The sequence below is a fragment of the Eubalaena glacialis genome, chromosome 4 (assembly GCF_028564815.1).
Source record: "Eubalaena glacialis isolate mEubGla1 chromosome 4, mEubGla1.1.hap2.+ XY, whole genome shotgun sequence".
In the NCBI taxonomy this organism is placed as follows: Eukaryota; Metazoa; Chordata; class Mammalia; order Artiodactyla; family Balaenidae; genus Eubalaena; species Eubalaena glacialis.
Window position 1 is genome coordinate 169655608 of NC_083719.1, and position 71317 is coordinate 169726924.

At 46.1% G+C, this 71317-nt stretch overlaps 3 protein-coding genes and 1 long non-coding RNA gene across 4 annotated transcripts; 3 read left to right on the forward strand and 1 right to left on the reverse strand.

The window, feature by feature from the left end:
• The first annotated feature begins 8979 nt into the window (after nucleotides 1-8979).
• On the forward strand, nucleotides 8980-9390 carry H3-4 (H3.4 histone, cluster member). The gene has a single exon (XM_061188557.1). The coding sequence runs from the start codon at nucleotides 8980-8982 to the stop codon at nucleotides 9388-9390; it is 411 nt and encodes a 136-aa protein (XP_061044540.1).
• Nucleotides 9391-23294: 13904 nt separating this feature from the next.
• On the forward strand, nucleotides 23295-31011 carry TRIM17 (tripartite motif containing 17). The gene is given in 8 exon segments (XM_061189017.1): nucleotides 23295-23304; nucleotides 23886-24065; nucleotides 25937-26499; nucleotides 27699-27794; nucleotides 28311-28541; nucleotides 29924-29946; nucleotides 30038-30138; nucleotides 30467-31011. Coding segments are annotated over 8 exon segments (1749 nt in total).
• Nucleotides 31012-31178: 167 nt separating this feature from the next.
• LOC133091150 (uncharacterized) lies at nucleotides 31179-32032 on the reverse strand. Its single transcript, XR_009700861.1, has 2 exons — nucleotides 31734-32032; nucleotides 31179-31418 (listed from the first exon to the last, which is right to left on the reverse strand). It is a non-coding gene; the product is annotated as an uncharacterized LOC133091150 (long non-coding RNA).
• A 113-nt stretch (nucleotides 32033-32145) lies between these two features.
• Nucleotides 32146-39749, forward strand: TRIM11 (tripartite motif containing 11). The gene is made up of 6 exons (XM_061190108.1): nucleotides 32146-32796; nucleotides 35483-35578; nucleotides 35921-36151; nucleotides 37059-37081; nucleotides 37168-37268; nucleotides 37840-39749. Exons 1-6 carry the CDS (start codon nucleotides 32389-32391, stop codon nucleotides 38385-38387), a joined length of 1407 nt encoding a protein of 468 aa, XP_061046091.1. The 5' UTR covers nucleotides 32146-32388; the 3' UTR covers nucleotides 38388-39749.
• The last annotated feature ends 31568 nt before the right edge of the window (nucleotides 39750-71317 follow it).

Consider the following 71317-nt stretch of genomic DNA (forward strand, 5'->3'; position numbering starts at 1 on the left):
TCCTCATTTCTTTCCACTGAGAGTAGATGAGTTCTGCCTTGAACATAGTTTGTATACCTGTATAACCATAATGTTCACTCACTCCAACCTCCCACAGGTTTCCAGTGATGGCCATATTCATTCATACAAACAGGCAAAAATCCCCTGCCCTCAAAAAACTCAGAGAAATAATAATACCTTCTGCTCCTTCATTAGTGTTCTCTGGCACACCCTAGTTTCAATGTGTGATTTTTTTCAAAAAGAAACGTCTAGCTTTGTTATATCCCCTTTTGTCGAGCCATCTGTGAATGTCCCTGATGAGAATGTGAACCCTACCACCTGTGGAAGAATGAGCTTCATTTTTACTGCATATCCTCGGTGATTTGAATAATGGACAACTAAATAGGTCCTAAGGGAAAATCTGACTAAAGAAGTCTGTGGTAGGCAGACTGCAACCTCCCGCTTCCCAAGATCTCCATGTCCTAGTCCCAAGGACCTGTCAGTAAGTTCTGTCCCACAGCCAACAGGACTTTGTAGCTGTCATTAAAGTTACAAACCTTAAGATAAAAAGATTATCCTGGATTTTCCAGTTCAATTGCAGGAGCCCTTAAAAGCAGAGAACTATCTCCGGCTGGAGTAAAGAAAGATATAGCACAGAAGTCAGAAAGATTGGAAGCTGGAGGAGGACCTGCCCTGCCCTCGGTGGAGAGGAGTACCTGGAGAGCATGAGAAGGAATGTGGGCAGGTTCTAGGGGAAAAGACAGTCCAGCGCTCACAGTCAGCTGGGAAATGAACCTCATCCGGACAAACCTAGTGAGCCTGGGGGCACAATTAGCCCCCAGAAAGGAACATGCAGACATCTTGAATTGAGCTAATGAGACTCAACAGAGGAGTGAGGTGTGCCTGGACTTCCAAACTGCAGAACCTCAGGATAATAAATGGGTTTTGTTTGAAGTCACTACATTGGAGGTAATTTGTTATGACAGCAACAGAAAACTAATATGAAGTCTGTTTTAAAGATAACTAGGAGAGTTTGGGTTAATAGAGAGGCCCTTGGAATCTACTTTGCTTTAGAAATAAGAGTCCACTTGCAGCTGGTGAACCTGGAGGATATCTGAGTACTTTGGGATACAAAGTCAGTGGGCCTTGCTCTTTCCTTCTTCGGAACAGCAGTCACATCTCACTGGTAAGCCCTTCCTAGGTGCAGAAATGTACTTCCAGTAGAGACAGCACAGGTCCTTGAAAAAGTGGATGGCATGGAAGGTCCTATTTATATGGTTTACATTCAGATGCGGACTTGGATAAATTGAACATCTGATTGGATTTGAGAGAACATTTAAATGAGCATGAACAGTTCTGCTCTCTAATTGGATAAAATAGCTAGGGATGTCAGCCAATCAGAACACAGATACTTCCAGAGGCCCTTCAAATAGCGCCCCTGTGTGGAACTCTTGCCATCAGAATGAAGCTGGGTTACTCACAGGAAGGCAGGGACTTTTCAACATGGGGAAATCTATAAATATGACTCGGTGTTGATAGATGAAAAAAGTTCATAATCATTACTGGTTAAAAAAGAAATAACAAGCCCCAAATGGAGTCACTTGTGCTAAGTCCCATGTCAACAAACTAAGACTTACTACCTAACCTAATTGCAGTTTCAGCCTGTCCCAAGAATGTGACCTTTAACCAGTCAACGTAGAATTACCTGTTCAGGGCTTCCCTGGTGGCGCAATGGTTAAGAATCCGCCTGCCAATGCAGGGGACATGGGTTCGAGCCCTGATCCGGGAAGATCCCACATGCCATGGAGCAACTAAGCCCGTGCGCCACAACTACCGAGCCTGTGAGCCACAACTACTGAAGCCCGCGCACCTGGAGCCCATGCTCTGCAACAAGAGAAGCCACTGCAATGAGAAGCCTGCGCACCGCAATGAGAAACCCGCGCACCACAACAAAGAGTAGCCCCCACTCAACGCAACTAAAGAAAGCCTCCTCGCAGCAATGAAGACCCAACGCAGCCATAAATGAATAAATAAAAATTAAAAAAAAAAAAGAATTACCTGTTCAGCACTAGTGAGGTAATCTACCTGATAGACACCCCACTCCCTTTCCCCAAAGGAAGGTGACCTTGCCTGAAACAATCAGCTCTTTGCTAGAATAACTTCCTTGCCCCGCCCTCTTCTGCCTATAAAAGGCTTCCATTTTGTACAGCTCTTTGGAATTCCTTTCTATCTGCTAAATGGAATGCTGCCTGATGCATGAATCTATGCTAATTAGATCTTCAAATTTACTCAGTTGAATTTTGCTTTTTAACATTACTAAAAGTATTTTTGCTAATATTGGATAGTTCTCTCTTTAAAATAAATATTTACTAATATTGGATAGTTACCTTTTTTAATAAATAGTAAGCATTTAGTAAAATAATAATAAATTCATGATTTCTTATCTTGATAAAACAAGTAGCTCTCAAACAAAGCCCCAGCATGATGTATGATGGTGAAATAAATCATTACCTGAGTGACAAGGAAGTCCAGTATTACCTTTATTCTAGAATATTAGTGAATGTAGTAAAAAAGATTTGTTTTTTTGGTTCGTTTGTTTGTTTTTTGGTTTTTTAGGCAAATGGTATACACTTCAAAGTATTTGAAAGTATTTAAAACCTGGAAAGCCTAAAGCAGTATATCCAAAGTGTGGTCTGAGGCAGCATCATCAGTGTCACTTGAGAACTTGTTACGGATGTAAACTCTTGGGTCCATCCCAGACCAACTGAATAAGAACAGGATGAGGCCTAGCCATCTGCTTTGCAAAGTTCTTCAGGTGTTTGGATGAATGTTAACATTTGAGAGCCACTGTCCTAGAGAAACAACTCAAACACAAACAAAAGGGTTCACTCAGAAATTCAGACAAATACATTATCTTTCCTGTCTCCAGATGAGAGTTGGTAGAAAATCTAATGGGAAAATTTCACTCATTATACTAAATAAAATAAACAAAGATAATCTCAAAAAATATAAAGTTTGTTGATAAGTTTATAGAGAAGGTTTAGATAAAACAGAGGGACCTGCTTCCTTGGCTATTAAAACAAGTTTGAAGAAAAAAATCCATTTTCCCCTAAACTGATCTATAAATTCAACATAATCCCATTAGGATTTTCTTTGTTATGTGAAAAAAAAAGTCATAAAGTTTTCTCTAGAAGGAAATAGAGAGAAGGCAGGAAAATTCTTTCAAAGTATAAGAATTTTCTATATATAAGATCATGTGGGGCTTCCCTGGTGGCGCAGTGGTTGAGAATCTGCCTGCCAATGCAGGGGACACGGGTTCGAGCCCTGGTCTGGGAAGATCCCACATGCTGCGGAGCAACTAGGCCCGTGAGCCACAACTACTGAGCCTGCGTGTCTGAAGCCTGTGCCCCGCAAGAAGAGAGGCCACGATAGTGAAAGGACCGCGCACCGCGATGAAGAGTGGCCCCCGCTTGCCGCAACTAGAGAAAGCCCTCGCACGAAACGAAGACCCAACACAGCCAAAAATAAATAAATAAATAAATAAATAATCCTTCCCTCTACTTTAAAAAAAAAAAAAAAAGATCATGTGATTTGCAAATAGAGATGGTTTTATTTCTTCCCTTTCAATCTGGATGTTTTCTTATACTTAAAATCCTAGGGACTGTCATTAAACTGTTTGTTTCTAATCTAGGCTAATGCTGTATTCTATCATTTTTTTCTAAGTATCTCTCTTAAAAGAAAATTCTTTAATTGGCTTGAGATACAGCTTATCCCTTCCGGCAAGATTATAATAAAAGTTTTACATGACATATATATATGTAATAAAACTTTTCATAACTAAATTGTTATTTTAAATGAGTTAGAGATTTTTTTTTTAATTTATTTATTTATTTTTGGCTGTGTTGGGTCTTCGTTTCGTGCGAGGGCTTTCTCTAGTTGTGGCAAGTGGGGGCCACTCTTCATCGCGGTGCGCGGACCTCTCACTATCGTGGCCTCTCTTGTTGCGGAGCACAGGCTCCAGGCACGCAGTCTCAGCAGTTGTGGCTCACGGGCCTAGTTGCTCCGCGGCATGTGGGATCTTCCCAGACCAGGGCTCGAACCCGTGTCCCCTGCATTGGCAGGCAGATTCTCAACCACTGTGCTACTAGGGAAACCCTGAGTTAGAGATTTTTTAAGGCCTGAAGTATTGAAGAAATGCCAGGCCTCCAGGAAAATTACTGCTAAACTATTAAGAAATATGAAATTCTACGGATAAACAAATTCTCCCAAAATAAAGGATGAAAGAAAACCTTTTTTTTTGCCTTCTGAAGAAAATATAATGTTGCTATTAAAATGAATAAAGATGACCCACCAAAGGGGAAAAAAAAATTACAGACCGCAGTCACTTATAAATAAGGAAACAGAAATTCTACTTTAATATTAGCAAACTGATTCCAATGCATTAAAAAACGACAATAACAAACTGCAATTGGAAACTGCATAAATGGTGTTGGCTAGTGTGTTGGATGAGGCCATTTTACATCCCTTTGGGGATAAAGGGTGAATCCACCAGGATGGCCATAGGCGATATATAAGAAAGGAGACACGTTAAAGTAGAAATCTATCAAGGAGTGTATTAGTTTTCTAGGGTTGTATAATGAATGCCACATACTGGGTGGCTTAAGCAATAGAAACTTATTGTCCCACGGTTCTAGAGGCCAAAAGTTCAAAATCAAAGTGACTGCAGGGTCAGTTCGTCCCAGGGCCACAAGGAAAGTATTTGTTTCAGGCCTCTCTCCTTTATAGACAGCCATTTTCTCCCTGTCTCTCCTCACATTGTCTTCCCTCTGTGCATGTCTAGCTGTCCAAATTTCTCCTTTAAACAAGGACATCAGTTATATTAAATTAGGGCCCACCTTAATGACCTCATCTTACCTTAATCACATCTGTTAAAGACCCTGTCTCCAAGTACAGTCACATTCTGAGGTACTGGCGGTTAGGTCTCTAACATATGAATTTGGGAGGACACAATTCAACCCATAATGGAGAAGGAATTAATAAGCAATTTAAAACTTGTTTTCTGAATCCACCTATGTTGATATGTTTCCTGCTGGAAACTGGAGTGAAAGCTGATGGGCGCCACAGCTCTTCTTCTGACGGTGGAGGGAGCTCTGAAGAGAGCCATTGGTTCTGACGCTTGCTTGGAGCTGGTGTACTTGGTGCCCTCAGACACAGTGTACTTGGCCAGCTCGCTGGGCAGGAGCAGGTGCATGCTGTCTGCACCTTTCTGGAAGTGATGGTCAAGCACCTATTACTAATGCACCAGGCAGGAACGTGCTCAGAAAAAAATTCGTCTCTCTTAATAAAGACTTCCCCCTCTTCAGACACCAATCACAACCCCAGGATGTCACCTGTGCTTCTGACTGACTGGTTATAGATCAGAGGTTTCCGTGACCCCCTCCTCAGGTTCAGTTAATTGCTAGAGCAGCAGACAGAGCTCACAGGAACATTTTACTTAACTAGATTACCAGTTTATTATGAAAGAATATAACTCAGGGACAGCCAGATGGCAAGGCATGAGGGAAGGGGTGCAAAGTTTCCACGCCCTCTCCTAGTGCACCACTCTCCCCAAATCTTCACATGTTCACCAACCCTGACGCTCTTGGAACTGTCCTTTTGGGTTTTTACGGAGGCTTCAGTACTAGGCGTGACTGATTAAACCATTGTCCACTGGCAATTGATTCAACCTCCAGCCCCTCTCCCCTCCCTTGAGGTGGGGGGAGTGGGACCCTCTAATCACATGGTTGGTTGCCCTGGCAACCAGCCCCCATCCTTAGGGGCTTCCCAAAATCACTTCATAAAGATAACAAAAGACAACTTTATTGCTGTTATCACAGGAAATTCTAGGTGTTTTAGGAGCTCTGTGCCAGAAACAGGAACAAAGACCAAATATATACTTTTTACAATAAATCATAAGATCACACACACTTTCATTGGTTTTACTTTCAGGGACCCCACCAATTTCTCTTTGTGAAAATAGGAGAAAACTCCCCTCCTGGTCTGGCCAAGGGAGGAGAAAAGCAAGAAATATACTCAGAATGTTCTCCACAACAGGGGAAGACTTAAGCAGAGCTTTATCCCACCAGGGAAGGGCATTTCTCTCACTCCAGCCCCTCTCACCCTCCTGTCTCACCTAAAGAAGGCAAAACCGCTAAGAAACACCTGTGAAGGTCATATCCCAGGGACACAAGATCACCAAGAGATTGAGATTTAATCACAGCATTATGTATGGCACACTCCCCCTGCTCACAGCCTACCACCACCCTAACAGGGCTCTAGTATAATAAGAGCACATCATGTTTGAGAGAGCTGTAAGAGGCAGACTGTATCTGAGACAGAGTTCTTAGACAGGCTCAAAGACAACAGGACAGACAAAAATAAGGACCTCAGGAGAATTTAAAGCTTCTGGTGCCTTGAGTTAAAATCAACACTAAGCACAGCCCAACTCTAGTCCAGCCCAACTCCAATCCAGAAAAACATAAATCCTCACACTCAAAGCCAATTAGCCATAGTTCTTATTACCCAGTACATCATGTCCAGCTTTCAACCAAAAATACTAGCCATTTCAGAAGGCAAAAAAAGACACAGTCCAAATTCATAAACAAGCATAGAACCAGACTCAGATGTGACACAGGTGTTGGAATTATCTATCAGACCACAATTTTAAAACTGTGATTAAGATGTTAAGGGCTCTAATAGATAAAGTAGACAGCATACAAGAACAGACAGACAATGTATGTAGGGAGATGAAAATGCTAAGAAAGAATCAAAAGGAAATGTTAGAAATTGAAAACACTAACAAATGAAGACCGCCTTTGATGGGCTCATCAGTCAACTGTCTATGATCTAGGAAAGAATCAGTGAGCTTGAAGAAATGTCAATAGAAACCTCCCAAACTGACATCTAAAATGAAAAAAATAGTAACAATAAATAGAAAACAGAATATCCAAGGACTGTGGGATAATTACAAAAGGTGTGGCATACATGTAATTAGAATAGCAGAAGGAGAAGAGAGGAGGGATAGAAGAAATATGTGAATAATGGCTGAGAATTTTCCAAAATTAATGATGGAGACTAAACCACGTATCCAGGAGGTTCAAAGAACACCAAGCAGGATAAATAGCAAAAAAATCTATACCAAGGCACATCGTATTCAACTACAGAAAGTAAAATATGAAAATATCTTTAAAGAACCAGAGGGGGAGAAAACACTTTAACTACAGAGAAACAAGGATAAGACTTCTCATCAGAAATCATGAAAGCAAAAATGTGTGGCATGAAATATGTAAAATGATGATATAAAAAATGTCACCAACCTAGAATTCTGTATCCAGCAAAGTTATTCTTCAAAAGTGAAGGAGAATTAGACTTTCTCAGACAAACAATAATGGATAGAATTTCACCAGTAGACCTGCTTTGCAAGAAATGGTAAAAGGAGTTCTTCAAAGAGAAGGAAAATGATGAAGGTCAGAAACACAGATCTACATAAAGAAAGGAAGAGTATTAGAGAAGGAATAAGTGAGGGTAAAATAAAATCCTTTATTTCTCTATTCTTAATAACTGATAACTGTTCAAATAGTAACAGCAATAATATATTGGATGATAATGACAGCAATGTTATAAGGGATGGAAGGGAGGAAATGGTAATACTCTATTATTCCTGTTTATAAGTTACCTGCACTACCCAAGAAGTGAAATAGTGTCATTTGAAAGTGGAGATTGGTTATAAATCTATATTTCAAACTCTAGGAAATCACTTAAAAAAGCTTAAAAAGAAGTATAATTGGTATGCTAAATTGAGGATAGGGTATGGAATCATATCACAGTACAGCCATGAAAGAGATCTCTAAATATCCTTAACGCCCATAACCACTCTCAAATGACAGCAGTTACAAGTCTTCCCCTATTAGAAGTTGTTATTTAATGCATTGATAAAAGTGTACATTTATAACTATCTGACAAATTTACATATATATTGATAATTTGTATATGTTTTGATAACTTATTTCAATATAATTGATTCTTTGCAATTTTTTATTTTATGCATTTAAAAACATTCTGAGGCATTTTACTTTATGCATTAAAAAATATTTTTAAATATTCTGAGCTTTACCAAACTACCAGAGTGGCTCATAGAACCAAAAAAAGAAAAGAAAAGAAAAAATTAAAATTCTTGCCATCTATTCAAACTAAACAAAAGCGAAAACTCCTAAAAAAAGAAAAAGTTACAAAGGCTCATTAGGAAGGGTATTTAAGATGTGACAGAATTCTTTCTTACCATTGAGGCAGTGGGGGTTCACTACAGTGGAGATAACCTCAAGCTGAACCTCATAAAATGGATATAGACACAATGGAGACCCCATTATAAGGAACTTGGCTGGGAGAGTTTTTAAATTGGAGAATGGGTGCTTCAGAGGAACTTTCATGCTTCATGTATTCTGTGGATGCTCCAAGGTAGGTGATGATGTGAGGGAGCAGGGTGGACCCCATCCGCCCATACTGAGTGTCATCTTCTCTTGGGATCCTTGTTATCAGGCCAAATGCGGAGTGCAAGCTTCTAGAAGTTTCTTCCCTCCTTGGCCCATAGAGGAGGAGGAGGAGAGTGCTGAGGAAAAACAAGGGAGCTGTGCACGGAGATGCAACACCCACGATGACGCCAACCAGAACCCAGACCCGACGCCCACCCCAACCCAGACCAGCTCAGCCTGCGAGCTGACCGGCGAGCTCCACGACGCCAACCTGACTGTGGGGCCAAACCCATGCAAAGCGAAAATAAGGGGCAGGCGCCTAAGCAGAATGCCCCATGGACCAGTCAGAGCTTAGCCTGTCATCACGCTGCCCGGCACCTGGCCAATGGGAAGGCGGCAGCCTCTGTAAAAGTAGGCAGGCTCGCCGCATACGCGTTCAGGGAGCAACTGAGGAGGCTGTAACAGCCCTTTGGGTTCTCGGGATAGCGGAGAAATGGCACGAACAAACAAGACGGCGTGGAAGTCCATCGGCGGCAAAGCACCTCGCAAACAACTGACTACCAAAGTAGCTCGGAAGAGCGCACCAGCCACCGGGGGCGTGAAGAAGCCGCACAGGTACTGGCCGGGCACTGTAGCACTGTGCGAGATTCGTCGCTACCAGAAGTCCCCAGAACTTCTGATTGGTAAGTTATCCTTCCAGCGCCTGGTCCGGGAGATTGCGCAGGACTTTAAGATGGACCTGCGTTTCCAGAGCTCGGCTGTAAGGGCACTGCAGGAAGTCTGTGAGGCATACCTGGCGGGTCTTTTTGAAGACACCAACCTATGTGCCATCCATGCCAACCGTGTCACTATTATGCCCAAGGATATTCAGCTGGCACGCCGTATCCGCGGAAAATGTGCCTAAACTGCACACGCAGCCGCTGATCTCACCCCAAAATCTATTTTAAGAGCCACTACCTGCTCACAAAGGGCACTGTGCACAAACCAAGTAGCGGGTGCCTTTTCTCTCCAATAAACCAGAGGCCTAGCTAGCTGTGTATCAACGTAGTCCCTTATTGGGGTTTATTGATATGAAATCACTGGTTAGTTCCTAGTGTTTGAAGACGAGGAGATTTTCCCTTGCAAGTTAACCATCAGAACAATAGCTGATCATTTTGTGTGCACCTGGTAACAAGTTTTCCAACCCCGTAGAACAGTCTAAACTTGCTGAGAAACCCTACAACCACGGTGGTTCACCATGCTCCCAATAGTTGAGCTGTGTGGAGACAACCTGAGCATGGGTTTGAGGAAAAGAGTGTAAAGATTGCTTTTTTCCTACATTGGTGCTGCTTGGAAGCTTTTATTGAGGCTTTGTTAAGTTGATAAAAGCCAAGCACTGTCAGATCACTAGTCATACAAAGGGGATAAAATCCATTCCCTACTGTCCCTGTTTGGTCTGCACTTTCAGGATGCTTACAACTGAGTGAAGGAAGTCTGTATGTAGAAGCAGTTAACATGCAGTGTGCTTTAGTGATAGCTCAATGTTGTCAGTATGCAAGAGTGGGTTTCTGAAGTTTCTTTGAGCCCAGTTTGTTATCCAGTAGACTTAAATTCAAAATCTTCATCAATTAAAGTAGTGCACACAAAAGTTTTTTTATTAAAAAAAAATTTTTTTAATAAATGTATTTATTTTATTTATTATTTTTGGCTGTGTTGGGTCTTCGTTGCTGCATGCAGGCCTTCTCTAGTTGCAGTGAACAGGGGCTACTCTTCATTGCAGTGCACGGGCTTCTCATTTATTGCGGTGGCTTCTCTTGTTGTGGCGCACGGGCTCTAGAGCGCAGGCTCGGTAGTTGTGGCACACAGGCTTAGTTGCTCCACGGCACGTGGAATCTTCCTGGACCAGGGCTTGCACCAGTGTCCCCTGCATTGGCAGGCGGATTCTTAACCACTGAGCCACCAGGGAAGCCCAGTGCACACAAAACTTTTGAAGGTTGAAACTAGTATCTTTTAAGTTTTAGAGTATATGTAAGTTAATGGGTGACAAGTCTTTGAAGGGCCATCTAAAAGCCAAGAGTGTCCAGGGACAGCTATGTTCTGGTTCTGAAGTCAGTTCTAACCTTCAATACTAGACTCCTTTTAAATAAACCCAAGCCTGAACTCTGTGCCTTTTTTGTGCTTTATGAAGTCTTATCTTGCAAGGAATAGACTCTTGAATTCATATGACACACCTAAAGAAAACACCAAACCCTGACTGGATCTGCACATCACCTGGTGACCTGAAAGTAAAGATTTCCTGGAATGACATGTGGAATTGAAGCTTTTCCAGGATATCCAGACCAGGCCTGTTGGAAGTTGGTCGCCAAGCCTTTGGTGGTGACATACTGCAGATTATCTCCAGTGTCTATGATCTTGGTAACATATGGATTTCAGATTAAAAGTTCCTGAGAGTTCTCCCTCCTACCCCTCCTTTTTACTCAAATGTGACCTTAATAGGTTTCCAATCTGTGCACTTTCTTTCCAATGTGAAAGAAAGGACCCAGGAACGGTCCTTCCTGACATTGAGACAAAAAGTCACTGAAACTAAAAAACCTGACTCTTGATCAGCAGTGTTTTCAGAGAAAGATCTTGATCAAAAGGGAGTAAAGTAAAAAATTAATAAACCGAAACCTCAATTAAATAAAGTTAGGAGACCAGAACAGGGAGCTCTCATGCCCTGAGATGATAGCAGAGCCAAACAGGAAAAAGAAAGACTCCTCTTCTTTCCCAGCAAGGACTCAGGCAATGAAAAGACATGGACTCTTTTTTTTACTATAACCCTTCCAACTTCCTTTTCTCTCTATAAAAGCATTCTCTTTCCCTTACCTTGTGGGCGTCTTGCACAAGGCTCACCACAGTTGCAGACCCAGAATTGCAATTCTCTGCTGATCCAGAATAAGCCCATCTTTGCTGGAGAAAACGAGTTTCAGGTCAGCAAGTTAAAAGGAAGTCACTAGGGTGGGCTTGGCTCTAATCTCACATGACTGGCATGCTTAAAAGAAGAGGAGATTATGACATACAGAGGGTCATGTGATGACACAGGGAGAAGACAGTTATAATATTGTGATTTACAATTAGAAATATATATTTGGTCTTCCTCCCCATTCCTAGTACAGAAATCCTAAAACCTTTGGAATTTCTTAAGTAATTAGAGTGATAATGGTGTCTTTTGTTACTCATAGCAAGTCCATTTCAATCACAACAGAGTTTATGTTAATGAGGTGATTTTGGAAAGGATAAGGGCTGGTTCACAGGGGAACCAACCCTATGATTAGAGGTTTGAAACTTTCATTCCCACCCTTGACCTCCAGGAAGGCGACAGCAGCTGGAGGTTGAGTTCGACCACCAATAACCAGTGATTCAGTCAACTGTGCCTATGTAATGAAGGCTCCATGATAATCCCTGTAGTACTACTGGAGATTTTCTAGGTTGGTTAACAAGAACTCATACACGTGCCAGAAGGGTGGTGCACCACAACTCCGTGGGAACAGAAGCTCCTGCATTCAGGACCTAACTCTATGTATCTCTTTATCTGGCTGTTGATTTGTATCCTTTAATATCTTTTATAATAAACCAGTAATCTAGTGAGTAAACGTATTTCCTGAGTTCTGTGAGCAACTCTAACAAATTAATTGAACCCAAGGAGGGGTCATGGGAATTTCCATCGGTTGGTCAGAAGTACAGGTGACAACTTGGACTTTTGATTGGCATCTGAAGGGGGAGGAGTCTTGTAGGACTAAGCCCTTAACCTATGGGGTCTGATACTATCTCCAGGTGGATAGCATCAGAATTGAGTTGAATTGTAGGACACTAGCTGGTGTCAAGGATTGCTTGGTGGTGTGCGGAAACACCCCCTCCAACACACACACACACACACACACACACACATTTAGTGATCAGACGTGTCAGAGGTGAACTAGAGAATTGAGAGTAAAGGAAACACACAGAAGTGTGTTTTTCCATAGCAACTACTGTCTACATGCCAAGGAGAGAGGAGGCCTCAAGAGAAACCAGGGCTGCTGACACTTGGATCTCAGACCTCCAGCCTCCAAAACAGGGAGACAATAAATGTGCGTTGTTTGAGCTGCCCTGTCTGGGGTATTCGTTACATAGCCTGAGCTGGCTAATAAATTATAATAATTACAATTAAAATTAGCGTTAATATTAGTTATTTCTCTCCCTCCCACCCAGTGGTGGATTTTTGGCTTTGGGGACAAAAGAGATTTTTTTTTTTTACTCTTGCTGTAGTGGATAGAGCTGAAAAATCATGAGACTCTGGAGCTGTTGGTCACAGCTTTTATTGTCATGTGGAAAAAATCAGAATAAAGCAGCAGGCACTGAAATAGCAGAGATGGGAGATGAAAGACAGAGAAGGCTGGTGCTAGGGACTGTGATCTCATTGTTCCCGGGGGCCTGCTTGGTGAAGCCCTGATATCCTTTGATGAATGTACCACACTTTTAACCCAGTTCAAATTGGGGTTTGTCATTTGCAACCAGGAGTCCTAAGAAATATAACACTGTCCTTATTGTGACATACGGTGACCGGATTGGTTTACTCTAATGATTCACAATTACACAAGATAAAGTACTTAAAATGCATTCTAACTTTAGTACAGAGAGCCCTGGTGGCCAGTGCCTAGAGGGCCCCATGAAAGGAAGGGCAGTGGTGGTGCTAGGAGTCCACTCTGACTACATGCACACCTGCACTTGTTGGAGAAATATAATTAAAAACAAATTTAAAGTGAGAAGAGAAAGAAAACAGTTTATTCTTCAGTAAGCACAAAACCGGAACGTGATGTACATCACCGGCAACCTAAGAGACTACAAAGACAGAAAGACATCTCATTCTTTTACAGAGCTGAGTAGATGCAACCCATTCAATACTTTAGGCACATTTTGCAATTTGGAGCCAAGTGATAGCTGAAGTTAAGCTCATTTCCTCTGAGGAAGTTGGGAGATGTGACATTATCTTCATTGATGATTATGAAGAGGATCAGAATATGCCACCCCAAAATATGCCACTTTGGCATGTGGATTATTTTGAGTTGATGGCAATTGAGAATCAATAGATGCAGAAAGACACCTTCTCAGAGCTTCCCTTATCTAACTAAAAGCAGAAACTTCTGGGAAATTAGGACTGCCATAAAGCCCCTCCCTGGGGGAGTTTTATGGTCATGAAGAAGATGGAAAGTTGCACCAAGATGAGTGCACAAACAAACCTCATTAGACAACACTTACCTGCCATACATTTCCTACTCACCTTCTCATAATTTAACACCTTTTGGTAAAATGGTATATAAGCTTCGGACTCTAACCACTTCTTGGTTTTCACTTCTTTTCTGTGAGTGCCCCCAAGCATATAAAAATATTAACATCAATAGAATTTGTATGCCTTTTCCCCTGTTAATCTGTCTTTTGTCATGTTTGCAGATACTGAATCGAAGAGGTAGAGGAAAAGTTTTTTCCTCCTCTACAATTACATTTCAGAGATGGCTTCCAGGTGCTTGGGGAAACATTCCTGAGATGTGAGACTGGCAAGGTTAGCCACTGAAAAGATTTATATACATTTGAAAAGGACAGAGGGAGAAATTACGAAACAAAATGGAGCGGGGTGGGGGGGGGGGGGTGGGGGGGTGGGAAGTGTCCCCTTAATTTCAACAGGCAGAATTAAGCCTCTTATTTTTAATTTGTATTTTCCCTTATACATCAGTTCTCTGCCTGTTGCCCCCATACCAGCGTGATGTGGGATAGTCAAGAAGTATTTGTAAAAATGCTGCATCAGCCCCAGACATTCATGCTCTATTTGGATGCCCCAGGTTACTGGGCTGAGAAATATATCACCTTCATGATAAACTAATTGGAAACAATCTTAATAGCTTCAAAAGGGAAAACTGTGAAGTCATTAAGAAGAATCAGATAGTTCTTACATGTCTTGATAAATTGTCAGGTTTAACAAAAGGCAAGTTGTAGAACAGCATGCATAATATGTCATCATTTAGATAAAAATAATAATTAGATGATTGAATATGTACCTCTTGAAGAATATACAAGGAATTCAATCTTAAAAGGGAAACTAGGAACTGAGAAAACCCCCAATTGAGGGAGACTCAAATTTCACTATAAACCTTTTGGAATTCTTAAGTTTTACACCATTTCTATGGTTTCCTTTCTGAAAATAAATAAAATATTTAAGTAACATCAGCAATGTAAATTCTGAAACATGTCATTTCTACTATTACAAGGTAAGTATCACTCAAAATTACAGAACTCTTTACCTGAATAAAACCGATCTGGGTACATTTTTAAACAAAAGGCCAATGTCTGCTTTATCAGATGTTCCTTTTCCTGTTTTATGTCTAACAGACAACACCATGAAGTTACTTAAAATAAAAATCAGCTTTCCCCTTACTGTCACCAGTGGTTACTCAGCCAACAGGTCTTCCTGAGCTTTCACAGACCACTTCTCCTCCATGGCACCTGCAGAAGACTTGTGCCTTGAGGTCACAGAATAACAGGCATGATTTACACCATGAAGCCCTCCTTCAAACCAAGTTTGGGGCCAAAATCTGAGGTTCTCCTCCTCCTGAGTTACATGCCGCCCAGTATCAAGAACTGTTACTTCCTTTTTACTTCAGAGACTTTATAGAACCTTCTTCTAAATTTATTTTTATTGAGATATAATTGGCATATAACAGTGCATAAGTGTAAGGTGTGGATTTGATACATTTATATATTGCAATATAATTACTGCCATAGCACTAGTTAACACCTCTATCACATCACATAATTAGCAGTTCTTATTTGTGGAAGGAACAATTAAGACCTAATCTCTTGGGACTTCCCTGGCAGTCCAGCGGTTAAGACTCCACACTTCCAATGCAGGGGGCGTGGGTTCAATCCCTGGTGGGGGAACTAAGATCCCACATGCCGTGCGGCATAGCCAAAAAATAAAAACAAAAAACGAAAAAACTTAAAAAGAAAAAAGACCTAATCTCTTAGCAACTTTAAATTTATAATACAGAATTGTTGACCATAATCACTAAACTGTGCATTAGATCTCTAGAACTTATTTATCTACTGGTTACAAGTTTATACGTTAAACAGCATCTCCCCCCACAGAACGTTATGGGCAACTCCCCTTCCCTCTCCACAGGAGCTGCACCCACAAGCTGGGAACTGCAATTCAGGCAGAACAGAGTTTTTCCAATGCGTCACCCCCTGCCTGCCCCCCTCCTTATGAGGACATATGGGCTGCCTGTCTAATTGACCCCACCAGGACCTCTCTGATTGCCCACCTGCCTGGTCCTTGAGAAGGAATGCAGGTAGAAACTGGAACAAAGCAGAGGAAGGAGACCTGGCTCACATTCATCACTTACCAGGTACAGAGAGTGCAAACTGAACAGAGGGGCGCAGTGGCTCTTGGCTGTGAAGAAGAGCCTCCAGAAATGGGTAACACCAGATCCCTAAACAGGAAAATCCATTAGTTGTCTAATAAAAACAACTTTGGACCATCATGGACTGAAGGTTCGTGTATCATCTTGCTGTCTTTTCCTTTCGCCCGGGAGACCCTGCACAGCTCCTCTGCTGGGAGTTCGCTGTTGCAATGAGCCCATAAACACAACAAGGGTGTCCTCTGTGTTCTCAGCCTGCCTGGCTGGGATGTCCACTGGGTTGCCACCACTTCCTGAGGTAGCTGAGGCCCCAACAGATGCTGCCAGCCATCACTAAGGAGCCCTGTGTCTCAGGTCCCAGTGGCTCAAAATAATTAAGGGCTTTGTTAAGCCAGAGGGTGACCTACTGGCATTTTCTGGAATAACTGGCTTTGAGAGCTGGTGATCCCCATCCTGGCAGTTGGCAATGTTTCAGATGGTAGAGGCCATGAACTGGCCTCCTGAGAGAGGACACATTGCAGTGAAATCCCCAAGAGGCTGAAGTGGGTTGGGACGTGCCACCCCAAAATATGCTCCTTTGGCATATTGATGATTTTGAGCTGGAGGCAATTGAGAAACAACAGACACAGGAGGACCTCTCTGTCCGCCCTCTCTCTGCCTATAAGCAGGGCAGAAGTTTCCCATTTTTAAAGAAGATTTCCATGCGTTAAGTTGCCCCCTCTCATACCAAAAAAAGAGGGACTCATCACCTGAGATGGGACTGAGATGAGTCTGCATAAACAACCTTTATCTGTCATTAGTGCCTCCCATACATTTCCTTAGTTACCTTCCCACAACCCCCCTCCCCCAGAATTCCAGACCCCCTTTCCTTGGTCTAGTCGCTTCTCCACAATTTAGTGTCCTTTGTTAAAATGGTATAATGGCCCCAGGGTCTAACCACCAATATGTGTTTTCAATTCTTTCTAGGAATCTCCCATACATAATTAAAAACATAAGAAAATTGGTATGCTTTTTCTTCTATTAATCTGCCTGATGTCAGTTTAATTCATAGACCTCAGGAAAACATAAGAGGATGGGGGGAAAGTTTTTTTCCCCTCCCCTACAAGGCCCACGATGCACAGGCAGTGGACGTGAGAAATAACCTTTGCTGTGGTGTATCTTCAGAATATGGGGCAGTTTGTTATTATAACAAAATCCCGACAGATATGGCAGGCTCTGTGGTAACTACAGAGAAAAACAATCATGTTAGTGAGATATCCGGAAACCAGGCCAAGTAAGAATGGTGGCAGCAGTGCAGGTATTATGGTTGAAGAATGGACAACCTGTTAGGGGCCAGTGGGGAAGGTGTGGGGTGGATAACAAAATGGATACCTCCAGATATTTGACGGGCTGGCTACATGAGACAGAAGAAGGAGAGGATTTCTCTGTTATTTCAAAAGGCAAAACTGGAACCAGGCCTGGAAGTTGCAGGGCTGCAGACACTTGACCTAAGCCCATTCCCACCAGATTCCCGAAGGAGGATAGGCACACATCTTGTTCACTAGGAGGTGGGTACCTGTCTTGAGGATAATTGCATAAAGGATTCCACTTTTGCAAGGCGAGTAGACCAAAATCCCACAGCTCTGTGGAAATGACACCCCAAAGTGGTATTGAATGTACTTAAAATTTCCCCTATATTATATTCCATAAAATACCAACTTTAAGGTTTACAGGAATGCTGATGGTTCTCCCGGTCATTTTGGACATCACTGCAAAGTATGCAAATGCCTGTCAGCTCCCACAAACCAGAGGGCAACTTGCAGTGCCCCCAAAGTCTTAAAGCAAGTTCAAGCTTTATTAATGACAAAGACTCTCCTCCTTGACCAAACTCCAGCCAGGCTCCTCTGAGCCCTCCTCTCAACAAGGCCTGGACCTTGGGCGTCTGTGTTCATCCTGGCAGTGCCCTTAGCAAGGATCATGTTAAGTCAGTTTAGTAAGAGATACCCTACCCCCCAACCCATGATGTCTGATCTAGTTCTTCATTCCCCACCTTTGGTGTATACATGCATCCTTGTCCTGCCTTGAGCAAGAATCCTGCTAGGCCAGTGATGTAGACCACTTGATGGCCTCCCAAAATTCGTATAATGAAATCTAACCCCCAAGGTGCTGGTATGAGGAGGTGGGGCCTTTGTGGGAGGTGCTTAGGTCAGGAGGGTAGAGCTCTCATGAATGAGATTACTGACCTTATAAAAGAGACCCCAGAGAGGTCCCTCATCCCTACAACCATGTGGGGACACAGTGAGAAGGCCAGTCCATGAACCACGAGGTAGGTTCTCAGCAGACACCAAATCTGTCAGCAACTTGATCTTGGACCTCCAGCCTCCAGAACTGTAAGAAATAAATGTCTGTTGTTTACAAGCCACCCCATCTATGGTATCCTATTACAGCAGACTGAACAGACTAAGACAGCCAATTAAGCAAGAATCCCCCTGGTGGATGGAATTTTCACATACTGATGTATGGAGAAGTCATTCTGGCTTATATATGATTTAACTTGAATTTTATGCTCACTAGAACAGCCTGTTTGCGGTCTATCAAACATACATTGTACAACTGCTTCAGTCATTAAAAAAAGGTGCATTGATCAGAAGTAAAGAATGTCCATTTAAAAGATAAAGATTATTTAATCTTTAGTCTTTCTTAGGACACCAGTACAAGCACTCCTTTGATGATAAGACTCCCTTCCCAGGCACCAAGGCCCTACTGACTCACTGCTGATCTGGTTTTATTTTTTAAACCTTGAATGAATGTACCCCCTATCTGTTTGATGTTCTTTGTTCTGACAAGATATAAAACTATGCTGAAAAACAGGCTTCTCCAGAGCAGTTCCTCAGAGCTACCTGAGAGGCTATCTCCCAGGTTATAGTCTTCAGTTTGGCTGAAATAAAGCTCTTTTCTATTCTTATTATAGATTGTTTATTGATTATTTCTGTCAACACCCCCTTCTCACTGATGTCTCCTCTTAGTAATTTTCCATCCACTCACCGGCTACAAATCCCAGCTGTCTTTGCAGTATACAGAGTTGAAGTCAGTTCTATACTGAGGTCTCTTTCCCCTCTTACAATAATACTGGATGAAATCTGTCCTTACCACCTTTAACTAGTGTCCGGCTTTATCTTTGACAATAATCTTTGAAATGGATTCGAATATGTCATCCAAAATATGCCTGTTTTGTGCCAGTCTCAGCCTGACAATAGTAATGCTATTGGCTAGAAATGCCGGGGGGTGGGGCGGGGGGCACTCCCTGAGCCTGGTGAGGTTCCCACAGAGCCCCTTCCAAACCAGTGTTACAACTGGACCAATCCTTGTGGGTTTTATTATGATTTTGCAAGATGCTCTTCAGCAATAAGTATTAGGAAACTTTGAAGAAAAAAAGAATTTTTTACTTACAGTTCTTGGAGCATAGAAGGCATGTGGTGGGTGGCGGGAGAGAGAACACGAATGGCCTGGTGGCCTTGTTCTGCTTTTATTGGGGTCAAGGGTAGGGGCCTAGTGTTTTATTAGTTCACTCTTTATTGATGAAGTTAAAACATAAGAGCAAGAATTTAGTTACAGGAAGAAGAAAAAGAAAGAAAAGGAAAAAACCAAAAAAATAAAACCAACCCAAGCAGCCCAAATGGCCAGTTAACTAAATCAACCAGGATCGCTAAAATAAAGAAGCCTCTTGGGGGGCGGGGGCGGGAGTTAGGAGGTGCACGCTCAAGTCCTGGTTCTTTATCTAGTCATTTGGCTGGCTGTATATTTATCTGAGATAGCCTTTAGAATGCCCCCTTTGACGTGGACGCCTCAGCAATCAAAGTTTAAGTCAGGCACTTACGTTGCAAAAAGAAAGGGTAACTGTCAGAGCTTACACCACAATGCTTCTTTGCCATAGGATTATTTTGAGCTGAAGTCAACTGAGATAAAACAGACACAGAATGAGCTCTCTGCTCTCCCTCTATCTGCCTAAAAGCAGGGCATAAATCCCCCCGCATAGGTGTTCCCCCACCCCTGTACCAGAAAAAGGAGATCACCAAAGAGGGTGATCTCACCTCAACACCGAGGTGAGTCTGCAGAAGCAAAACTTGCTAAATAACCCCTACCTATCATTACTTTCCCCATATATTTACCTTCCCACCACACCACACCAAGAAGCTCAAGCTTCCTTCTTTTTTCTTGTTACTTCTCCACAATTTATCTCCTTTGTTAAAATTGATCTTGCCAACTAAAAATTGGCACTTGCCATTTGCCTCTACAAAGATTGTCACTTGCCAATGCAGTCGCTGACCTTCAACACACCCCGAGAGGAGTTCAGGGTGGAGATCAGGAATGAGGCACTTTGTGCTCTGGGAAAAACTGGCAGAACAGACCTTTGGACAGTTAGATATTTTCAGGAGAAGATTATGAGCCCAAATTCTTGCATCTTATATGTAGAAAAGCACTAAAATCATTAACAGAGACATCTGCTCCTTGTGACTAGCATCAACCTTCCGCCAAAATATGTGCTTTATTGCATGTATCCCCCTTCACCAAAATCACATATATACTGACTCCCCGTACCCCCACTTCTTTGGAGCAGTTCCTCAGATCTATCTGAGACACTGTCTCCCAGGCTATAGTCTTCAGTTTGCCCCAAATAAAACTTAACTCACAACTCTCACATTGTGATTTTTTTCAGTCTACAATATAAGCCCTTGAGTCTGGTATTTTTTTTTTTTTTGGTGGCGGGGTTCAGTTCTTGTCTGTGAAGCCGCCATGCACATAAATTTTAAAACAATTAACATCAAATAAAATGTGTATGCTTTTCTTATTATTCTGTCTTTTATCAGTTTAGTTCACACGCTCCTAAGATGGTAGAGGAAACAATTTTCCTTCCCTACACCTCAGAAGAATAAATGCTACAAACACATCAAAATCATCATTTGAAAGTTTATATTTCCTTTTATACTTAGTTTTGTATATTTCAAAAAAAAAAAAAAAAAAGACTGTTTGATTTAAAATTTTTGGTTTCTGTCCCTCTGGCTAAAAGTGGCAAATATGGATGGAAACAAAAACCCAAAATAAAATGATTCAAACTTTACAAAAGTAATTAAGTAGAAAAAAGAGCTAGAAATGAAATTGTAAGTCCATGTCATCAGGCATGAAGTGACGTGAGGCTCCGAAGGCCACAGGCTCAGGCACCCAAGTGTTGCAGGAAGAGGGACCCCTTCCAGGGCCCAAGAGTGGGCTCTTGTCTAACACTCAGAAATGAATTGTCCAAGGAGATGCACGTGCTGACAAAGCAAGAGACTTTATTGGGAAGGGGCATCATGGTAAGAGAACATAAGAGAACTGCTCTGCCACGAGGCTTGCAGGCTCAAGTTTTATGGTAATGGAGTTAGCTTTCCGGGTTGTCTCTGGCCAATCATCTTGCTTGTGGCCATATTTGGTCTGACTCAGGGTCCTTCCTGGTGGTGCACACATCTCTCAGCCAAGATGGATTCCAACATGATTTCTGGGAGGTTGGCAGGACATGTTATGGGCTGGTATCTCCTCCCTTCGTCTGTCCTCTCCCGAATCCTTCTGGCTGGCAGTAGCTTATTAGTTCCGTGTTCCTTTTGGGGACCTTCTGTTGTGAGATAACCCATGCAAGCAGTTATTATGCTGCCTGGCCAGGGCAGGTGGTTTCAGTTAATGGTTCCCTTACACAAGTACTCCTTAGTCTTACCCACTGGTTTTCCATCCAACTTCTGCTCGGATCCATGGCCTTCCTCTACTGTCTCCAGGCACCACAGCCTGAGCTGATTCTCTGCAGCTAGCTCTCCTGGCAGGCCGAGCTCTCCACACAGGAAGGGTGAGGGGACAACCAAGGACAGCTTCGGGGTGGGCAGGAAACCACTGCCCCACGTGTGGTCTCAAAATGTTCCTCTGGAAACCACTGGGCTGAGAAGATGGGCTCTCCCCCAGTCAGACAAGCCCTGATCTAACAGCAGCTTCATACCTGTTGGAGACTGAACATACAAACATTGGTCAGATCATATATAAAAACAGAACTCTGACCCACAACGTGCAGCAGTCTTGTCTTAATCTGCTCTGACTGCTGTAACAAAATACCATGACAGGGTGTCTAATAAGCCACAGACCTTTATTTCTCACAGTTCTGGAAGATGGAATCCAAGATCAAGGCACCAACAGATTTGGTGTCTGGTGAGGGCCTGCTTCCTGGTTTACAGACAACCATCTTCTTGCTGCATCCTTACCTGATAGAAGGGGCAAAGGAGCTCTCTGGGGTCTCTCTTATAAAGGCACTAATCCCATTGATGAGGGCTCCGCCCTCCTGACCTAATCAACCTCCCAAAAGCCCCACCTCCCAGGGGCTAGGTTTCAACATATGAATTTTAGGGGCACACATTCAGTCTATAGTAAACCTGTCCAGAAAACCAAAATACCCTCTACATTAACCAGCCCAGGAAGCCAGCCTGCTGCCAGTCAGACTCGTGGGACATCTGGCTGCTATCTCTAGCGACAGTCCAGGACAGTCCACTTCTAGTCAGCTGCTCCAGTTCCCCAGACCCACAACCTCCAACAGGGCACAGATGAAACCTTCTCTTTTTCCACAAGGAAGTTCCCGCACCCCACTGATTGTCTCTGAATTGTTGCCAAGGGATGGTGGCCGTCTCCCTTGCTGCAGAGAGCTGTGAATAAACACCCTCTGCTCGCTCTCATTTGGGTTGTTTCCATTGACTTCCACGTTGGAAAGAGAATAGGGGGTGTTGTGGGGAAGAAGCTGCCTCTGGGAGGATGCATGCTCTGTGCTGTAACCTGGACCATTTGGGTCCATGTGTCCTTCTGAGCAAGTGGCATGTTGTCGCAGCCAGTAGTAGAAGCTCATAAGGGACCAGCAGCCTCCCCGCTGGGCCTCCAACAAGCTGCACAGATGATGCTGGGCCATAGTCCACACTCTCCCTGCCTCAAATTCTCAACAGTGACCCAAGGGTCTCCAGCCCTGTTGCAGGTTTAACAGTCTTTCCAGTTCTTCAAAACTTTGCTTCTGCAGTACCTGCAACCACACCCACACCTGTACACGATATTCTCGGCAAAGACGTGAGTCTGAATCTGATCACCGTTAGTTCTCTACTTTTGCTGCACATTAATGTTGGGGAAATATAATGCACAACAAAATCTGTTCCCAACCCAGAAAACCTCTCCATAAAGAGAGAAGAGGAAAAAAAATGTTTTTTCTTATTGAATGAGCATTCAAGCAGAACATGATGCTGATCACAAGCAATAGCTAAAGGGACTTCAGAGCTGGAAGGGAACCTCATCCTTTTCTATGGCTAAGTGGATACAACCTATTACTTTCATGTCTTCACAGTAATGTTGCTAATTTTCTCCTACAATTATGATCAAAGGTGATTTGAAGTCAGATGGCAAGTTAGGCCCATCTCCTCCCAGGCCTCTGGGAAATGATTACATTTCAGACATGCTCCTGGGTCCTTGAATCATTCCTGATATGTGAGATGGGCCAAGAGGCTTATTTAGCCTGCAGAAAGATTTACACACATTTGAAAAGGACAGAGAAAGAAATGTTTTAAAAATTCTGTGATTCTATTTTCTAAATGGAAAGAAATCGTCAGCCCAGAATCACCTTACATGCAGAGGAGGTTCAGGAACTTCCAGGGAATTCGAATTAGCAACCAGTATTCCCTCATTCAACAAGCTGCCTGGCCCCCACCCCCATTCACTGCCCTGGCACACACAGGGCAGAACCTTGAACCACCAAACTCCATCCTAGAGATGTGAAAGAAACAAGAAACACACCTCAGCCAGCCACGCCTGAGCGGGGAGAGCGGAGCTGCGGGAGCTGCGGGAGACCTGGGGCCTCCTACGGACCAGCGACCCACTTCATCTTCCCCAAAGGGGTGCCTGACCCCTGCTGCCTCTTCCATCCTCACGTCCCTGCCAACACGGGATCCGCCCCCTGCCTCCCCAGTGGTCTTCGCCCCCACCACGGACAAGGCTCCCATCCCCACCTACCTCTTCCTCTCCCCTCTTGGCTACCAAACCCCCTGCCCTGCTCCCTCTCCCTCCCCACCCCCACCTCTGTGCCGGCTCCTTGCGCATCAGGAGGATCCTGCCTCCATCCCCAGGCTGCTGACAACCTCTCGCCAAGGTAAACCTCCCCGCCCCACACCCTGATAACAGGCCCCGCCCCTCGACCCCCGGCTCCTGCTGACGCCACAAAGCCCCACAGCCCTGGCGCCCTTGCATCCCCGCCCACATGGTCTCCATCGCGCAAACGCAGGCTTTCCTGGGCCGCGTTTGCAGGCGTGGCTGGGGGCTCCAGGCGAGGTGCAGCGTGCACCCCTTTCCCCTGTGAGTACCAGCCCCTTGAGGGAGCAGGCAGGTGGTCACCCTGTGGGCGCTGAGGCTCAGGTTGGGACCCCGTGCACCCCCTGCCCTTAGTAGACTGGCCATCCCAGCTTTGAAGGTGGTTGTAACTTGGGAGGAGCCAACTATTTTAGACCTACATTTACAGAGGAACATTCTGGGGTCAAAGGAGGCCCGTCCACCGTCACTGACCCAGAGCCCTTGGATAGCTTCCCCCAAAACCTGAGCCGGAGCTGGAGCCCCAGCCCACCAGACTGCCCTACTCTCACCCAGCTTCTGTTGGGTGGGCAGTAGTTGGGCCTAAGGGCAGCTGAGAGCAGTGGAAGAGACTGACCCCAAAGGCTCTTCACAGAGACAGCTCCAGACAAAGTGAACCAATGTCAGGGACTCGCGAATCTGCGGAATCCAGCCGCCATCGTTTCAGATTGTACAAAAGGGAACCTAGATGGTGCTTGTAATTCAGAAATGATGTTTTCAAATCCAGTCTCTAACTCAGCCCTAACAACTACCCAGTGAAGTGCACAGGGGAAGATTTGGATCTCCACTGGATAAGGTCATGTGTATTCCAACCCCAGAGTGTGTGTGTATGTGTGTTTGTGTGTTCAAGTGTGCACATATGTGTAGATGCCTCTGCATGTGCTTTTGTGTATGTGTGCCCGTGTGTGAACATGTGTGCATACATGTGTACGTGTGTTTGTGTGCAGTATGTGTTTGTGTGCATGTATGTGTGTTTGTGTGCATGTGTGCATGCAGTAGCCCTCCTTTGTCTTTTCTGCACAGCGCCTTGTCAAGGAAAACCAGAGCTGGATGGTATTTAGAGGGGTAAAAACAGATTTTATTCAGGACTATTGAAATAGGAAGAAAGAAATCAGCATAGAACCTGGGATTCTATATAGAACCCCATGTGAAGCTCAGTTCTGAATATAGCATGGGCCAGTGGGGATGTATAGTCAAGGAGTAGGGTGGGGGTAAGTTATGGGAAATTACTAAGAGGACACATCTTAGTAGCGGGGGTGGGGGGGTGTGTCTGGTTAAACCCACCTAGTGGGATTCTTGCTAAACTCAAACAATGCAGAGACAAACATGGAAGCCCAAGGCCTGATTGGAAAGTTCAGGGAGGCTGAGCTAGAGTTTGGTTAAAGAGAGAACCTTCGTCAACCCTGCTCCCTAATGGAAGAGAGAGTGTTGTTCCTCTTAAACTCCCTTTATCCTTTGTTCTGCGGGTGTTCTGTTAAAGAGAAACATGATGCTTGTTAAAACGGTACGCAAGACGTTATTTAAGACTATTGCAATTGCAGAGGGAGATGGGGGGTCATCTCTGATTGAAGCCAAGACAGCTGGGGATCTGTAGCCAAGGAGCAGGGTGATGGGGTTCAGTGATGGAAAATCACTAAGAGGCACCATGAGGAGGGGGCTTCTTGCTAAACTGGCCTAACAGGATTCTTACTCAAGGAGGGTCAAGGACATGTATTCATTAAAGGTGGGAATGAGGAACTAGATCAGATATTACGGTGGGAGTACTGTGAAATTCTCGCTAAAACTGGGTGGGGCCGGCTAAAGACAGGCCTACAGCTCAGGGGAAGCTGACTGGGGTTTGGTGAAGGAGAGGGTCTTTGTCAGCTTCCAGGGAGGCATTTGTGCCTCTTATTGAAGATAAGTCAGGGTACCCTAACAACCCCGTGTTCAGACTCCATCTGCAAAAGGATGCTGAGAGAGTACTATGGAGAGCCCAGACAGAGCTCCAGACAGAGGATGTGGCAGGACACTCCGTTCCTTCCCCAGGAGCCATAGATGCTGTGGAACTCGCCAGAAAATTGCAGGAGGAGGCCACTTGCTCCATCTGTCTCGACTACTTCACAGACCCCGTGATGACCACCTGCGGTCACAATTTCTGCCGAGAGTGCATCTGGCTGACCTGGGAGAAGGCCAAAGGCCAGAAAAGGAGGAGAAAGTGTAAGGGCTCCTTTCCCTGCCCCGAGTGCCGCAAGCTATCCCCCCAGATGAACCTGTGGCCCAACCGTCTGCTGACCAAGGTGGCCGAGATGGCGCGGCAGCACCCCAGCCTACAGAGCAGGGACCTGTGCCAGGTGCACCAGGAGCTGCTCAAACTCTTTTGTGAGGATGACCAGAGTCCCATCTGCGTCATCTGCAGGGAGTCCTAGGAACACCGGCCCCACAGGGTGGTCCCTATTGAGGAGGCTGTGCAGGAATACAAGGTGGGCCTGGGCTGGGGGCCAGGGCAGGGAGGCCCAAGTGTCCCCACACTCCCACGACAAAACAGGCTGGTGGCCAGGCCATCGTGGTGTCACCTCTGATTATGCAGGAGTCCAGACTGACAAAGTCCCCACCTGGGCCTGTCCACATTCCCTGGTCCTTGTGCAGCCATCCGTGTGGGGAGGCCAGGCAACCCTCTGTTAGGCAAGGGGAGGGGAGCCTTTCTCCTCCATCTACCTGAGGCTCTTTGGCTGGGAGCCCATAAATTAGATTGAGCAAAGACAAATCAAAGAGAAAGGCAAACCGTTTACTAACACATGCGTGTGATGCGAGTCACTTGGGAGAAACTGCAGCGACAGTAAAAAAGGGTCAGTTAGAACTGTCAGTTAAGATAGGCTTATCTAGAATCTTAACAAAGAATAATACATTTGGAGAAAAGCAACAAGACAAAGGCAAAGGTTTCAGCCTCCCAAGGGTGGCAGAATATGGGGAACGTGTCTCAGTCTGCTTGGGCTGCTGTAACAGAACACCACAGACTGGGTGGCTTATAAGCAGAAATTTATTGCTCACAGTTGAAGGCTGGAAGTCCAAGATCAGGGCACCAGCACAGTCAGGTGAGAGCCCCTTCCTGGTTCATACATGGCCAACTTCTCACTGTGTCCTCACATGGAAGAAGGGGCGAGGGAGCTCTCTGGGGTCACTTTTATAATGGCACTAATCTCATTCATGTGGGCTCCACCCTCATGACCTCATCACCTCCCAAAGGCCCCACCTCTACCATCACATTGTGGGTTAAGGCTTCAATATATGAATTTGGCGGGGAGGGACACAAACGTTCAGAGCATAGCAGAAAGTAAATATATAGGGGGAAACCAAAGGAAGATAAGGGTTATTAGTGCAGGTCCATCTTAACACCAAGCTTCCATCTTCTTCATGGGCATAAAACATCCCCAGCAAGGTGCTTTTGCTCAGGTAATGGGAGCCCCTGGAAGGCATCTTTCTGCATCTGTTGATTCTCAGTTGCCTCCTGCTCAAAACAGTCCTCATGCCAAAGGGGCAGATTTTGGGGTGGCATATTTCCATCCCCTGCACCCCATTAGGATGGTCTTTGGGGTGGATGCATCTTCAGAGGGCACCATCTAGATGTGGGGCATGCAGAGGGCCCACTGACCCCAAATCCCATGGTTTGGGTGCCCCACAGTTGAAGTTGGAGGAGAACATGGGATACCTGCGAGAGGAAATGATGAAGACCGGGAAGTTGCAAGCCAAGGAGGAACAGACCTTGGCTGAATGGCAGGTAGGTGCTGGGGACCACGGTCAGCAGCTGAGCGGGGTGGGGAAGGCCCAGCCAGGCCCCAGAGCACCCACAGGGTCTCCTGAACCTGTGGAACCCCTTGAGGTGGGAATCACTGTCCAGTGTGGATGTGAACATGGGACCCCAGAAAGGCAATGATTTCCCAGGTCACAGAATTCCTGCCAAACCAGGACTGAGAACAGTGCCCTCAGCACAGACTGGCCATTTCAGAGATGCAGGGAGCAAGGGCACGCGGATGCTTGGAAGTTGCCATTTGGGGCTCAGAGTAAAATTATGCTACAGTGACAGTGCAGGGGGCCTCTGTGTGGCCCCTGGCTTCTATCCCTGCCAGGTTTGCTGGTTTTCTGTGGGTCACTGGGATTCAGATGTGCCATTGTCCCCAGAGCAGCGCTTCCAAGCTGGTGGGTTTGGTTGGTGGGTGGGGTCTGAAAGCAGGCACTTGGGGTGGTGGGGCCCTGAGCAGTACCTCACCTAGGACCCCCACCACTACCACCACAGGAGAAGGTGAAGGAGCGGAGGGAGCGCATCGTGGTTGAGTTTGAGAAGATGGGCCTCCTCCTGATGGAGGAGAAGCAGCGCCTCCTCCAGGCCCTGAAGGAGGAGGAGGAGGAGACAGTGGCAAAGCTGCAGAAGAGCATGGCCTCACTGGACCAGCAGAGTCACTCCTTGAAGATGCTGCTACTGCAGCTGGAGGACAGGAATGAGTGCACACTGCTCCAGATGCTGCAGGTGAGGTGGGCACAACTGTTCACCTGGCTGGGGGTGGGGGGTGGGGGGATGAGCTCTGGCTCAGGTGTGGTTAGGGTGGGCTGACCTGTGGCAACAGATTCAGGCCAACGGGAAAGGCTCTGTCTCAGTCAGCTCAGGCTGCATAACAAATACAACAGACCGGGTGGTTTAAACAACAGACATTTATTGTTCACGTTCCTGGAGGCTGGAAGTCTGAGCTCAAGTGGGCAGAGCTGGTTTCTCCTGAGGCTTCTCTGCTTGGCTTATAGACAGCCATCTTCTCCCTGTGTCCTCACATGGTCATCCATCTGTGTCTGTGCCCTGATAGCTTCTTCTTATAAGGACATCATCAGATTGGATTACAGCCCACCTTAATGACCCGATATTATCTTAATCACATCTTTAAGACCCTATCTCCAAATACAGTCACATGCTGAGGTACTGGGGGTTAGGGCTCCACAACAGATGAATTTGGGGAGGGGCCAATTCAGTCTATGACAGGCTCCAATCCTAGAGACCTGTGTTCATTCCCTTCATAGCCTAGGGATGTGGCCTGAGGGCAGCTGTTGTCCACAGTGATGCAGGGCACAGACACGCTGGCCCAGACAGGCACCCGTGACTTCTCAGGCAAGAGCAAGTCACATGATCACACCTGCCAGCTATGGAAGTGGGGAGAAGGTGCAGCTGGCCTGCCAGGGATAGGCCTGCACACCGAGGCCCTGGAAGGGGCAATTATGTTGGCCAAAAACTGGGTAACTGGCTCATCAAGTGTGCAGTGATGGAATCCATAGCAAAAAAATACATTTCACACTGTGAGCCATTATACACACATTCACAGGAATGTGTTTACACAAGTGAAGCAAATGCCACATGCAGGGTATCTATATCTCCCAGTGTGCCTGGGTCAATCCAGTTTTATGCCTGTTATCCTGGCATCCTGTGGGTTTTGTCCCCAATAAGTGTCCTGGTGTAGACAAGACTATATACTCGCTCTGCCTTTGGGGGAATACTTTTGTCTTCTATCAAAGAGCAAGCTGTTTACAACCCACTAAACTGACTCCTGACCCACTCAAGGCCCAAGGCCCACAGGGTGAAAACACCATTTGGTCTCCCATGCCTCCATGGTCCATCATGAGCAGGACAGCTTCCCTGTGTCCTCATTCATTGTGATGGGTAGCAGGAGGCTTGGGTAAGTCAGATACCTTACTGTGTACAGCCAAAAGACAGGGTTACACTCTGGAAACTGCAAACAGGGCCATGGGAAAACATCATAAAGCCCTTCTAGCCCTACTGGCCAAATGTCGACACAGGGTGTTCAGGAACTCCACAGATCTCTAATGAGACCTTGCCAATCTCTCTTCCTCCTTCCGTGCCTTTTGAAGGATGTGAAGGACCTCCTGGGCAGGTACGTAGCCACCTGCGGTGCAGGAGGTGATGGGTGCAGGGAGGACTGCGAGTGGGGCCAGAGGGGACAGTGAGACCTGTGTCCACTGGAGGAAGAACAGCCTGAGTGTGCAGTACCCAGAGGCCACGCCCACCATGCTGAAGACCGTCTGTAGGGTGCCGGGGCAGATAGAGGTGCTCAAGAGTTTCCAAGGTAAGTAGTGGGGGCCCAGGTGCTCTTGGCAGTGCCCCACCCTGCTCCTAGCCACTCAAGGCAAGGGCCACCAATGGGGGGGGGGTCTCAACCACACTGCCCAATGCCCAAATGGTTCCCCAGCCCCATCTCCTTGGCACCACCAATATCCACAGTTGGGGTATGGGATCATGCAGCAACTGCAGGTTCACAGCTGAACTCAGCCAAAGGGGGGCCTGGGTGGGGGTTAGGATGAATGGGGGATTATTTGGCCCCTGCTAGGGCCTCACCCTCCCCACCCTGACCCTGAAAGGTTCCCCTCTCCCCTCCACCCCGGGCCTGTCTCCAGAGAATGTGGTGCCCAATCCCTCCACGGCATACCCCTACCTCCTCTTATATGAGAGCCACCAGAGGCGCTACCTGAGCACCCCGATGGATGGCACACCCCGTGGCAAGGACAGGTTCCTAGCCTACCCCTGTGCAGTGGGCCAAGAGACCTTCTCCTCAGGGAGGCACTACTGGGAGGTGGGCATGAACCTCACTGGTGATGCACTGTGGGCCCTGGGCGTGTGCAGGGACAACATGAGCCGGAGGGGCAGGGTCCCCAAGTGCCCAGAAAATGGGTTCTGGGTGGTGCAGCTATGCAAGGGAAAGAGGTATGTACCTGCCACATCTGCCCTGACCCCCGTCACGCTGACTGAGCCCCCCAGCCACATGGGCATCTTCCTGGATTTCGAGGCCGGAGAGGTGTCCTTCTACAATGTGAACAATGGGTCCCACCTGCATACCTACTCCCAGCCCGCCTTCTCTGGCCCCCTGCAACCCTTCTTCTGCCTTGGGGCCCCCAAATTGGGCCAGATGGTCATCTCTACAGTGACCCTATGGGTGAAGTGATAGCGGTGCAAGGAGGGGGAACCTGGGCAGCCCTGGTTTCTCCAGAAGGTGATGTGGTCCAGCTCAGCAAGGCCCACCTGCCCAGCTTATCTCGCATGAGGCATTTGAGAGCCATCGGCTGTGCAGGGTGGTTTCACAAAGCGGAAATATAATCATGATTAAAGCAGTTAAACATTAAGAGGCTATATTTACAGATGCTTCATAGAGAAGAAAACTTCCATAGTGGTTCAGTTTCTAAAAACATATGTACCAGGCACAGTGTGCTGCAGTGTTCTTTAGCCACGTCCCTCAATCTCCACTTGAGATGTTGCCATTCATTTGCTCCTCCATGGTTCAGGTTTTTATATGTAGAGCCAAGGCCTCAAGTATCTACCTTCTTTGTCCTCCACAAATTCCATATTTGGGTCCTTCACAGGGGGAAAATGAAAAAGTGAAGAGATTTTTCAAGCTGAAATCCTAAAAGCCTCAGAGCTCCCCACCTCCATCCCTTCTACCCAGGGAAGTTGCAGGGCCAAAATTCAAAGACTGAGGATCAGAAAGGATCCTTTCGTTTCACTCCCTCTCCACCGCCCACCCCACCACCTCCCCCTGAGCCCCGCCGTTGCAGACGCATTAACAGCCAGGTAACAGTTGCCAGAAACCTAGAATTCTGGTCAATGTACTCGTACCCCAACAAGGCCAAGGTCCCTGCGGGCCAAGCCCCTCACCCAATAAGTTCTGACCGTTACCAGCCCGGGGACGCGCGAAGACACCCAGGAGCGCACGGGGAACGATTTGGGGCCCACGACACAGCCTCAGCTTCCCCTTGTCCTCGCGGTCTCTGCGCTTCGCGGAGAGCCCAGTGACCGTGCGGGGCACCCCGCTGGCCCCGGCCCCTGCACCCCACCTTTCCCCAGGCCCGACCGAGAGGCCAGGCGGTGCAACACCGCAACAGCCCAGAGGCACCAGCGCAGGCGGCGGCGGCAACGCAAGGTCCCCGGGTGAGCAGCCTCCAATTCTGTGCGGCCCGCGGGCCGCGTGACAGGCCACGGCCAATCCGGAGCTAAAGTGGGTTGTTCCAAAGGGAAAAAAAAAAAAAACCCAGCTGCTTCCTGCTTCCGCCGCCACTTCGACTCCTCTTCCTGCCCGCGTACGGTATTCCTAGGCCCTACGTTCCCGGAGCGTCTGCAGTCCCGGAGCAGTATATTCCGCATCACAGGAGTCGCGCAGCTTTGGACCCCGGAGCCCCTGCGCTCCGAAGCTCCCCGAGTCCCCCGGTGCCCTGCACCTCGCGTCCCCGGAGACCCCGCGTCCTTGCGCCCTCCCCATAGTCCCGGCAGCGGCCGGCCACCGCCCGACCCGGCGGACCACACTGCCCTCCTCCGTTCCACCGGTGCCATGGCCGCCCCGGACCTGTCCACCAACCTCCAAGAGGAGGCCACCTGCGCCATCTGCCTCGACTACTTTACGGATCCGGTGATGACCGACTGCGGCCACAACTTCTGCCGCGAGTGCATCCGGCGCTGCTGGGGCCAGCCCGAGGGCCCGTACGCGTGCCCCGAGTGCCGCGAGCTGTCCCCGCAGAGGAACCTGCGACCCAACCGACCGCTCGCCAAGATGGCCGAGATGGCGAGGCGCCTGCACCCTCCGTCTCCCGTCCCACAGGGCGTGTGCGCCGCGCACCGCGAGCCACTGGCCGCCTTCTGCGGCGACGAGCTGCGCCTGCTGTGCGCGGCCTGCGAGCGCTCGGGGGAGCACTGGGGGCACCGAGTGCGTCCACTGCAGGACGCGGCCGACGATCTCAAGGTGTGGGCAGGTCCAGGCGGAGCACGGCCTAGCAGGGGGTCGCTGCGGGTTGGGGGGGCGTGGCTTGGGCCTGGGGGGTTGGGGGATTGGGGGCCCCAGCCTGGCCCAGGTTGTGGGCTCGGGTCCCAGCCTGGTCCGGGTCTCGGGGGTGTGTAGGGGGGTGCAGCCTGTCCCAAACCGGCACCCTAGAGGGACTGGGGCACCGCCCACCAGTGAGGCGCTGGCCTGGGGACCAGGTCGTGGGGAGGGGGCGTGCTTTCTGAAGTCTAGGTCCCACAGAACCGGTGGGAGGGCTGTCTGGGGCGGGGACTGGGCAGGTTTGACTGACCGTTGGCAAGGATGGAGCCGGGAGAGGAGAAAGTGGGAAGGAAACCTCAGAGGTGGCTGGTCCCAGGTGGACGTGCACGGATGAGGACTCTGAGCCCTCAGAGGGTTGTGGGCAGGGCAGGGCAGGCCAGGGCCGTGGGGCCGACGCCAGTGCTGAAGTTCTGGTGAGAAGAGATGGGAAGGCAGCCAGGAAGCCGCTGCAGAGCCCCAGGCAGGGATCAATGCGGGGACAGAGCCATTGCCCTGGGAGGCGGACGCCAGGGCCCACCAGGCTTTCCCAGTAGGATACTCTGCCAGCTGACAAGCCAGGGCTCAGCCCTGCTTTGAGCCCAGGCTGAGATGCCTTGTTTCTCTGTTCTGGAAATGCATTTCCTTAAAATCCAAACGAACACCAGCACTCCCCTCTCTGCTAAGAGCCTCAGGGCAAACACTTACCTGGCTCACCTGGCCAGCTGCCCACTACATTCCTGCAGGTGGGTTTGCTTATGAAACCCAAGGTATTAGGTACATGGGTGGCATCTTTCAAACTTTTTGACTGTGGTTTGCATTTTGCTTTATGGCCAGTAGTGTCTCTCTGCTGAGGTGCATCAAGTACATGCTTTAGTCAACGTTAGAATCAGTACTCTGTCACTATCATAGAGCAAGCCTCTGGGACAACAGAATAAACCTATACCTGATCCACATCACTGGGCTTGTCCTGACACAATTCTTGTGGTTTTCTTCTCACTTTGAGGTATAACATGCATACAGGAACACACCCTCCTTACATCAGTCTAGCAGATTTGCCCTTCTGTCACTGAGTACCCCAATCAGGGTGTGGAAAGTGACCAAAAGAGCAGAGAATGACCAGCAGCTCTCCCAGCTGACCTGATAAAGTCTCATGTGGTAGCACTTAATCCTGTCTATCATAGGGGAGGAAAAGCCTTCTCCTCTACTGTGTCATGTTCTGTAACTGGATACAGAAGGATCTGATACAAATGTATCTGGGCTGGATACAAGTGTGCCCATCCTGTGGCTCGTTCCAGTTGGAAGAAAGAAGGTGGTGATGCAGTGGGAAGTTGGGTTGTGGGAAGGTTGCCCTGAGATTAGGGAAGGGTGGGAACAACAGAAGAAAGGATATTCAGGCAAGAGGAAGTAGCTGGTTAGGGCAGTGGTGGCAATTAAAGTGACAAAAGAGATCAACAGGTGAAGGGACATATATTTTTAATAGTCTTTTAAATTGTACATGGCACAAGGGTTTCACAGAAAAGTGAAAAACTCAAGTGGTTAGACTCGGGCTTATAGTCTATTTTAACAAAGGATGATAAATTGTGGAAAAGCAACTAGACAAGCAACTAGAAAGGGGATTTGGGCTTCTAGGGCCAATAAATTGTGGGAAAGGAACAAGGAAGTATATTGAGGGGAACTAATGGAACATCAGGGTTATTTGAGTAAGGTTTGTTTAGATAGACTCATCTCAGTGTCAACAACTTCTCTCTGGGTGATGAGTGTTTCTCTTCCTGGTACCGGGTAGGAATCTTTCTCATGGAAAACTTATGCCCTGCATTTCAGCAGAAGGGAGGAGAGCAGAGAGCTCTTCCTGCATCTGCTGTTTCTCAGTCACCTCAGCTCTAAATAATCTTGATGCCTTAGTGGCATGTGTTGGGATGACATGACCCTTCACTGTATTGGTGCTTACTTTGTCTTAATGCTGGAGAAGATGCCCCAGCAAACTGCTCTTACCTGCCATCAGTGGGCTGTGGCTGGTATTTGCACAGCCTGGGAGTGCTGGCTCTATAAAGCGCAACCTCCCAGGGCCCTGGTGCATCTAGAACATGGATGGAGAGAATAGTGGAATCCCCACCAGCGCTGCTGTCACTCTTGTGATGGTCCTTCAGATCCTTCTGCATCTCGGGCCTCCTGGCTTTCCCAGGTGCCAAGTGTGTCGTAAACAGGGTTGAAGTGTGAGTTGAAGTAAATGTTAGGCATAGGCCTGAAATCAGGACCAAGGAGCCGGATACAAATGTGCCCATCCTGTGGCTCGTTCCAGTTGGAAGAAAGAAGGTGGTGATGCAGTGGGAAGTTGGGTTGTAGGAAGGTTGCCCTGAGATTAAGGAGGGGTGGGAACAACAGAAGAAAGGATATTCAGGCAAGGGGAGGTAGCTGGTTAGGGCAGTGGTGGGAGGGCCACTCCGGTTAGAGGGCATCTCCTGGCAAATTTGAGTTTGCTCCACCTGTCATGTCCCAGGCCCAGTTTTCCACGACTAGTCCCTGCCAGCCGAGTTCAGGCTTAGCTGGGGTTGGGCAGGTGGGAGCAGGTATAAGGCCCAGCCTGGAGGCCTGGCCTGGCCGGGGTCACTCTGGGCTCACCTCCCTGTAGGGCAAGCTGGAGAAATCCCTGGAGCATCTGCGGAAGCAAATGGAGGATGCACTGCTGTTCCAGGCCCAGGCGGAGGAGACCTGCTCCTTGTGGCAGGCAGGTGGCCAGGCACCCAATGTGGGTGGGGGCAGGGGGCATGAGGGCCCCCACCGCAGGACGCCACTGTTCACATTCAGCCTCATGCTCCTGGGCAGCACCCCTGCTCCAGACCCCATGTATAACCCACCTCAGGGTGGGTTTGGGGGTTGGGAGTGGGGGTCAGGGAGGACCAGGCATGGGGGGCCCTGGGAGTATTGGTTTGCGGATCAGGGAGGGATGGGTATGAGGGCCCCAGTGGTGGGTTTGGGGTCAGGAAGGGATGGCTGTGGGGGACCCCGGATTGGGGGTTAGGGTGGCGCCAGGCCCTAGGCCCTCAGCTGTCCTCCCTGACCCCCACAGAAGATGGTGGAGACCCAGCGGCAGAACGTGCTGACGGAGTTTGAGAGGCTGCGCCGCCTGCTTGTGGAGGAGGAGCAGCGGCTGCTGCAGAGGCTGGAGGAGGAAGAGCTGGAGGTGCTGCCCCCCTTGCGGGAGAGTGCGGCCCGGCTCGGACAGCAGAGCGCCCAGCTGGCCGAGCTCATCACTGAGCTGGAGGGGCGCTGCCAGCTACCAGCACTGGGGCTGCTGCAGGTGAGCTGGCACCCATTCCTGGGGGTGGGCATGTGGGGGGTCTCAAGGGAAGGCCAGGCATGGGAATGGAGAGCAGGAAAGTGGAGGAAGCATTGTGCCAAGCAGGCTGACTGACTGGTGCTTGCCTGGACCTCTCAGGTCCTCACCGGCTGGTCTCCTTCCTGTGAAACACAGGGAGTGGACACCACTGCTGAACTGCACGAACGCTTATCTGGGAGCCCTAATGGGGACGGGCCAGTGGGTCACCACCCAGCTCTCTGAAGGTTTGGGCCCACTGGGCTGAGAGAAAAAGCCAACAGGTCTCCCATAGGGATTCCCGCATGGGCCCAGTGCTACCCCTGAGAATCTGCTCAGCTCCTGGCCCCTGCAATTTGTGCCCGCAGGTGGGAGCAAGGACACTGCATGTGCAGCCCAGGGGGCTTCCTGTGGGAGGTGACCCTCCTTGGAGCCTCAGAGCTGAGTGGACTTTCAGGGACCAGTAAGAGGCTCCCAGTTGCCATCCTGGGGCTAAAATTTAGTTCTTTGGCCTTTGCTGAGCCATCAGGTGATCTTAAGCCTGGGAAGCAGGAAGAATCCCAGACAAGTGTGTGGCGGGGGTTGAGGGAAGTCAGTGGAAGTGGGCTATGGTCAGTAAAGTGGTGGGAGGGCTAGGCAGGCAGCTAGGAGGTGAGAGGGGGCAGCCCTCAAGGATGAGTGAATGTTGCTGGAGAAGCTGCAGGAAGCAGAGGTTCTAGAAGGAGGATGGGTTGGCCCAGGAAGTGAGATAAGAACCACAGGTTTATGTGAAATGCAGTTTGGGGTCTCAGCTGAGATGTCCCAGTGTGGGAGTGGTCTCAGCTGGCCTGGCTGCATTTCATGCCCTTCACCTGGGGGATGGGTGCTGACGCAGTGTGTGTCTCTCCCACAGGATATCAGGGACACCCTGTGCAGGTAGGCGCTTCGGACTCTTCCCAGGGAAGGTGGGCAGGGTTCAAGGTGGGCCCACTGCAGGGGTGACACCGCCACTGCCCTTCCAGAGTCCAGGACGTGAAGCTACAGCCTCCTGAGGTGGTGCCCATGGAGATGAGGACGGTGTGCAGGGTCCCAGGGCTGGTGGAGGCCTTGCGGAGGTTCCGAGGTGAGTGTTGTGCAGAGGCCGGGGGGATCCCACACGCTGTCTCCAGTCCAGAGGAAGTGCCAGTCCTGAGCTTTTGCTGGTGGGCTGGGGTCTGTGGTAGGAACAACACGCAGGCTCCCAGTTCATGGATGAGAAACTAGGAGGGATCAGGGCCACTGGGCAGAAGATAGCAGCTAAGGGAAGGCCAGGTCCAAGCTTTTCACTGATGCACTTAGGAAAAATAGAGGTGGGACCGCCCTCCTAGGGTCATTCAGGTGCCAGAGCACCCGTTTGGACCCCAGGCTTGTGCAGTCTGGGATGAAAGCTGCCCTAGAACACACACACACTTCTCTCTGGGGACTAAAAGAATGGACACGGAAAGCACTCAGGGTTTCCTTCTGTGCTCTAAAGGGGCATGAATCACAAGGAAGCGTGGACTGCTTTCTAGAATGTTCCAAGATACAACTAGAAGTGGTTAGGGAATCTTTTCGAGTGAGAAGGGGCGTGGTCAGTTTATGGGCAGTCACAGACTGCAAGGTTGTATGGGTCTGGGGCAGACAGCTTCGAGGGTTGACCACTGTTCTGTCTGCAGGGGACATGACCCTGGATCCTGACACCGCCAACCCTGAGCTGGTACTGTCAGAGGACAGGAGGAGCGTGCGGCGGGGGGACCTGCGGCAGGCCCTGCCCGACAGCCCTGAGCGGTTCGACCCCGGGCCTTGTGTACTGGGCCGGGAGCCCTTGACCTCGGGCCGCCACTACTGGGAGGTGGAGGTCGGGGAGCGGGCCAGCTGGGCCCTGGGCGTCTGCAGAGAGAACGCCAACCGCAAGGAGAAGGGCGAGCTGTTTGCTGGTAACGGGTTCTGGATCCTGGTGTTCCTGGGGAGCTACTACAACTCCTCCGAGCGGGCTTTTGCCCCTCTCCGAGACCCACCCCGGCGCGTGGGCATCTTTCTGGACTACGAGGCTGGACATCTGTCCTTCTACAGTGCCAACGATGGGTCGCTCTTGTATACCTTTCCTGAGACGCCCTTCTCGGGGACCCTGCGGGCCCTCTTCTCACCTCTGTCCAGCAGCCCAACCCCTATGACCATCTGCAGGCCGAAAGGTGGGCCTGGGGACATGCTGGCTCCCCAGTGAGCAGGCCTCTCACAGCCCCTTGTCCTGCCTTCCGAGTCTTCGAGACACTTGAAAAACCTGAGAAGAGGGTGCTTGTCCTCTGAGCTATGGAAAACACTCGTAATGCCACTCGGATATGTGTAGCAAACTGAACTCTGTCACTGCCACTCCCAGGAAGCCATGTGTGAGTGTGTGCGGGCTGGGCTGTCCTCCCTCAGGGGACTCTCCAAGGTCATCAGGTGCTGAGACCCCATTCACCAGTGCATCACACACAGTCCTTCGCAGAGCCCTGAGCCTAGGGCCCTGGTAGCTCTGGTTCCAGGAGCCTCACCAGCCGGCCCCACCCAGCCTCAGTCTGGGGTGAGACACCAGGGCCTGCAGAACTCTCAGGCTGCAGTCTGGGCACCTCCCCAAACCCTGGGGCCACACCTCGAGAAAGCTGCTGTCTTGTGAGACTGCCGGCCAAGAGGTGGCTCCAGGCCCACCAGCCTGTCTTGGGCTCTGGTCCAAACTGGTGGGGGGTGGGTGTGGATGTAGTTGCCTCAGATTAACTGGGGTGCAGCAGAGTCCTCAGGTGACAGGTGATGTGGGAAAGGCCACAGGGAGGGAACTGGGAGCAAGTCACTGAATAAAGTGGTTGATTAACTAGGACACACAGATGCCCTCAAATCCCCCCGAACGTGGCCCACTCAGGGCTTCTGGAAAAAGCTCCTTCCCTGGTTCCCAGTGCAGAGGTTCAGTTCTGGGAGGTCTGAGGGCCTGGAGGTGAGTGTGAGGCTCAGAAATGACACCTCACTGTTTCCATCTGAGCGGCACTGAGAACAGCAAGCTGGCGTTGCCCTCTCAAATGCCTCTTCAGTGGCCCGTGGGGTGGTCCCTGAACTCAGAACCCAGAGTCTCGCTCCTGCCTGGGGGAGGGGGTGAGGCCACAGAGAGCCCTGGCTTACAAAGTCCAGGGTTCGTTTTTGCTTTAAGTTTTGACGCTTCTTCACCCTTCTCAAGAAGGTGTGATGCAGCGTCTCTGCACCCCTAGATTTTTATTAATTGTAAGGACCATTCTCACAGTAAATAAACTAACAGTTGTCTGTAGTCCCCTTATCTTTAAGGTTGGGGGGTGGGGAAATCCTCCAGAGGGCCCACCCTCTGGGAGGGGATACAGAAACAAGATGCTCACTGGTAAAGTCGGGGATGCAGCTGCTGCCCACACAAGCACAGCAACTCCCAGGTATGGTCTCCATGTTCTTTGGCTCAACACGTGTGTTCATTTCATGCAGGTACTGTGGGCATTTTTTTCCTTTTTTTCAGATAACCTGATAAACATTTCCCATGTTCCACTGTGTTCAATAGCCAGTACTTTTTCATTGACTTGATTATTTACTCATTCTCCCATTCTTGGGCTTTTTTGTTATTGTTACTATGTATACACCACTTTTGAATATCTTGAACAACAGATCCTTCAAATTATGTACACAGCGGGAAGTATTTTCTCAATTGAGTCAGGGGTCTGGCCATGTCTTTGGCTGGGGAATTATTTTCATATGATTTCCCAAGGAACGGGGCCCACTGCTTCACTTCCTGTTGAGAATCTGAGCGTAGTATTTGGTTGCTGCCTGTAGCAAGATTTGGACTTTAAGGTTTGGGACTTCCACAATGGCCACTGGAAACGTAGCCTGTGGGACAGCCTCGTGGGTTTAATAAATGAGCACACAACTGCCCCGAGGACACCAAGACGCCTCTGGCTGTGGCTTTAGAACAAAGCTGGACACAAATGTAAGGGAGGAAAAATCATATTCCCTCAACCCTTCTGAGTTCTTGGCTGAGACCCCGTAATAAAGCTAAACAAGAGAAAAACAAAGACGTTTACTGACACGTATACCTCAGGTATGCATAGGAGAAACCCCAGGAAAATGAGTAACAGAGCAGCAGCTTAGATCTCTGGCTTAGATGGCATCTTCAACAAAGAACAATGTTTATGGAGAAATGACAGGGAAAGCAGTTTTAGGCTTCCAAGGTCGTAAAACGAGCAGGTAAACTAATGGTACCTAATGCTAGTTAGTAAGGTTTGTTATACGTAGATCCTACCCCACCGCCACCACCCCCCCCCCACCCCAGCCCCATGCCATCTCCAAACTGATAAGATTAGAATTGTCTCCAAATCTTTCCTGTGGAGAGGGGACAGGACTACCTCTGTAAATGTGTGTCCTGCTTTTAGATAGATGGGGAAAGGCAGGGAGCTTGTATTTGCTTCTCAACCACCTCCGGCTCAAAATAATTGTTACCAAACCAAACTTGGGTCTGCTCGACCATGCGTAGTAAATCCAATCCACTAACACCGGTTGTGGTGAAGGAAAATGCAGCATTTATTGTAAAGGCGCCAATACAAGGAGGACACGTGGCTCTAAAACCCCGAACTCCCCCTGAAGGGTTTCAGCAAGGCATTTTTAAAGGCCAGGTGAGGGAGGGGGGAATCTCAGGGTATGTGATCAGCTCCTGCACAATTCTCTGATTGGTTGATGGTGAGGTAACAGGGTGGTTAACATTATCAACCTTAGGCTCCAGTAGGTCTGGGGGCTCATGATCATCAAGTAGTTAATTTCTTCCATTTGATGGTGGTTTTAGCATTTGTAAAACAACTCAGGAAATGTGCATCAGATATCAGAGGATATGGGGGAAGGGTCTATGCCAGGAAAGCCTCGGAGGTTCCTGCTTGGTTACATAACCTATATGCCAAATGAGGTGTTTTGGGGTGACGTGCTGCTACCGTCCGCCAGTCGAGAGAAAAAAAAATGAGCTTCAGTGATACCTGTTGGCAAACAGACTGATTTTCAGCTTTACAAATGTTACTCCTGCTGACTTCTGCATCCCCAGGGTACCACCCAGTGTTCTAGGTTCAGAGAGACCACAATGAACATGCAAGCTCCTGCACATGCCCTGATATCTTTGTGAGTGTCGGGTAACAATCTATGACATATCTATCCTACAGTGGGTGAGCCCCTACACTGGTAGTAGATGATCTCCTACACTGGCACTGGGGGAGCTCTTGCGTTGGCAGGCAGTGCTGGCAGCTGGTGACCCCTATGCTAGCAACAGATGATTTATGCTAGCAGTTGATCTCCTACACTAGCAGCAGCTGAGCTCATACGCTATCAGTTGGTGAACTCCTACTTGGGTAGTTGATAAGTTTTCCGGAGGAAAATAAAGCTGGATGGATGTAAAGTAAGCCAGGGCAGTGCAGGATGTGGTCAGCCATTCCTGGGGCTTCCAAAACAACCATAAGTATTGCCTACCAAGTTTTTAAATGCCCAGAACCTCTCCCCCTAGGTGACTCAGCCAGCAGACCAACGGGGAGACAGGAAAGAAGCTGTGAAGATAAAAATCTTTCTGGGTTGATCAGTGCTTAAAAAGCAATTACTCAGGATGGCATGACGGAGACCTCAGAAGGAGGAGGGAGTGGCTACTACAATACTTAAGGCATTAGTAAGTGTGGTCAAAAGAATGTTTGAAAATTAAAAACAGCAGTCCTGGGGCTATGTCCGTGGTCAGTCTCTGTCAGTCTCTTTTGCTTCCCCATCTCCTGGGCATGTAATGTATCCACAAGATTGGGTTAAAAGACAAACGGTCCTTTTTCACTTGTTTCCTCCACATTAACTCATCTAATAGCAAGTCTGTGTGGTAACATCCCATTTCACACCTGAGACAACAGGAGAGGAGGGCTAAGTCTTCTGGAACAGAACTGGGATTTTAAATAACTTTACTGACTAATTTTCATACCCCCAACCTCACTGGTTTGTAAATGTCCAATTCAGTGATTTTCATTAACTTCCTGGTCGAGCAATGTGCACTGTGCACCCCGTCACTCTTGGCGCACATTGGAATCATTCCCAGAGTGGAGCCTGGCCGGCGACCTGCAGGGTGAGACTTTGCGCCCTGCACCCCTGTCTTCAGCCGCGCATGCCCTGCCGCAGCAGTGACCCCAGTATCCGAAAGTCCTGAGAGCTACATCCCAGCTGGTGGTTCTGAGGGTATATAAAAAGATATACAGCATTGCTAATCATCAGAGAAATGCAAATCAAAACCACAATGAGGAATCCTCTCACACCTGTTAGAATAACTATCATAGAAAGACAAGAGATAACAAGTGCTAGGTGAGGGTGTGAAGAAAAGGGAACCCATGTGTACTGTTGGTGGGGTTATAAATTAGTGCAGCTAGTATGGAAGCCAGTATAGAGGTTCTTCAAAATATTAAAAATAGAACTGCCATGTCATCCAGAAATTCCACTTCTGAGAATATATCCTAAGGAAATGAAATGAAAACACTGTGTTGGAGAGAGATTTGTATCCCCATGTTCATAACAGCCTTATTTACAATAGCCAAGACATGGAGACCGCATAAGTGTCTGTCGATGGATGAATGGATAAAGAAGTGGTGTATATATTTACAAAGGTCTGTCCCTGTCTTCATCCACATTCTGCCTGAGTGGTGATGGATGCTGTATATCTCAGTTGCTACTGAATTCAAGGAAGTGTACCACAACCCTTGCCTCTCCACTGGCTGCAATTGTTTCTTTTTATCAACAGGACCCACTTGGGGGATCCCATGCCAGTTGCAAGTAACTGGGTTCCCAGGGGTGAAAGGGAGGAGGTGCAAACCTGGAGAAGTGTCTGGGTGCTTAAGTGGGACCCTTCATCCTGGCACCTGACCTGCCGGGGAGTGCCCAGCTGGGCTTGCTTCTTTTGGCCTCTGCCTACCCACCCAACCCCCCTCCCTGACTCCTTCCATTGGGGGAGGTCTGCCATTCTCCCCTTTTTGACTCAAATCCCTACACTACCAGGAGGGGGAGAATGCCAAGCTATCCACCTGGGGCCAGGAATGGCCCCTGCCATGGTCATCTCAAGCACCTGACCAGCATCTGCCCAAAAGTCAAATTCCAGCCTGATGGTTGCTTTCTGTAAAGCCTCCTGCAAGTTACAACAAGTCTGGACATGAGTTTGCTCATCTACAACATGGCTGTTGTTACTGACTGAATTGTGACCCCTCAAATTCATATGTCGGAGTTCCAACCCCCAGGACCTCAGAGTGTGACTCTATTTGGAGACAGGGTCTTTAAAGAGGTGATTAAGTTTAAATAAGGTCATTGGGGTGGACCTTGATCTTATACGACTGATGTCTTTATAAGAAGAGGAGATTAGGACACAAAAATGTTGACCATACGAAGACATAGAGAGAAGATGGTCATCTACAGGCCAAGGAGAGAGGCCTCAGGAAAAGCCAGCCCTGCCTACACCTTGACCTTAGACTTCTAGTCTCCAGGACTGTGAGAGAATAAATGTCTGTTGTTTAAACTGCCCAGTCTGTGGTATTTGTTATGCAGCCTGAGCTGACTGACACAGCAGTCATGATAGTTCTTACCTGAGAGCAGAGTAGGTGGGTTGAACATGTGAGTATGATATACAAAACTGGCAATGGCAGTCTTGTGTTTGCCATTACCATCCCTCCACTATTAATTGTTTCAAACATTTATCAGAGGCCTGATGACCAGCACCTTGCCTGCTCTGACTGCCTCATGCTCACAGCTGACCCAGAAGATGTGAGTCTTCATTTTCATGCATGCTTTATGCATGGAGAAACTGAGGCATAAGGAGACTGCCTGAGTTGCCCAAGCTCAAGAGCAAGAAGCTGGAGAATCCCAGGTCTGATTTGAAGCTTTCTCTATTCCTCCCTTCCAGTGAGCTGGCTCCTCCACCGAGCCTCAGTACACATACTCACCTCCTTTCATATGTTATGTGGGCTTTCACTACTGTTGTCACCATTTTATTGAGGTGTGACTGACTACAGTAAACTGCACATTTGAAATGCACTTTTTGACAACATACATATATACCTGTGAAACTGTCACCACAATTAAGATACTGAAGGTATTTACCATTCTCAAGTTTCTTCTTGCCCCTTCATCATCCCTCCCTTTAGACCCCCTACGATGTGTGTGTTTTCCAACACCACCAAGCAATTAACTAATTCCTACACTATCTACTTGGAAGTAGCATCAGACCTCACAGGTTAAGGGTTCAATCCTACAAGACTGCCCCCCAACTTCAGGTGCCAATTGCAAGTCCAGGTTGTCACCCGTGCTTCTCACCAGTGGGCTGTAGATCAGAAGTTCCCATGACCTACTCCTTGGATTTGATTAATTTACTAGAGTGGCTCACAGAACTCAGAGAAACATTTTGCTTAGCAGATTATTAGTTTATTGTTAAAGGATGTAACTCAGGAACAGCCAGATGGAAGAGATGCATAGGGCGTGGTTTGTGGGAAGAGGCATGGAGCTCCCATGCCCTCTCTAGGCCTGCCACTCTCCCCCAATCTCCACATTTTCACTGACCTCTTCAAACCCAGTACTTTTGGGTTTTTATGGAGGCTTTATTACATAGGTATGGTTGATTAAGTCACAGGCCTTTGGTGATTGAGTCACCCTCCAGTCTCCCTCTGGAAATCAGGGGGTGGGACTGAGAGTTCCAACCATCTAATCATGGGTTGATTCCTCTGGCAACCAGCCCCCATCCTTAGGGGTTTTCCAAAAGTCACCTCATTAACATAAACTCAAGTGTGGTGTTGACAGGGACTTGTTGTGAGCAACAAAATACACCTTTATGGCCCTCATAACGACAATTCCAAGGATTTCAGGAGCTCTGTGTAAGGAATGCGGTTGAAGACTAAATATATATTTATTATAAACTACAATGTCACCCCCCAACTCCAGGCCTCCAAGAAACCACTGATCTGCTTTTTTTTTCCATATTGATTAGTTTGCATTTTCTAGAGTTCTTTATAAATAGAATCCTTCAGTGTATAAAAGTTTTAGTCCGCTTTCTTTCTCTCAGCATGATTTTTCCAAGATTCATCCATATTGCTGCATCTATCAGAAGCTTAATCCCTTTTACTGCTAGTGTGGATACCAAGATTTGTTTATCCATTCACCTGTGGATGGATATTTGGGTTGTTTCCAAGTGTTTGGCTATTACAAAGAAAGCTGCTAAGAATGTTTGTGAGTCTTTCTGTAGACCTATGTTTTCCTTTCTCTAGATGAATGCCAAGGTGCAGAATGCCTGGGCCTTCTGTTAGGCATATGTTTAACTTTTAAAGAAACTATCAGTGTCTTCAAAAGTGGTTGAAACATTTTACATTCTGACCTGCAGTGTATGAGTGTTCTGGTATCTTCACATCTTGCCACCACTGGTAGGGCCTGTCTTCTACATTTTAGGCATTTTAATAGTTGTGGCATGTTGCTGCACTGTGGTTTTAATTTCCACTTCCCGAATAACTAACCATGAGCCTCTTTTTGTGTGCTTATTTGCCTCTGTATCTCATCCTTGGATAGTGTCTCTTCAAATCTTGTTAATTTAAAAAATGTGTTTGTTTGTTTCCTTACTGAGTTTTGAGAGTTCTTCTATGTTTTCTTCTAGGAGTTTTATAGTTTTAGGTTTTATATTATTTTTATCATCTGTTTTGAGTTAAATTTTGTGTATGACATGAATTATAGATTCAAAGTAAGTTTGGGGGGATATATTTTATCAAATTATTCCAGTACCATTTCCTGGAAGGACTATCCTTTCTCCTTTGTTAAAGATCAGTTGAATATATATATATATATATATATATATATATATATAGCTCTATGTCTAGACTCTATTTTGTTCCATTAATTAAGTTTATCTTTTTATCAACACCACACTGTCTTTTTTTTTCTTAATAAGAATTTCTTTTATGTAAGTATGGCTACAAACTGGATTTATCTCCCCAGTATGGGTCATTACCAATGTCGTAAGTGTTTCCAGAAAAGATTTCTGCCATTATTACCAAGTTTTTATTAGCAATTGAAATGTGGGAAATGTGACAACAGATTTTCTGCTAATACCACACTGTCTTGATTACTACAGCTTTATAATAAATCTTGAAGTTAGGTGAATTTAGACCTTCTTTTCTAAGTTGTTTTGGATATCATAAGTCCTTTGCATTTCCAAATAAGCTTGTCAATTTCCAGAAAAAAATCTTCCTGGAGTTTGGATTGGGATTGCATTGAAATTATAAATCAATTTGGGGAGAAGTTTCCTGATCCATGAATAAGACGTATCTCTTTATCTATTTAGGTTCTCTTTAATTTCTCTCAGCAATGTTAGTTAGTTTTCAGTGTCCAGGTCTTACACATCTTTTTATCCCTACTGTATTTAACATCTTTTATGCTATTGTAAGTGATATAGTTTTTTTTTATTGTATTTTCCCTTTTATTTTCTTTTTAAGAATAGGATCATACTGTTTAGTACTCTTCTTTTTTCCCCCTTGAATATCTTTTTAAAAAATTGTCTTAGTGTCACATAACATACATAAAGTGCATATAAAGTGTACAACTCAGTGAATTTTTACATATGTATAGACGTTTGCAACCATTGCCCACATTAAGAGATAGAGCATTTCCAGCCCCCAGGAAGGTTCCTGTGCCCTCTTCCCAGCCATAAACCTTTCCAGAAGTAGCCTCTATCTGGACTTCTATCATGATAGATTAGCTCTGCCAGTCCTTGAACTTTATATAAATATAAATCTCCAACAGCATGTTTGTGTGTGAGTGTGTCTGGCTCCTTTCTCTCAACATATTGTCTGTCAGATTCATTCTTGTCATTTGACTATATTTTCATGTCAACTGTTCTTCAAGGTTATTTTTCAGCTGCTAAACTGGTCAATATTCCCACGATGGACATTTAAATTAGTTCCAGATTTTCTTGTTATACCCAGCACTTTGATGCCCAGCCTTGTAGCTAGCTCTTTATACCCATCCCTGATTATTTGTAGACTTGTCATGGACTTGGTGGGCTCTGTGAGGCCCATGGAGGGAGTCGGGTTTCACAATCAATTGTTTGCAGGATCTGGAATGACTTCTCGATTTTTCCATCTCTCACTCTAAATCACCTTAAAGGAGGGATGCTAAGGAAGGAAGGGGAGGAGGGAGAGCAGTGGCCCTGCTGAGGGACCAGGGTTCTTTTCCCCTCACCCAAGAACCACCTCTTTATCCAAAAACTGTTCCCGCCAGCATCCTCCTTTGGCCAGCAGGGAGCGTCGGAGGCTCGTAGTGCGTGGAGAAAGTCTCAGCCTCTGAGTTTCCCTCCTCCCATCCCGTCCCTAAAATAACTCCCCTAACATTTCCCAGCCTTCAACTCCCTTAATCCCAGCACCATGCCATTTCATAGATGCCGTCACATGACCAAAGTCACACATCGAATAAGGAGCAGGATCAGAATTTGAACTCCAGGCCATCCAACTCCGTGGTCTTTGCTCTGGTCTACACCACTGATGTCCTCCGGTGCACGGTTTCGCTGTCCACTTTGTATAAATTGGATAGACTACAGACGTAAATTAGAATCTCCTCTCCATTGTTTACCAGCCACGTGCTGTCCGGGTGGTTAATCCACGTCTCCAAGATCTCAGGTTCCTCATCTGTGCAATAGGATAATAATGGTTCCTCCCTCATAGGTGTATATGATAGAGTTTTTAAAAAGTCAATTTCTGACTGTGTGCAAGCTTAGAAAAATACAATTGATTTTTAAAATATTGCCCTTGTATCCTACAACCTTTCTGACTCATTTATGAGTTCAAGTAGCTTTTTCATATATTCTGTTGGATTTTCTACATAGACTGTCATATCATCTGTAAATATAGACAGTTTTACTTCCTTTCCTATCTGGGTGACTTCTGTTTCTCTTTCTTTCCTTACTGCACTGGCTAGTACCTCCAGTACAACACTGAATATCAGTGGTGAGAGCAGACATCTTTGTCTTATACCTGATATTTGAGAAAAAACATGCTGTCTTTCACCATTAAATGTGATAAGAGCTGTAGGTTTTTCATAGATGCCCTTAATCAGGTAAAGTAAATTTTATTTTAGCTTGCTGAGAGTTTTATTGGGAGTGATGTTGGGTTTTGTCAAAAAAATTTTGTGTGTTTATGAGGTGATTGTATGGTTTTTCTTTCTCTTTTCTTTTCTCCTTTCTCTATCTGTTAATATGAGAAATTATTGATTTTGGAAGTTAAGCCAACCTTTTATTCCCAGAAGAAATCTCACTGGGTCATGGTGTATTTTAATTCTTATATATTATTGGATGTAACTTGCTTATATTGTTAAGAATGTTTGCATCTATGTGTGTTAGGGATATTGGTCTGTAGTTTTCTTTTCTGATTATATCTTTGTTTGCTTTTTGTATCAGAGTAATGCTGGCCTCATAGAATGAATTGGGAGGCATTGCCTCTTCTTCCAGTTTCACAAAGAATTTGTGCAGAATTGGTAATATTTCCTCCTTAAATGTTTGATAGAGTTTGCCAGGGAAGCCATCTGGGGCTCGGTTTTCTTTGTGGGAAAGTATTTTTTTATTATAAATTCAATTTATTTTAAATGAATAAGTTTATCTATTCATTTTATTATACTTTTCAGAGTGAATTTGGGTAGTTTATTTTTTCAATATAGAAATGTTTATTATAATGATCTACTATTACCCTTTTAATATCTAAATTCTTTCCTGATGTCATCTCTCTTACTCGATATTAGTAATGTGGGTCTTATTTCTCTCTTGACCAGTCTGGCTAGACTTTTGTCAAATTTATTGATCTTGTCAAAGAATCAACTTTTGGCTTCGCTGATTTTTTTTTCCTATTGTTCTTCCTTTTTATATTACATCAATTCCCAGGCTAATAGTTATTATTGTTTTACTGCCTACATGGGCTTAATTTGCTCTTCCTTTTCTGGTTTCTTTTTTTTTTTTTTTTTTTTTTATAATGAAACTCTCTAGGAGTTAAGCCAGCATTTTATTTATTTATTTATTTTTGGCTGTGTTGGGTCTTCGTTTCTGTGTGAGGGCTTTTTCTAGTTGCGGCGAGCTGAGGCCACTCTTCATCGCGTTGCGCGGGCCTCTCACTGTCGCGGCCTCTCTTGTTGCGGAGCACAGGCTCCAGACGCACAGGCTCAGTAGTTGTGGCTCACGGGCCCAGTTGCTCCGCGGCATATGGGATCCTCCCAGACCAGGGCACGAACCCGCGTCCCCTGCATCGGCAGGCAGACTCTCAATCACTGCGCCACCAGGGAAGCCCTCTGGTTTCTTAAAGTAAAAGATGAGGTCACTGATTTGAAACTTTCCATCTTTTCTAATATAGGAAATTTTGTGCTATAATTGTTTTCCCAAATAATTCTTTAGTAGCTTCCCACAAATTTTGATATGTTGTATTTTCCTAACTATCTAGTTCAAAATCCTTTCTAATTTTCATTTTGACTTCCTGTTTAACACATGCGTTATTTAGAAGTATGTTATTTAATGTCCAAAGATTTTATAATTTTCCAGAGATCTCTCTGTTATTACTTCTAATTGAATTCAATTGTGATCACAAGACATACTTTGTATGACTTGACTCCTTTTACATTCAGTGAGAATTGTTTTATGGTTCAGAACATGGTCTATCTTAGTAAATGTTCTGTTTGCATTTGAAAAAGATGTGTTTTCTGCTGTTGGATTCACTTTTCTGTAAATGTCAGTTTGGTTCAAATCAATCAATCATGATTGATAGTCTATCAAAAGTTCTCTAAATCTTTGCTGATTGATTTGCTGCCTATTTATTTACCAATTATTGGAAGAGGGTGTATTGAAATCTCTAACTGTAATTGTGGATGTGTCATTTCTTATTGCAGTGTTATCGATTTTTGCTGTATGTATTTTGAAGTTCTATTATTGGGTGCACAGATATTTAAGATTGCTATATCCTTCTGGTGAATTATCATAAAATAACCTTTAACTCTGGTAATATTCTTTGCTCTGAAATCTACTTCTGCTATTCATGTAGTCACTCCAGTTTTCTTTTCTTTAGTGTAACATATGTTTTTATCCTTTTAACTTATTTGTGTCTTTATATTTAAAATGTGTTTATTGTTAGCAGCATATAGTTACATCTTTTCTTTTTTAAACCCAATCTGACAATCTCCTCCCTTTAATTGTAATGTTTTGTTCTTTTATGAATTAGCTTTTTATGTTGTGTAATAAAATATCACAACTTTAGTGGTTTAAAAGAACATCCATTTATTATCTCACAGTTCTGTGGGTCGGAAGTCCAGCTGGGCTCTGCTTAGGTCCCACAAGGCCAACATCAAGATGTCTTGGTGAGCTTGCTCTTTCTTGAAGGCTCTGGGGAGAATCTGCTCCCAGAATCACTCAGGTAGTTGACTGAATCCAGTTCCCATGGCTTCAGCCCATGGGATGGTAGAGAACTACAAAGAAAATCTTCTCCCAACTCAGAAAATTCCTTCACAAAGGTGAAAGAGAAAGCAAATAGTTCTATTTGAATACACATTAAACCAGAATGTGATGTGCACCACAGGCAACCCACTAAAGAAATTGCAAAGACAGAAAAATATATCACCCTTTTATATAGCTGGGTGGACAAAACTCATTTAAAGTTCTGCCTCCAATTTTCAATGTGTTGAAGGGGTTTCTCCACAGCACCAAGCGATGTTCTGACACCAGTTGAGTGTCCTACAATTCAACTCAATTCTGACACTATTTTCCTGAAGATGGCATCAGATTCCACAAGTTAAGGGCTCGGTCCTTTAAGACTGCTCCCCTCTCCTGCTTCAGATGGCAATCATAAGTCCAGGTTGTCACCTGTGCTTCTGAACAACCAACTATAAATCAGAGGTTCCCATGACTCCTTCCCTGAGCTTCAGACACCAGTTGAAAATCCAGGTCGTTTCTGTACTTCTGACCAACTGGCTATAAATCAGAAGTTCCCATGGCCCCCTCCTGGGGTGTGATTAATTTCCTGGAGCAGCTCAAAGATCTCAGGAAGCCTGTACACACTCACTAGATTACCAATTTATTACAAAGGATGTTAAAGGGTATGAATCAACAGACAGATTAAGAGATACGTAGGGTGAGGTCCCAGACAAAGAAGTTTGTCTAAATTGGTCCTTTGGGGTTTTTAATGGAGGTTTCATGACTTAGGTGTGATTGATTAAATTATTGTCACCTGTAATTGATTTAACCTCTAGCCCCTCTCCCCTTCCTGGAAATCAGGAGACGGGATTGAAAGTCCCAACCCTTTATTCTAGGTTGGTTCCCCAGGCAACAAGCCCCCATCTTTAGGGGATTTCCAAAAGTCACTTCACTAACATACACCCAGTTGTGGTGGAAAGGGACTTGTTAGGAATAACAAGACACCAACTTTACCTTTGTGGCTCTGAAGCATTTTCAGGAACTGAAATGCTCTTCGGGAGGAGAGACCAAATATTAATAACAAAAAATGTTCCCATTGTTTTCATTGCTTAGGAAATTCCAAGGGTTTTGGGAGCTGTGGGCCAGGAACTGTGGACAAAGACCGAGTATATATGAGAAATGTATTTTGGTGATCTGAATGACCAAATATATATTTCTTATAAATTCTGTGCCATTATATTCATGTTTTCAAGATGAAATGCTAATTTTCTCTGTGACTGGAGGTGGAGTTTATCATTTGCATTCAGATAACAGCTGAAGTTAGCCCTGTCTCCTCCCTGGATGTGGCCTGAAGGGGATCAGGACATCACAAAATATGCCTCTTTGGCATAAGAATTATTTCAAGATGAAGGCATTTGAGGCTTCAAAATCCCTTATCTGTCTAAAGCAAAGCCTCCTCCCAAAATTCAAGTGTCATAAATGCCCTCCAGAGTAGCCCTAATCTTCTCCCGTGTTTGCTCCCATATCCATGATGTACCTGTTCATCAACTTCTGTTTGTTTTTCCCTTGTTAATCTGTCTCTGGTTGAATTTACAGGGCCCCAGGTGGAGGAGAGCCTAAGATAGGTGGAGGAAAATGAGTTTTTCCCCTCCCTACAGGCATTATCTTCCTTGCTACATTTCAAGGAAATGGCTCCTGAAGCAAACATGCCTGGGTTGTGGGACTGGCCAGAAAATTAGTTAGCCTTTCACCTTATAATACAAATCCATGCCAAGCCTAAAAATGCTCTTTCCATAAGTATCAAAATAAAAGTGGCACGGTGAATTCTCAACTTCACTTTTTCTTTCCTGCTGGTACACAGAAGACGGTGCAAGATGGTGCATTTTCAAGGCAAGCAGTCTGAAACAATGAAGCAGGATCTCATTCCTCTGTTAAACCACATAATAACTGCAGGTGTATGGAGAGCTCACTGCTCATCCCTTGGACGTGCATGGTCTCGTCTACCCCACCTGGGAGATGGAGATGACCTTTTTTTTTTTTTTTTTTTAATTTATTTATTTTTGGCTGTGTTGGGTCTTCGTTTCTCTGTGAGGTCTTTCTCTAGCTGCGGCAAGCGGGGGCCACTCTTCATCGCGGTGCGCAGGCCTCTCACTATCGCGGCCTCTCTTGTTGCGGAGCACAGGCTCCAGACGCGCAGGCTCAGTAGTTGTGGCTCACAGACCCAGTTGCTCCATGGCATGTGGGATCTTCCCAGACCAGGGCTCGAACCCATGTCCCCTGCATTGGCAGGCGGATTCTCAACCACTGCACCACCAGGGAAGCCCTGTAGATGACCTTTGTAGGGGAACAGAATTTGCCACCCCAAAATGTCTCTCCGGCATGTGGATTATTTCGAGTTGAAACCAATCTAGGCCCAAGAGACTCAGGAAGAAACATTGACCTTCCCCCAACTGCCTAAAGAATTTTGGTAGGGAGTCTATTACCAGGAGGGAACTATTACCATAGATAACTATAGCATGAACTGGGTGTGGTTGACAAGGAGGAACGTAGCAAAGTCAGCTTTTTAAATTACTCTCTGGGTCCCATGGTCTTTTCAGGGGCACAGCAAACATTTATTTACCAAACATTTGCTTTTCCATCTCCATATGAATTGTCTTCCTCCCATTTGAAGTCCCAAACCACCACCACCAACATCCTCTTTTGTCTTTAGGCGAAGATGGTATTTAAGGTGAGGGTTTCAGCTATTTTGGTGAGTTACTCAGTTTTCCTGGGTCTCTCCCATGTATGCATGTTATTAAACTTTTGTTTGATTTTCTCCTGTTAATCTGCCTCTTGTCAATTTAATTCTTAGACCAGCGAGAGAAACCTGAACGGGTAGAGGAAAAATTCTTCCTGACAATACACATTTTTAGCCATCCTACATATTTATTGAATGGGTCATGGAATAAAGTGTCATAAATAGATACTGTAATAGTTGAATTGTGTCCCCCAAAGATGTCTGTGGATGAAAAAATTAATCAGTAGTCGATCTAAGAAAGAAATAGAAAATTTTATTTGCACCAACCTGAGGATTATAGCCTGGGAGACAATCTTTCAGAAAGCTCTGAGGACTGTTCTGCCAAGTAGAGGTCAAAGCACAGTTATATAGTTTCTGAGGCAAATGATTATACCTCAAATGACGTATTGACATATTGATAGTTTACATAGTTCAGATCTGCATGTGACCATGGCAGGATTGAGAAAGGAATGTTATCTCCTAGGGAGTTACCTTGCTGGTGCCAGGAGAAAATTGCTCTTTCCAACCAAGCAGGCATTCCTGTATCTTCTAAGGAGTCTGGTTAATGTATAATGCAGATGCACAATGTATGCTAAAGGGGAGGGGATAGTGACCCACACAGCAGAGAGAATTTTATGTTTCAATTTTTCTTGTCCTGCCTTAAAAATAATTTGTTTCATCACATGTAAATCTTACCTTAATAAAAGAGGCATGTCCATGGCATTTTCTGGCCACTCCACTCACTGACTACCTTATGCTCCCAATTTTGAACTCCAAAGTGCCGGATATGGAGAGCACTTTCATAAAACTGACCTCGTCTTTGCATGAGGAACTTGACTCTGCAAAACATTTATAGATTTCTATAGGGTCCTTGTATTCCCTGTTCATCTTATTCGGAGAGGGCACTGCCATGCAGGAAGCTGTGCTTGTCCTTCAGTCCTTGTGTCTCAACTCCATGCTCCCTGTGGCGGGCTGAACAGGGGCCCCCAAGAGATGTGTTTTAAGTCCTAACCCCTGCACCTGTGAGTGGGAGCTTCTCTGCAAATAGTGTTTTGCAGATGTAACTAAGGATCTTGGAGGACATCATCCTGGGTTAGGGTGGGCCCTGAATCCAGTATCCTTGTAAGAGAAAGGAGAGGGAGATTTAAGACATGGAAACACAAGGAGATGGCCACACGATGACAGAGGCAGAGATTGGTGTGATGTGGCTGCAAGCCCAGGAAGGCCTGGAGCACCAGGAGCTAGGAGAGAGGCATGGAACGGATTCTCCCTCAGAGGCTCCAAAAGAAACCGACACTGCTGCCGTCTTGATTTATAATGTCTGATCTCCAGAACTGTGAGAGAATACATTCCTGTAGTTTTAAGTCCTCCAGTGGGTGGTACTTTGTTAGGTCAGCCCCAGGGCACTACTACAAGACCCCCAGTGCTCCACTCTGGGGTGGGGACCCTGCCTCTACAAAGCTCTTGTCTACTGCTTCCCATTAGATGAGGAAGGGGAAGCACACAGACTGGGGGACAGTCCCAATTCTGTCCTCTCAGGACCACCTGTCCTCACAGTTCGGGACCCCAGTTTGCATATTCTCAGCACTCTGTGGAACCAGCCACACAGGCCTCTGAGCAGTGTCCTCTGAAGCTCCCATACTCTTCCTCCCATCTCCCCTCTGACCCCCGACACAGGGGTGGAAGTGGCTTCTGGCAGCATGAGTGCTGCCATCTCTCAGTGTTCTCGCCTCCTCTTCTGAGCTCTTCAATTCCAGTGTAGTCTCTCTTGAAACTGCTGGTGTGGTCTCTGCCCCAACCGGACCCTGACTGACGCAAAGGGCAAGCCTGGGAGCCCTGGAATCTTTGGTCCACCTGGCCCTGTGCTAGCCTGTCATGGTGAGGGAGGAAGAGAGGTAGGTCAGATGTCTGGGTGGTTGTGAGAAGGTGGAGGAGCAAGAGGAAGAAGGCTGGCATTTACTGAACAACTACTACATGTCTGGCACTGAGCTCAATGTTTTCCATATGTCCCCAAGCACATTTCACAAAATCACCCAATGGTGTATAATAATATGATGTATCAGTCAGCTCAGGCTTTATAACAAATACCACAGACTGGGAGGCTTAAACAAGAAAAATTTATTTTCTTAGTTCTGGAAGCTGGAAGTGTGAGATAAAGGTGTCAGCAGGGTTGGTTCCTTGTGATGCCTCTCTCCTTGGTGTGTAGATGGCCATCTTCTCCCTGTGTCCTCACATGGCCATCCCTCTGTGTGTGTCTGTGTCCTAATCTCCTCTTCTCATAAGGACCTTGGTCACATTGGATTAGTGCCCAGTCTGGGGACCTCATTTTACCTTAATAACCACTTTAAGGTCTCTCTCTCTAAATACAGTCACATTCTGAGGTTCTGGAGGTTAGGGCTCCAACATATGAATTTTGGCAGGGGACAAAATTCAGCTCATAACATATTGTCATCATTTTGCAGAGGAGAAAAAGGAAGATAAGAAGGATAATATACAAAGTTGCATCCTTGTGCATGGCCCAGCTGGGATTTAGGAGATGGGATGTTTCCCACAGAGCTGGGCTGGGCTGGGGAGAATGGGGGCCCCCTCAGAGGAGACTGCCTGTCCTCATGCTGTCCGTGATCCCAGGGAGAGTCCAAGGCCTGTTGAGACCAGTGTTCTGATCAGATGGTTAGGGGGCTGGGGTCATGTGTCCAGAGACAGAGGAGCAGCCACAGGGGGGCTGAGAAAGAGTCCAGAGGACATGTAGATGAGGAATGTGCCAGCCACTCTGTGGAAGGAGATCTTGCCCGAGTCACAGCCCAGGAGATAGCCCACCTGACACAGGAGCTCTGAAGGGTAGAGGTGAACCTTCAGGAAGGTGAGGGCCCAGGGCACCTTCTTATACAACTCTGAGGCCCAGAGTCCATGTTGGGGGAACTTGGGGACTATTCCCTTCCATCCTAAGCTCTTCAGACACATATCCAGGTTCCAGGCTTTCTTGCACTCCACCTGGACCTCCCGGTACTATCTCCTGGAGGGGAACTGCTCCCAGCCCAGCATACAACGGTCTTGGTCAAATCTGCTGGGGTTATTGGGCAGTTCCTGCTCAAAGAACAGCTCTGTGGTACTGTTTCCATCCTCAGACAGGGTGAGTTTGTGGTGTCAGGGTCCAGGAATGAAAGAGAAGAGGGTCAGGTTTAGTGGTTTGAACCCCTGACCCACACTTCCACACGGAGGGGACCTGGGGTTCTCTGCGGTTGGTGGAGCCACAGTCACCCTGGGAATATTTTTTGCTGTCTCTGTTTTCTTCCAGGGACCCCGTGCAAACAGCACATCCCAGAGCAGGCAAGGCAACTCCAGGTGGGAGCTTGGGTCTTATTCCTAGGAATGAGGAGACACGGCATGTGCATTGCCTGGTCTGCTCATTGCCCAGTGTTCCAGTTCCCAGTGTGTGTGTGTGTGTGTGTGTGTGTGAGAGAGAGAGAGAGAGAGGGAGTGACAGTAAGAGATAGTAATAGAGAGACAGAGAGAGACACAGAGATAGACAAAGATACAGATTCAGAGAGCTACAGAAAGAAAGAGAGGGAGAGAGCGACAGTGAGAGAGACAGAGACATAGGAAGACACTGGAGGACCTGAGAGGACACAAGTGTACCTGGGAGGTCACGGGATGACTTGGGCAGACACAGGAAGATATGGGAGGACACCAGATGGTACCGCATGTGCATTGATGCAGGTACTGTTGGACAGCTGTGGCATCAAACATTAAGGAATCCTGTTGGGGAAACCCGGAGAGAGATCTTAACAGCCCCCAGTGCTGAGACAAATATTTTCCCAAACAGACCACTTCTCTCCCATCTGGAGCTCTGCCCCACTGTCCCTCTTGATGCTCTTGTTACCGAACTCAAGTTCAGCTGCTCATGGCTCAAGAATCCAATACTGAGAGACAAGTGTTGGGTAAAGGAAATATAGCTTTATTGAGGAAGCTGGCAATCTGAGGGAGAAGGTGGACTCATGTCCCCAAAAATGAACTCTCCACTGTCAATCAGGGGGCAAGAACTTTGAAGGGGGACATTTCAGGGGTGTACATGCAAAGGGGGTGGAGAACAGCACAGTCAGCTCAAACACTCATCTTGACATTGGTCATGTGGTGGTCTGGTCAGTGTCACCTTGATTGTTTTAAGTATAGTTAATCTTTAACTCCAGGGTCGGTTTGTTCCCATTTCCTGAGGCCAGTTCTTGGAATTGTGCAAGATGGAGAGGATTATATTGTGGCTATGGTCTGGTCATCATGGAGTTAACTTCTACCTGGTTGGGGTTTCAGTATTTGCAAAACAATTCAAAGGATATGGCTCAGAATATTATTTATAGCCCTTGAGGGGGAACTAAGTGTCCTTGACTTTGTTTAATGGCTAAACTATTATTATTTTGTCTTGCTTGCCTATTTTCTTTTGTTTCTGCATTTTCTCACTTCTCTGATTAAATTTATTCTTTGGAACTCAGGGAAGGCCTAGGAAGCTAAAGGTTTTCTACAAACAAGAGACAGGCAGGGGACTCAGGGTGGTGGGGGGGTGGGAATCTGTCCTGTAAAGACCCCATATGGTCCTGCTCAGTTACACTCTCAGGCCCCCAGTAGGTAACCTGGGGGGAGGGTCTGTCTATACCTGGGCTCCCCAAGAGAGGCGGGGAGGGCATTTGGGGACCAGCTGAGTGCCCACTTGTTCTGGAAGCCGTGTTTTCATCCTGGCACCAGCACTAGAGCCAGAGCCCAGCCTGTGCATTCTAAAGCCCCTATGCTGTTGTTTGCTTGGGTCTCCACTGGGATTTCTCAGTAATTCATGTTTCCTGAGCTCCCATCCCATCAGCTTGATAGAATCCATGTTCTACTATCAAAACCCCAGATTTCTCCCCAAACATCTCCTTTCCTCCTTCTTGAAGTGCTACCCTGTTCCTGTTAGATTGCTAGCAAAGTCTATTTGTCTATTTTCCCTCAAAATTCTCAATGCTGCTTCCCACATTCTCCCTGGTCTCCTCCACCCAAACCCCTTCCCCATAGAGTCCAGGCTGTGGGGATGGAGCTCACCCACCTTGCATCTCCATTATGATCAAACAACGACTCCCTGGCTGGCCAATTAGCCTAGCTCAACTATTTGAAATCTTCTCATCATTAAAAAAATTCACATTAAAAAATAGTTCCAGACTTACAAAGAAGTTGCAAAATAGCATAAAGAATATGCATAGGACAACACCTTTCATAACCACAGTAAAAGGATCAAACTAGAAAATTAACATTCATACAAAACTATTCAATAGCCACATCACAATCCCAGATCCTACTCAAATTTTGCCAACTCTTCCCCTTTCGGCCTTTTCTGATTAGTTTGCTATTGTTATTATTTCTAAATTGCTAAAAAGCATTCTGCTGTTCTTCTTATGGGCAACACTGGATGGACAATGGACTGTGCTTAGTTTTAGCAATTATGAACAAGGCTGCTAAGAACATTCTTGTCCGGGTCTTTCTGTGGGCATATGTTCTCTATTGTATGCCTAGGAATTAAATTCATGGGTCACGGGGTAACTGAACGTTTAAATTTATGATTTACTGCCACACTGTCCCCAAAGTGTTGCCATTTTGTATCCTCATCAAGCATCTTTGACAACGTCAATATCCCTGAGGATGAATCCTTTGATCCCCTGGTTACCAGTTCCTGACATCATCGTCACCAGCTCTAATGCATCTTACATCCATCCGTTCATCCCTCCACCATTTTCACTTTTCTTCTCTTCTTGGTTGGTGCAGGTTCTTTGCTCATGGATCGTTATAACCCTTCTCTAGCACCCATTCTCAGTGATGTCCTTTAGGACAAAATCAAAAGCTGCAGGAGCCTCTGGGGATCTAACAGAGGAGGATGTGCAGTCCCGCTAGACTCCTATCTCACACTATTCACACTATTCTTATTCCTCTCTGCACAGCTCAGACCTGTCTCAACCCACCCACAGCTGTAGACAATTTCCTCTGCAAATTGTTCTCTTTGCTCATTTCCTTCTTCCCTGCAGCCTTCATCTCTCATCACAGTGGATCATTCCTTTTAGGCAACAAATGTGCCCTATTACCTTTTGCCTTGAATTCAAACCAAACCAAACCAAAACAAAAACTTTCCTTGATTTCCCACTCTCCAATTTTTAGCTCAGCCTAATAGGAATAATGTTAAAAATTTCTACACAGTTGTCTCTATGGGCAGCATCTCCATTTACCACACTTGCCAATTTTTTCAAGGTCATTTCTCTGTCCTCATCTCACTCTACTTCTCAGCTGGCCATTCCCTCAACACATTTTATCTCTTGATTTTCGTGGAGAAGTATTTTCTGGTCCCTCACACAACTCTGTTCGGTTTTTTTGTTTGTTTGTTTTGTTTTGTTTTGTTTTTTGTTTTACTTTTTGTTTTTTTCTTCTCTGATGGGAGTCATCCTGCTCATGCAGACTTTAAAATATTGGGGTTCTCCAAGACTAGATCTGGATCTTCTTTGTCCTGTAGATTTCCTTTTTTTTTCTTCTTTCCTAAATCTTATTTCTTTTTAAAAGAAATTTGTAGGCATTCTTTAAAGAAGAATGCTTTTAGGCTTAAAAGATAAATTGAGTAGATGGCATGGTGGCTTCCCAAATGTTATTCACTTTCATTATTTTAAACACCAGATATATGCAGTGAACTCCAATTCCTATCTTCAGTCCAAATTTCTGCTGGGAACTCTAGACTAGTACATCTAATGATTTATTTGACGTCTCCAATTGGATGTCTGAAAATATTTCCATCTTAAGATGTCCAAGACAGTTTTCATTGTTTTGGCCTAAATCTGTCTTGTTTCTCCCCAAGCCTCTCTCTTTTCAGTAGATTGAGCTGCTGTGACCCAGTTACTTACACGGCTGAGGATCAGCTTGATCCCTCCCTTTTCGTACGCCTTCTCAACTCTGCTTCTCTTAGCTCCAGGACCCATCTTATGTCTGTCCTCACGTGCTTCATCCATCAATGTATCTCCCCTGCTTAAAACCCCCCAGTCATCTTGCACTGCACCTCACACAAATCTGGACTCCCTACAATGGTCTTCCAGGCTCTGCATGATAGGGAGCCACTCACCTTCCCAGCTCTGCTGGCGTCTTATCCACACTCCCAGCTCTCACTCATCACAGCCCTCCGCTTTCCCCATGGTGGGGCAGGGTCCGCTCCTACTTCCCACATGGCTGCAGTCTCCCCATCACCCAGCCCCCTGTTTAGATGGCACCATCCTCCAGCAGGGTCTGCTGATCTTATGTGGCCAACTTCATTGTTGTATCCATTTCAATTCTACAATATTTATCCCCATTTATTCTAGTTTTAGCTCAAAAACTTCACTAGATTATCACTTGCATGCCCACCTAAATTCTAAGCCCTAGGAAGATGGGAGGAAGCCATTTTCCTCACTAATAAATACCTGGTTGCTGGCACATGAGGTACTTAGTCACCATTTTAAATGAATGAATGAATGAATGAACAAATGAATGAGTTCTCTCTGTCTTTTCCTTCTTTGACAGGTGGCTGTATTTGGATGAGGTCTCCCCATTTTCCACAAGTCCTCTCACTTGCTCCATCTCTTGCCCTTTCCTGGTCCTGGGGGTTCCCTTTCCACAGGCAGACTCCCCCCTCTCCACCCCACGCCTCCCACCTAACGAGATAGTTCCTGCGGTGGAAAGTCACTGTTTTCACCACTGTCCATGGCAACAGTGTTCCCCTGGTGCCCTGTCTCAGAAAAGCTGACTCCCTGGCATCTCCCACAGGCAGGACTCTCACAGCCATAAGCTCTCCCAGGGCCTCAGAAAATGAAAGAGAAGGAGCTAAGGGCTCTTGGGGCAGCTAAAACTTGGCTTTTATAAGAATGTGGCTGCCACTCACCAGTATTTGACATAGCATTTCTGCACCCGGGAATAGAAAGGAATGCACACACACATGAATATTCAACATGCACTCACAGGAGCACACACATATGCATACACATATACACGCATATACACGCACACATAAATGTGTGCACACAACACACGTACAAATACATGCACGTGCACACAGGCAAACATGCACACACACACATACACACAAATGCCCACACTTATGCTCATGCACACATGCATCCAGACATGCACACACATGCACGCAGACATACACGCTACACACAAGAACACACATGCACACACTTAGGCACATACATGCACACACACACGGGAAAAAGCATCAGGATGCAGGCTGAAGCCAGAAACAATCTGGATTTGCCTCATGGTAGCCTTTGTTCACCCCCTCTCAACATCCTCTTGAATAACTCTGAACTCCCCACACTTATTTCCATCATAAACAAGTGTTTGTGAGAGAGAAGCCAGGATCCATATGTCATTGAAGAAAGGCCCTTTCTGCCCTTTCCTGTTTTCCCGAGACAAGCACCCCTGCCCTTTCACCCTTCCTCCATTAAATCAGGTTAGTGCTTCTGGCTCCCTTTGCTTTTGGCGAGTGGGTCAGGGAGAGGACTTGAGATGGCTTGGGGGGCAGAGGCTCAAAGCCTCCAAGAATGGTCCTCACCATAGATAAGGTTGTCCTCTCTATAGCTTACAATAAAACAAAAAGATGTGAAACTGTGGGGTTCAGCTTATCAAGTGGGGCCAAAGCTCACGTTCTGGGAAGCTAAGTCAAAACAGGACTTACCAAGCTCTTCTTAACATCTCTCTGTAAAAGAAGAACAAATACACGTTTTTTAGTGCCCAATAAAACAATAACAGAGGTCGTCTTATTCCTAGGGAAAACTGTAAGAGCATAGCTTGTTGACCCAAGACTTCCCTTCAAACTTCTAAGTCATAATGCAGGCTTTACAACCAGCCAAGGGATGGTCTCTTCTCTGCTCCCAAAATAGGGGCCTGACATCTACAGGCAAGTCCCCAGCTCCTGAAATGACATAAGAGGCAGAGAATGGAGTGAACGGTTGAGTGGAACAATCAATATTGATGATAATCCTAACAATAAGCACAAACTCCCTCCATGTGCCAGATACACTGCTGCGTTTGATCACTCTGGCAGGCTTTCAGAATGGTTTCATCACCCCCAACTAACCGATAGACATGTTCAAGCTCAGATACGTCTGTTTCCCTGAGGGAGACCCACCAGCCTTCCCAAAATCGCCTGGTGAAGAATAACCCGGAATCCCTCAGAGACAGAGGGTTTTCACTGTACATAGAGTAATTCGGCAATCCCAGAGCTGGAGCTGCCACAGGTCATTCCATTTCTACTGTAATTGAGGACACCCAAAGGAAAGCCTTAACACAGGGCTTCGCGTGAGTGTCCCTGGTTTGCACACCCTGGGGGTCCCTGCTCACTGTGGAATGGAGGGTTCCCATTCTTCCTGGCTCACCATCCCTGCACCTCTGCCCCACATGCCCCCTCTCCTTCCAGCCACTGTCTATACCTTTCCCCTTGACGATGCCGTAAGATGCAGGTGATTCCAGCTGTTGCAAGCCCCACTGCAAGCAGGATCAGAGGCACAGCTATTTTCTACACCATGGTCTGGAACTCTGTGTGGGGAGCTGAAGGGGTTTCAAGGGAGTCAAGAATATCAGGGTGAAAGAGCTTCTTTGTTCTCAGGATATAGACGCTACAGCATTCATGGGTCTAGGGCCATGATGTTTACAAACTACTCTGAAATGCTTAAGAGAAACATGTGTGCATTTATATAGATAGAGCTAGACAGATGCACAGGAGAGAGATAGAAGACAGAGAGAAATGGTAAAAAAAAAGTGGCAGAATGTTAAACATTTGGTGAATCTAAGTGAAGAGTGCACAGAATTCTGTGTATTATTCTTTCAAATTTCTGTAAGTTTGAAATTATTTAGAAATAAAAAAATTATGCACACAAACTTGAAAGTCATGGAGATGTCTTTCAGTGGGTGATTGGATAAATAAACTGTGCTACATCCAGACCATAGAATATTATTCAGCATTAAAAAGAAATGGACTTTCAAGCTGTGAAAAGATATGGAAAAACCATAAATGCATATTACTAAGTGAAAGAAGCCATTCAAAAAGGCTACATACTGTATGATTCCAACTGTATGACATTCTGGAAAAGCAAAACTATGTAGACAAAAAAAGATCCCTGGTTGCCTGGAGTTGGTCGGTTGGGATAATAGGTGGACACAGAGGGTTTTCAGGACAGTGAAACTCTTCTGTGTGATACTGCGATGGTGGATCCACGTATTATACATTTGTTCCAGCCCATAGAAGACACAACACCAAGAGTGAACCCTAATGTAAACAATGGACTCTGGGTGATGATGATGTATCAATATAGGTTCATCAGTTACAACAAATGTACCATTCTGATGGGGGATGTTGATAATGGGGGAGGCTGTGTATGTATGGGAGCAGGGGGTATATGGGGAAATCTTTGTATCTTCCCTCTCAATTTTGCTGTGAACCTAAAACTTCTCTAAAAATAAAGTCTATTAAAAAACACTTGAAAGTTTATATGTAATGAATGTTTTTTCCTCTAGAGGCAGAGCTCACCTGGGGTCACACTTTGCATCCCATCTCAGTTCTACCTCAGTATTCAGCACCCAAAACTGTGTGTTTCCCTTGACCCCACCCCTCCCACCTCCATCAGGCCGTGGACAGAGCTCTGCTACCCTAGCCACTCTTGCTATAAGCCTCTAGGCTCCCTCCTAATGTCCTGGCATCCGGGGCCATAAGGGCTTGCACTCAGAACTTTAAAGGCCAGAACTGAACACTCACCTGGCAGGTTGATCTTGGACACCTTCCTCTCCAGGAGGAGGGGGTTAGAGATGGGGCAGGAGAAGCCCTTCGCATCCGCATACTGGAGAGTCACGTTGGACACCACAGTCCAGAGGCCAGTCGTTGGTGAGGCTGAGCGATTGATCACAGAAGGCAGGGTATGTCCCCTGAAGTCTCTCCACTCCACCTGTGGTTCTGGGTACCAGCCTGCCGAGGTGCACTCTGCCCAGACACCTTCATCCTGGTCAACTTGCACTCTAATTATGGGCTCCATGCCCAGCCCTTCGGGAAAAGACATCTGCTCCAATCTCTGCAGTTGCCGCTGCTTCCATTGGAAAAATTACAATATTGAGAATTTCCAATAGGTATTAGGAGTTTTTCCACAAACTACCTACCCTGTGTAATATTTATTGATAGATTCCAAATATGTTGGAATATATTCCCAGAAAAAAAAAAAAACAGAAAATTTTCAGGAAGATATTGCATAATTAGCACCTCTTTATCTCTCGGTCTTTCCCTCTCTCTGACCCTCTCTGTGTTTCATTGTTTCTGTCTCTCTCTTTCAATCTCACTCTCTGTCTCTTTTTCTCTCTTTCTGTTTCTGCCTCTCTCTTTCTGTCTGTTTCTCTGTCTCTGTATCTCTGTCTCTCTCTGTGTCTGTCTCTCTTTCTCTCTCCCATCCTCCCTTCTGTCGCCACTTTTCCAGGTCAGTGGGGTAAGGAAAGGAAGGAAAATTAGGAAACAAAAGCATGAAAACAGAATCACGTTTCCCGAGAAACTGCCCCTGTGCAAAGCACCTGAAAAATGGGTTTGCTTTAAAGCACATGCTGTGGAAAGTTCTCAGGCTTAGGAACTTTGGGTTACAAGAGGGATGAGCTGGAGCCTGGACTAAATTTGGGGATGAAGCTCCCGGGGAGACCAGGGGCCCCACCAGCTGAACTTATCTGCCACCCTCAGCCAGAGCATAGCCTCCTCAGACATGGTGCTGTTGAACTGGCAGTGGAATGTCCCATTATCAAAAGTCGTGACATTATGTATTATCACAGCTGCTTGGCTCTGGGCCATATGGTCCTCACAAAGGTTGTCCTTCCCCGATACAGTTCCAAGTGCTCTTGCTGCACGTCCTCCCCTTTCCTATGCACATGTACAGCTTTGGAGGGCTGGTCCATGTACCACCGCAGCTCCATGTCCTCAGCACTGATGTTGGGAGACAGGTAGCATGGTAGCTCCGCATCTTCCCCCACCATGACCTGAACAGGCTTGTCAGGCCCAAAGACCTTGAAATCAGCTTTCCCTTGTAGGGACAGATCCAATAGAACTGGTTAGGCCAAGTGCAAGGAGACCAGTGGCTCTCCCACCCACACCCCTGCTCCTCTTAGAGGAATCTTTGGATCCTGAACTGATGTGGGAAGGCGTCAGCTCTGCTCCCCTCTGGAGTTCCTCTCCTTACACTGGGCATTTTTTTTTTAATATAAATTTATTTATTTATTTATTTATTTTTGGCTGTGTTGGGTCTTCGTTTCTGTGCGAGGGTTTTCTCTCGCTGCGGCAAGCGGGGGCCACTCTTCATCGCGGTGCGCAGGCCTCTCACTATCGCAGCCTCTCCTGTTGCGGGGCACAGGCTCCAGACACGCAGGCTCAGTAGCTGTGGCTCACGGGCCTAGTCACTCCGCGGCATGTGGGACCTTCCCAGACCAGGGCTCGAACCCGTGTCTCCTGCATTGGCAGGCAGATTCTCAACCACTGCGCCACCAGGGAAGCCCTGTAAGCTTCATTATTTACTGTGAACTCAGTTTAGAGAGCAAGTGTTCTGAAACATGTCTGCTGGCCTCTCAGGACTGGAATTTTTGTGAACAAATAAGGAGTTTTGTTGTCAAATGCTCTCATCCTATGGTACTTCCCTTCCGTCTGCAGGTGGTGATATGAGAAGGGTGCCTAGAAATCCGGTGTAAGCAGCTGAGTTTCCCAGTTCCTGTAGAATCCTCCTATTACATTTTGCAAAAATAACCAACTGTCTTTTTTGGCAGCTGCAATAGAAAAAACACCCCCAATTCAAGGGCTTCTTAAGGGGTGTGGTCAATAGAACTGAACACACTGGGGGCTGAAGAGCAAGATCCTGGTAGCAGGAGATAAGGGGAGAGAAGGAGATCAAGTGATATGGCCGATGGAAGGATGGCTGTCGGGGCCAGCAGCAGGAACCCCAAGGAGGAGACGTGGAAATGAAGTGCTAGGATCCAGGCCAAGGGCAGAAGCTGGGGCATTCAGATAAAGTTTCTCCATTATCAGGAGACCACCAGTCCTCCCAAGCTGGGCCTGGTTCCTTCGTGAAAGTTTTTTATGATCAGGTTGAAAGTTGCCAAATTCTGACATTTCCCCCTAGACTCCTGTGCAGAAGCTCAGGCAACCCCTTTTTCATCCCCGTGGTCATGGCAGTCTGTCCTCGCTGGGATCCTGACTCGGGCCAGGCCCAGAACACTCACTTGATTCCCCTATACCTGAGTAAGATGCTTGGCCCAACTGTGTTCCCGTCTATTCTTCTTTCTTGTTGAGTCAAAAGTATAGACATTTTCCAGAAGGGTTTTGGTGGGAAAAGAGCTACAGAGAAGGACTGAATGGTCTTCTTGGAGGTGAGGCAGAATGTAACAGACTGAAGGTTTGTGTCCTTCCCTTCCTAATTCAGTGCTCACATAGAGGCTGATGCTGGCAAAAATCCAACCCCAAACCCTCCCGTGCATTCCTCCAGTGGGAGTGAGCTTTCGGTAAGCAAGTGGTTCCTCGTATTATATGTAAACATGAAGGATTATATCTGCTACTCATTTTCATCTTCCCGTGCATTGCTTTAACCAGATAATGACATCACCTAAAACTCAGCTTGGTGTACTCATTTGTTGGAAAGGAGGACTGTGGCTTTAACCATCTAGAGAGAGTACCTAAGATTAGCCAACTAGGATAGAAGCAGGATGTAGTGCTTGCCTAGGAGAAGGACAAAGTGCTGTGAGATTTTGAGGAGCAATAACCTTTAACCATGATTAGAAAGTTGACATGGAAGAGGTGTGGGGCTCCACACCAGCAGAGAGAGTGATCTGTCCCCTAGATCAACAGGCTGTCACCTGGATGAGTGGTCTTTACTGGGCATTGGCTCTTGCATGGCCCGGAGCCTTTAATCTAGGTAGCAAGAACGACAAAAGGCATTCACCCAACCTCCGGTGCAGCATTTAAAGTGAGGTGGGTATGGGCTCCCTGAAAGTGGGGAGAGGGGGGACATGGGAAACAGACACAAGAGACCATATACTGTAGGTTTCCTGTATAGAAAATGTCCAGAGGAGGTAAATCCAAAGAGACAGAAAGCAGATTGGTGGCTGTCATGCACTGGGGAAAGGGGAGGGAATGAGTGTAACTTTTATTGGTTTAGGGGCTGTGTTTTAGGGTGATGAAAACGTTTTGGAACGAGATAGAGGTGGTGGTTACACAACATTGTGGATGTACTAAATGTCATTGGATTGTTCACTTTAATAGGGTTAATTTTATATGTTTCACCTTAATTGGGATAAAAAGAGAGAAATCAAAAAAGAAAAAGAAAAAGGAAATAAGAAAAGAAAAAGGAAAAAAGAAAAGAAAAAAATAAGAAAATGAAAAATAAAGGAGAGCTGTGCCTACCTCTTTGCAGATGAAATTGTTTAAAAAAAGGTAGAAGTGAAGTTGCATCAATTTTATTAAAAGTGGGATTTTCTGGCCTTTTGTCGCCCCCTGCAGGAATGTGTGTGTCACTCCACCAGTCCCTTACCCTGTTTCTCCTGGGGTTTTGAAACCAGGAAAGAGTTTCTGTGTGGACCAAGCTGGCTTGGGTTCTCCCACCTCCATCTGCACTGGGCCTGGTTACAGCTTCACCCCTGGACCCTGAGCAAGCTTGATTATGCTCTCTTCTCCCAAAGCCCTCCTGAAAACAGCTCACCAAGGGTCTCCTACAGCTCCCCTCTCTGTCCTACAGATGGACCAAGTCCCTGGGAAACTTGGAGGACAGATCACTCTCTCTTCCGTCTCTCCACCCTCTCTCCTACCTCCCCAAACAAGCCTCCTGCTTCCCATCCCTTGGGACTATGCACAGTGTTTTCAAATCCTCCAAGCATTCAAAATGTTGTCTGCTAAAATCAGGGATATGTGGTCAACTCTCTGACCGCAAATTAACTCCTTGAGGCTTTACAGTTTTCATATCCATATCACCCTGTCCAGGCTGCAAGGGATAGCTTACAGCAGCGGTCCCCAACCTTTTTGGCACCAGGGGTCGGTTTCGTGGAAGAAAATTTTTCCACAGACGGGAGTGGGGTGGGATGGTTCAGGCGGTAATACGAGCGATGGGGAGCGGCAGATGAAGCTTCGCTTGCTTGCCCGCTGCTCACCTCTTGCTGTGCAGCCTGGTTCCTAACAGGCCCGGGACAGGTACCGGTCCGCGGCCTGGGGGTTGGGCACCCCTGGCTTACACGATTGATCACCTCCTCATAGTTTCCCAAGTCTCCCATTCTTTGCTGGAAGATGTCCTTTTCTCTCGATATTGGGTAAAGCGTTGTGTAAATGCAGATGGAAGGTCCTCCTTAGAACCAGATCTGTCAAGCCTGGGTCCTTTAGAATGAGGAGGAGTTCAGCAGGAGAGGGAGATGCGGGCCAGGTGCTTTGTGGATGACAGGAGAAGGAGGTAGTGACATGTTTGGGGCAGAAAAAGAGCTTTAATCAATGAAATAAATGGGGTTGGGTCATTTCATACCCAGTAGTTAGTCATTGAAAACACCTTTGTGTCAGGCTTTGGTTCCCTTAGATGCACTAGTGAATAAATCACCTCTTTCCTCAGGAGCTTACATTCTTCCTCCTCCTCCTTTCCATGCTTCTTCTACTCCTTCCCCTCCTCTCCCTCCTCCTCCTTCCCCTAACAGCTTTATTGATATACAATTCACATGCCACAGAATTCACTCAGTGCATACCCTTCAACGGTTTTTCATATATTCATGGAGTTGCTGCACAGCCATTACAACAGTCAATTTCAGAAGAGGAAGGGGACATACGTGGGACACTTTTTTTTATTGTAGTATAATTGATTTACAGTGTTGTGTTAATTTCTGCTGTACAGCAAAATGACTCAGCTATACACACACATATATATATATATGCTTTTTAATATTCTTTTCCATTATGGTTTATTACAGGATATTGAATATAGTTCCCTGTGCTATACAGTAGGGCCTTGTTGCTTATGTGGGACACTTTGAGGGCCAGGTCTGAGGAATGTTTGCAGTGTGCATTCTAACAGGTCAGCTGGCCTGACCTCAGACAGCCCACTTTTGAAGGCAAGGCAGGTTGCCTGATTGTATATCCAGGTGGGAGACAAAATGAGCCAATCTCTGCCACATTCCTACTATTTTGTTCTTAGCATATTGAAGGTATTTTCCCAATGTCTTTCGACTTACACTGATGTTTTTGATGAATCCTGACATTTTCTCTCTTACCACATGAGATGCCAAGAACCAGAGTGGCTGCCTTGGACCCAGAGGTAGTCACATATTGGAAATGAGAGTACCAGGCCTGGGTTACTCACCCTGGATTGTCAGAGGAGAGAGAAGTAAACTTCTTTCTTCTTTCCTCCGCTCTGCATTAGGTCTTCTTATTAGAACCATTTGGTATGCACCCAAAATAACTTGTCTAATTCAATGGGGCCCCTGTAAATCCCTCATGGTGTGAGTAGCATTAACATTGCAGATCCCTGCAGTCTCACACAGAGCTTTACATAAAACACTATGACAACTTTTAACTCAAACTGAGTCCCCAAATGGCCAAATCCAATTGAATTTCAAGTACTTTTGCTTCTTTCGGTCAAGATATGTGCCCTTACATATTTGAAAACAAAATTTACTTCAGATTTTTTTAGAGGCAAAAACAATGATCTTATCATTAATCCAGACTCAGATACAATAAAAAATATGAAGCCAATTTAACATATATATATTTTAATCTTTATAGGGGACAATGAATGAAAGACAGAAAGCTGGAAATAGGAACCTATATAAATCTTAGACCATGAATGGACTGTTCACCCTATGAAAAGGTAACCAGAAAAAACGTTTTCCTATTCCTTTGAGACATAGGAAGGAAGTTTGGTATTAATTTGGAGCTTTGGGTAGAAAATAAGAAAGTCTCCCATGAGAAATAAAAACCCCAGTTGTGTCCCAAACCATAGGTAAAGGCTCAGAATTTATACTCACCAGAAGTTCTGAATCAAATGTCAATAGTCTACCTCTATCTACATCTCTCTCTCTCTCTCTTTCTGTATGTATGTGTATATATATACATATATATATGTATATATATATATATATCTGCCATCTGTCTGTTATCTATCTATCTATCCATATATCTATCTATGTATCTATTGATATATATCTATCATCTAAAATCCTGGGCTAAGAAAAAGTTAGTGGCCCCAACACAAGCAAACAAAAACTTCTAGAAAGAACACACCACAATTCAGAACTCAGGGTAGTTCGACAGAGCAGGGGAAATAGGACCTGTTAAAGATTCATTTAAAAAGATGTGAGGTGGTCAAAAGATACAAACTTTCAGTTTTAAGATAAATAAATCCTGTGGATGTAATGTACAACATGGTGACTATAGTTAACAATATGGTATCATATATTCGAAATTTGCTGAAGAATAGATGTTAAAAGTTCTCATCACAAGAAAAAAATTGTAACTATATGTGGTGATGCATGTTAACTAAATTTATTTTAGTGATCATTTCACAATATATACATATATGAAATCATTATGTCGCACAACTAAAGCCAACACAATGTACATGTCAATGTATATATCAATAAAACAGGAGAAAATTAAGGAAAATAACCACCATAAAAGAGAACTGGCAAAAACAGAACTGATAACATACACTCTGAAAAGTACAATACCTAATAAACTAAAGGGAAAAACAAATATAAAGTGATTGAAGCAAGATATTGAAACTCTAAATTTAAAAATATAACATATGAATATGAAATAGAACTTTAAGGAATGAAAACTATTATCATTGAGTTAAAAACTTAATAGAAAGCTTAAGCAATGAATTTAAATATGATGAAGAGAGAATTTGTGAACTGGATGATAAATTCAAGGAAC

Bases quoted from the DNA above. Each gene is read 5' to 3' on its own strand.
- H3-4 (XM_061188557.1), top strand. From the start codon at position 8,980: ATGGCACGAACAAACAAGACGGCGTGGAAGTCCATCGGCGGCAAAGCA.
- TRIM11 (XM_061190108.1), top strand. From the start codon at position 32,389: ATGGCCGCCCCGGACCTGTCCACCAACCTCCAAGAGGAGGCCACCTGC. The intron at 36,152-37,058 runs GTGAGCTGGCAC...TCTCTCCCACAG, and splicing joins CAGCACTGGGGCTGCTGCAG to GATATCAGGGACACCCTGTG. The intron at 37,082-37,167 runs GTAGGCGCTTCG...CTGCCCTTCCAG, and splicing joins ATCAGGGACACCCTGTGCAG to AGTCCAGGACGTGAAGCTAC.